General features: G+C 37.8%; 1 long non-coding RNA gene across 1 annotated transcript; it reads right to left on the bottom strand.

Moving 5' to 3' along the window:
* Window positions 1-34,423: 34,423 nt before the first annotated feature.
* Window positions 34,424-61,170, bottom strand: LOC103681253. The gene is made up of 3 exons (XR_573246.2): window positions 61,103-61,170; window positions 38,391-38,494; window positions 34,424-34,908 (listed from the first exon to the last, which is right to left on the bottom strand). It is a non-coding gene; the product is annotated as an uncharacterized LOC103681253 (long non-coding RNA).
* Window positions 61,171-72,089: the final 10,919 nt, after the last annotated feature.

Below are 72,089 nucleotides of genomic sequence, written 5' to 3'. Positions count from 1 at the left end.
ATCGAGTCCCACATCAGGCTCCTCTGCTGGGAGCCTGCTTCTTCCTCTCCCACTCCCTGCTGTGTTCCCTCTCTCGCTGGCTGTCTCTCTGTCACATAAATAAATAAAATCTTTAAAAAAAAAAAAAAGAAATTAAGGGGCACCTGAGTGGCTCATTTGCTTAAGTGCCTGCCTTCCACTCAGGTCATGATCCCAGGTCCCGGGATCAAGTCCTGCATCAGGCTCCCTGCTTAGAGGGGAGCCTCCTTCTCCCATTCCCCATACTTGTGCACTCTCTTTCTCTCTCAAATAAATAAATAAAATCTTAAAAAAAAAAAAAGAAACTAAAAGTGTCTATATCAGGAACTACTAACTGATGTCATCTAAAATTGGAAGACAATTTTTTAAAAAATGTGGAGTAATGAATTTTTCAAAAACACTTTGACCAAAGATTTTTGACTCAAAGATGTCATGTCAAACCAAGTAAAAATGACTTTGGAAAATTTCAAAATAACTATTATGGTGAAGAGTAGGAAACAGAGAATAATTATAAATAATTGTTATAAATTGAAGTAAGTTTGGTTTCAAACATAAGAAGTTTATATTAAATGATCTGTGATTCTCTTAGAGTAATCATATATGCAATGATCAGGCTTGTTTCATTTCATTTAGTAGCAATGCTTTCTTAAAGGTACCTATTAAAAATCACTAGTAATGCAAAACAGCTTCATAGGTCACCATTCTATCATAGATGGCAAGCTTTAACAAATGTTGCTTATTGATATTGTTTAATGAGGCGTTGTCCTTGGCATTGTTAATTTTGGATCTTCTGTGATGAGTAAGATCTATTAAGTTTCTGAGTAATTACCCGAAATTCACCCATAAGTCAGAATGTTTATGTGTCACCCAAATGCATATATGTAGGAGATAAAGGAAAGGGGAAAGGAAGGATAATGACCTTAGGGTTATGGACAACATTTAAGTTCATTTAAATCAATGGCTCCTGTTTATTTTCCTTCAGGACTGTGGGCTTTATCAGATTTCATCACATCACACACCTGCATCTTCTTGGTTTGTTTACTTTCCACCCCATGACTGCATTCAATAAACAGTACTCAAAGTGAGTAACAACAGAAATTGGACGGTGGAGAGAACCAGTGATATTCTTAAAACCTAATTTGAGTAAATACAAAATTTCATTATCTTAATTTTGGCAAGTTGAAATTTTAGTTAACTTTACAATGGAAAATAAATGCATTTGAAGGGGGTCTTCTTGATGATTCTTCTTGCATGTAATCACTATTGGTTTAATTAAAAAAAAAAATAAGGAATCCTGAACTTTATTCATTTCAGTAGGAAGCTGGAACCATGTCATTTCTCAACGGTTTTTTAAAGAGGCACCTTTCCACTTATTCCTTGAAGTTTCATTTTTTAGGACACCTTTGAATAATTATTTAGACAAATGTAGCACCTTTTCATGCCCATGCAGTCATGCAGCTGAAGAGGCTTCTGTGGATTTTAAGTCTTTACGCTCGTGTCAGAATGCTCTTTTCAGGAAGAAATGAGCAAAAGGCAATTAACTATTTGGTGACATCGATCAACACAGAACATCTGAGCCCTTCCAGTTATAGAAAGTGTGCATTTTGGAATGTACTAGTTTCTGTTTTTCAAAGACAGTGTTAAAACCAGATTGAGGATACATCCCCATTAACAAGTTATGTGCTCTTCTAAGACTGAAAGCCTGAAGAGATGAATGAATCCACAGTCTCGTTACCTTGCATTATGCTTGTTACATAGTTATAAGCAGTGGGTATTTGCTAAATTGATCTGAAATTTGATTATACAAAATCATCCTATATAGCAGATTATAGGATGAGGAGACCTTGGGATTAGAAAACCAATAGGCATTACATTAACTAGTCCTCTCATTTTATCAGTGGGAAGCCAAGGCAGTGAGAAGAATCAAAACTACTAACTCAGCATTTAAAAGCTCGCTCACCACCTCAAGTTTACAGAATCATGGAATCTCAGGGTGGGGATAAGTCTGAAGTTAGAGACAGCCTATGATACACGAAATCTCCTTTACGATATGCTCTTCAGATAATCCTCCAGACTCTTTTGGGCACATTTCACTTTTGAAGCAGCACATTTGATTTCCTAATGACTAAACTTTTTCTTTATATGGAGTCAGATCTATGTTCCAACCAATTTTCACCCATGGTCCTTGTTCTGCTATCTGATATGAAATTTAAAAAGTAAAATCTCTCTTTTATATGTGTGTCTTTTAAATGTTAATAACCTTCATTATTTCAGTTCAACAGAAGAGGCACTGATGGAATTCCTAATATGTGTGGGACACTGCTAAGTGCTGGAATCTTAGAAATGGAAAGCAAAGCATCCACATTTCCTTCAAACATTCCTTCAAAAAAGTACAAACCAAAAGTCATATCTGTTTTAAATGTCTGTTGAATACAATGAAGCTATTACCAATGAAAAGACCTACCAAATGCAGTTGTGATTTGTGTTGGTATAGAGCTTACTCACTATCAAGCCAAGTCAACCTTTGCTAAATAGCTCACTGCTAACAAAGACTGCCGATCTCCCTGAATGGAAATTAGGAAAATTCTTTTGTGATATGTTATCTCACTCACCCTGCATCTTTTAAAATTCCCAGAGTGAGGATTGACTTGATTGGGGATAAAAAGGATATATATTCATTATGAAAAACTAATTCAAGCAGTGTAATAAAGTATATCCAAAATTACATGATCAGAAATAGCCATCGTTAACATTAAGTGGCCATAATTCCAGATGTAGCTTGTATTATATTACATCGCTGCGAGAATATCATATACGTCTAGAAGACTGAAAGAGTGGTATGTGGGAATAGATTGACCAAAATAATTGCATAACATGAGACTATATAATATACACATTTTTGACAGTTTTTACTTAGCAGAAGACATGTAAAGGAAAATAAACTTGAAAAAATTACTAATAAATTAAATGTTTCTTTACTAGGAGAAATAGTCTTAAACATTGCTACTAAGATTAAAAAATAGTCTGGTAATACATGAAGAAATTGGAGCTATTATGTGTACACTTCAATTTTAGACAACATTGATTCATGACCGAAACATCATGAGGTGATTTTTGTGGTGTTCTCATTCTTATTTTTATTTGTAAGGTATATAACATTTCCATTCTGTCCTATCAACATAATCCCAACAGCTACTTAGTCTTATTTTTAATGGACTCAATATTGACTATTAATAATTCTTTGAGCTTCTTTATGTCTGAGTTTTTCATTTTAATTCACTTTTTGATTTTTTGATTAGCTGGATGTTATTGTCAAGTAGGTTTTCCATGAATAACTCTAGAGTGTTATATCCTCAGAGCTCTTGAATACTTCAAACTGCCTGCTTCCTTTATGTTTAAATGACATCTTGCCTGAGTATAACATCTAGGATCACACTGGAGATATTGTGACACAGCTTTTGGAATGTGAATATCATACATGTTCCTTTATTGTGGCTTCTGTTCTTAACTGTGGTTTTTTTGTTGTTGAAAAGGATTTTCTAAGTTCCTTTGCTTGCCTTTTAAGCATGTTGAGAATGAGATGAAAAAAAAAAATAAGGGAAAGACTACAAGCTAAGATTTTAGGCCTAAGACATTTTGGGAGGAAGTAAGGAGACAGAGACCAAATGAGTTAGTAGAACGCCAGATCTCTCTCTCCATACCCATTCTTTCCTCAGAACCACAATTTATGCACAGGTTGGAGCTTGGACTTTAATAACAACCAGATGGGTATAGGAGTGCTCAAGAAGGCTAAAGCAGGTGATTTGGTTCCCTGGACATATAGTGAAGGTAAACCCCACATGGCTACTTCCGACATGACACAGGAGCCAAGGTGAGGAAGTGTTGAAGGCAGACAGGTAGATGGAGGTGAAAGGTACATTTGTGGCTCTCATGGCCCTAGGGAAAGTAACGGGAAAGGCTTATGATCGCAATATATAGAATGAAATAAGTAGGAACTTTGACATCAGTGGGAAATAACTGGAACCATGGACTCTAGGAAGTGAACCAAAACATTGCCCCTAAAATGCCAGATGAGAACAATAGCACCCAATAGGCATTGGTTTGCAGAACCATATCAGCCTACCTTGCAGGTGTCCAGAGGACACGGAAAAGAATCTGAGGACCTGGACTCTGCTACAACCTTAAATTATGCAGAACACACACAGACACACAGACACACACGCATACACACAAATACACAATTACCCAGATTATCTTGAAGAGAACTGGGGACAGGAGATAGAGATGAGAAATCCAAGAGGCTGGGCATTTTTCATGAAGAGGATGAGGAATCTCTTGTGCCAGCCAAGATAAAGTAAGCCCACTATAGCCTATCTTTCCTACCGATTCCAGTTAACAACTCTGGACAGAATAACTCTATGAGTGCAACTATATGAGCACTCTGAAAAGTAAACAATAGTAAATGGACTGGGGAGGGAAGTCAAAACTTGGGCCAGTGTGATAATGAGTTCATTAGGGTTTATTTTTTTCTTTTCCTCCTTTATCTTTTGACTTTGACCTAAGGGCAACTGATATCCTAGATCAGAGCAGTAGGTGTGGACAGTAAGACCTCCAAGAGAGACCTCCCTATTTGCAACCAGATGCAGAGAAATGGCGACTCTGTGAGATAGACAAACAGTGTGTGTACGAGGAGGATCTCCTCTGTTTCTCTGCCTCTTTCTCTCTTTTTAACCTGGTTCTTTCCTGAGGTCAGCACAGTCATGAAATTGTACCACCAGGTGATTGAGGCAGTAAAGGCATTTATAATCTCTAAAAGAAAGTGCATTTCTCTGGCCAGACCTGGGATGGAGGGCTTGTGTAGTCTGAAGAGTGTGGGGGATCTCATCGCTATTATTTTTCTCTCTCTTTTATCTCACTGCTTAGCACCGAGGGTATTTCCAGTGCTGAGGGCTAAATATCTGAAAGAAACCTCAGATTTCTAGCCAGAAAACTAAAAGTTGGACTTCTGAAAGCCAGGGAGAGTGGGGGAAGTTTCAGAAAGGGGAGACCTGGAGAAAGGCATCCCCTCCCTGTTGTCAACCAACCCAAGTTCCAGATTCACTCCTGAGCTGCACAAAGAAGAATAACAAAGGCTTTAGGGTCTGAACTATGATTAAAAACTGCCACCCAAGCTCAGACTAATCGCTAAGTCACACATATGCAGGATAGACCAAAAAGCATAGCAAAGGCTTTGAAAACCCAACTGGAGCCACTGCCTAGAGAAGGCAGGATAGAATGTGTGAGCTGAACACAAGAGGGCTTATTGCCTCCTAAAACAAGAAACAAATCAGCATTCCCCAGAGGCTTTTAACAGATCTCAAAGTCTCACAATATTATGCCCAAATTCCCAGTATAGAATCCAAAATTACATGCCAAAACCAATGAAACAAACAAAAAACCCAGGAATATCTCACAAATTCCCAAGAGTAAAGACAGTTTTCAGTGTCAAGAAGACCCAAAACATTGGAATTATCAAAGACTTTAAGAGTGAGATTAAGGTGAATACTCTTGAAATGAGTGGGGAAAAAAAAAAAGAAGTCCTCAACAAAGGAATAGAAACTGTTTGAAAAAGAATCAGAGAAAAATTTTAGAATTAAAAAATTGCTGAAATGGGAAAATTCTTTAGATGGGCTCAGTAACAAAATGGAAATAACAGAAGAAGGAGGCAGCAAACTTAAAAATAGGTCAATAGAAATAATCTAATCTGGAAAAAAAAGGGAAACTACCAAAAATATGAACAGATCCTGAGGACCCATGGGACAATAACAAGAAGTCTAACATTTGTGTCATTAGAGTCTCAGAAGGAGAGAAAGAAGGTAGAGCTGAAAAAATATTTGAAGAAATATTAGCAGAAAGTTTACAAATTTTGTAAAAGGGATCAATTTACAGATTGCAGTTGCTCAGAAAACCCCAAATAGAACAAATTCAAAGAAAAGCATATCCAGTCACATTATAACCAAACTACTAAAAACCAATGATGAGGACAAATCTTGAAGCAGTCAGAAAATGATACATTACAGAGAAAGGAATAATTATTTGAATGACTGTGGATTTCTCATCAGAGGCTCTGGAAGCCAGAAGACAGTGAAACAATATCTCTAAATGGCTGAAAGAACTGTCAACTCAGAATTATTCTATGTTCACGATAGATAGATGATAGATAGATCGATCGATCGATCGATCGATCTCCTTCAGGAATGAAGATAAGATAGACATTCTCAGATCAAAAAAAAAACTGAGAGAGAATGTATCACCAGTTGAGATGCCCTAAAATAAAGGCTAAAAAAAAAATTCCTCAGGATAAAGAAGGAAATACGGCACATCAGAATAAAGACAGAACAGCAGAAATGGAAATATCTGTGTAAATATGACAGACAGTTTTTCTCCCTGAAAGGTCTTTAAAATATGCATGACTGTTGAAAGCAAAAATTACAGCAGTGCCTGGTGGGTTTGTCACTGCATGTAGATTTAAGCCATGTGGCAACTACGATACAAGAGACTGACTATTTACCTGGGGATCTATTTGAAGTTCTGTATCAGGAAAACTTTACCGACTTTTCTGCTGCTACCCATTGGAGTGCTTGCAGAAAAGGACAGATCAGTTACAGAGAAAATAAACAAACTGAGGTTTCCTTGCACAACTCAGTCACACATGCATTTTTCTTTCTTTGTAGAGAGAGAGTCAGACAAAATATTTGCATGATTACTTATTGTTTCCAGTTATCTTCATATCTCAAGTGGGCAGCTCAGTTCAGAACTTCTAAAAAATCTAATATAGGTTAAAAATTCTTCTGGACATACTTTCCTTTAGCTGATCCCTGTTTGTTTCTCACTCTAAGCAATTCCATTTGTGAACTGGGAAATTATGGTATTACCTATTTTTTTTGTAAATTGGATAACCTTCGTGAGACAACTTAAGGTCTCCACTCTCCCCTGACTTTGTTAAACGCCCTTACCAGATTCAATAGCACCCTGCACCCTAGCCCCAGTTGAGGTGTACCTTATTCCTTGGGTATGACACTCCTGCTTTGGATCTTTAGGTTTAGAGCATGGACTCCTAAAAATTACGGAACATGGAATTTTCTTCAAAGGGTAGATGATAGTAGCTAGGGGCTCCTACTCTTGAGAATTTTCCCTGATTTTCTAAAATTTCATCCTTTTAATACACAGATCTTTCTCGATTTATGATGGGCTTATGTCCCAAGAAACCCACCATAAGTTGAAAAAATGGTAAGTCAAAATGCATTTAATACATCTAACCTACCAAACATCATAGCTTAGCCTCGTCTGCCTTAAACGCTCTCTGAACACTTACATTAGCCTGCAGTTGGGCAAAATATCTAATGCTAAGCCTATTTTATAATAAAATGTTGACTCTTTCATGTAATTTATCGAACACTGTGCTGAAAATGAAAAACAGAACGGTTGTATGAGTACCCAATAGCTGCAAGTGTATGTGTCATTTCCCTTCACGAATGCGTGGCTGATTAGCTGTGGCTGCTGCTCCCTAGCGTCACAAGAGAGTATCTTAGCTCAGGAAAAGATCACAATTCAAAATTCAAAGTACAGTTTCTATTGAGTATGTATCACTTTTGTACCATTGTAAGGTAAAAAGAAAATCGTAAGTTGAACCATTGTCAGCTTCCTGTACTTCCTTTTACATAGGGGCATGTAAGAGAGAATTCTTTGGGTTTTCTTGTCTCATCTTCTTTCCCTCCTGTGTTTTGGGAAGCACAGGGATGATATTGGAAACCACACCAAACTATTCTGTTCTTTTCTGAATTTTATGTCATGGAATTTTATTAGTTTCCCTATCAGTTTCCTGTTGGTAATTGTTTTTTGCTGAGTTTTTCTCCTTTTGTTTGGGGGTAAAGGAAGAGCATTTTGTAAGGTATCAGGGGAGGAATTATTAGTGATCTGGTTTTATTCTGCTATCTTTACTCAGAATCCTGAGCATGAGATAAAGGTTTTGGCTATAACACAATGTCTGCATTTCTGAATAACTCCACATCCTGCAAAATTGTACTAAAAATAAGAGGGCTAATAGAAAAACTAAAATTAGGTATCCATCACTCAAAACCTATGCAACTTTGTCATTAAAGTATCAACAAAAAATAATAATTTAATAAAAATACTGGCAGAGTTAAAAGCTTGTTAATTTTTTTTAAAAAATGGTGAATGTAACTTGATGGAAGGAGAAATAAAGAAGGGTTGAGGCTGCAGAGTTATGGAGGCCAGGACAAGATGCTCACATGTCAGGAGGACATCACAAGAAGGACTTTGAAGACAGAGTATGTAGCCAAAGCGAAGCTGAGAGGGAGGCCATGGGATGCATCCCACATACTACTGAATGCCTCTGCAGCTTGCATTCAGTGGTTTTCGATTGTTTGCATTTAACTGCTATTTGATAGTGTAAACTATTGTCATGCTGGAGAAAAGTCCATATAAAAATTTCATATGAAAACTTCAGTATATCCACATAATTCCCCTATTTCCCCATCAGCATGAGCTAGCTTGGATTACTGAAAGACACATACATGACAGCAAAACAGACTGTATCTGTTGATATGTGATGTTTCCTGAGACCATTTCAGCAGAATCTCTATCGACAGACTAACTCATAAAAATGGTGCTATATCACATATTTAAACAATACTCTCATCAGTGTTTTAAAATACTAAAACAATTAAGAACAATTAAGAACAGAAAAAGATTGGAAATAAATCTATATATGCAACAGGGAAGAATTTGATAAACTACAGTGTACCAACTCATTGGAATATGCTGTGGACATTAATAAAGATTAAGAATACATGTATTATCTTGGAAAGATATTTAAGTAATATTATATAAAAATGTATGTAATATACATAACTGTGTGTGCACATACACACCAAAATGTTAGCTTTGGTTATTTCAATATGGTAGGATTCCAGTAGATTTTTATTTTGCTTTTCCCCTTTTATCTGTATTTTCTTTTTTTTCTATAATAAACTTATATTACTCTTGCAATAAGATGAGGGTAAGTTATTATGAAAACTCACATCTGAAAATATTTTAGCTTTCACAGTATTTTATAGCAGGAAACAGCAACCAATATAATTTCAAAACCATAGGGAGCTATTTTAAAGAGTCTCTTCTGCTTCAACATACTAGGCTGGCGCAGATTGGTGACGCATGGATGTAGCATGAAATGGGGTGTTGGGGTCTGGAGAGGTTATACCAACACTCACTTATAGGTCTGCTGGATTTGGTCTGTTGCAACATCCTATGCTTATCAACAAACTTCATTTTCAGGGACCATCCATCTCTTATGGAAATACCATTTCCTTGGGGGCACATATGGATGCAACACCATCTAGAGTCGTTACTGGGGGAAAGAGTGGCTATAACAGGAAAGTAGGTTAATGCTACATCATGAATCAAGCCACCCTCCCCCCCAAAAAAAGGTGATTTTTTGCACTTGCAAATATGACCACATCGTGGTCTGGGCCATCAAGAACAGGGAAGGTTCTGTTGGGTGTCTCTTGTTTCTGAGACTGAGCAAACAAGGCTAGATCTTAGTGGCTCTGCCATGATTATGATTCTTTGTGTTAATACTATCTGTCTAACCCTGAGCCAATAACTTAACTCCTTTGGGCCTCAGGTTTCCTAGCTGTAAAATGGTTGTGATGATCTCAGAGGTTCTCCTCTGGCACTGAAATTGTATGGTGTTATAATTTAAGGGAATTCAATTAATAATAACTGAACACTCACTATGAGTAGGTGTTATGCTAGATGCTTCAGAAGGCATAAAGTTGAGTAAGATGTGGTCTTTCCCCTCAGGACACTGATAATCTGAGGAGATACAGACATGCTGATTATTAAGGCAAAATGAAAGAGCCACCAGAGTAGAATGTATACAATGCCCTGAAAGTCAGAAGCAGCATAGATTCCATAAGAGTTCTGAAACTGTTCCCTAGAGTTCTTCAGCCACTTTCAATGGTTCAGTCAACCAGCTCTCTCAAATGTGAACAAATTCTTTTCAACCCCCCCCCCAATTAAACTGTAACGAGCAAATAAATATAGGAATCTATTTTGTTGCAAACACTAACGGAGTTTACTCTAATTCAATAGAATAAAACCTTAATAATTCAGACCAAAGAAGGTAAGAATTGAAATATAATGCAGTCCATTATAAAACGTGGACATTACATGATTTTAATGAACTTGAGTTTTACTTTCAAGGGTATAAAGAAACATTGCCTGGAAATCTTTACAAAGTAGCTTTTGTGGAATGTACAGTTTTGTGGAATGTAAAATATAAAACTATTCTAACCTTCTAGTACAGATAGGAGAACTCCTACAAATTGGTTACTTGAGGCCCCAAAGAGAGGATTCATTTTAAATGTCACAGAGAATGTTTACAAATGGTTATTTGATGAACTTGAAATTTCTTGAAAGTGCCTTGTTCTCCAATGTTCTTCACGTTGCCTAGAATCTTGTCAGTCTATTAGTTTGAACTTTATCTTGATGAGAGATGTTTGGTAGCAGAAGTAAGCTTTCGTTCATTCATTGCCTTTTCCATTCGGTGTGGCTTCAGCCAGGAAATTTCTAGCCTACATCATTAATATGAAGTGTAAAGTAGAAGAAAGGCAACAAATATTAACTATCCTGGTAGTGTGTTTCCAGGAGAAGGGCCTGCCCTTCTGTATTAGCGGATTCAGTAACTGTCTATCAGGTATTATTGACAAGTACTGTAAGGGTATTTTAATGTCCCTGCTAAGGCTACATTACACTGTTGTAAATTCATTCTTCTGGAATATAATTTTGTGTCACCAGATGTCACGTGTGAGAGATAAGGTACGAGGACTTCACCTATTAGGTTCTACTATGTGAATTGTTCCTTTAGTAGGTCATAAAAATTGGCAGTTTAATATGAGTGAATTTATGTTCTGTAGGATTAATTAGATATTAACCATTCTCTCAGAGAGCAGGTAATAGGACTCTTCAAGGAAAAAAGACACAGGGAAGTTACACTGACAGAGAAAGGATTTAGAAACAAAAAGTTTTAGGATGGGGTGTTGCTAGGATAGCAGATGTTGTATGAGGTATCAACAAGGACGCAAAGTAAACAAACTTGGTCCACTCTACAATTTCTTCAATTTTGACTGTGTTCAGAGGTGCAAAGGAAGGACGAGACATGATCTCTACTCTAATTGGAAAGAAAAGAGCATCCAAAATATCTATTCTATATACAAGCCCATATAAAATCAAGAGCTAGATTGTTTTCAGACCACTTATTACAATAATTCCAAAACAAGAAAAATCACTCTGGGCGGTCAGACTAGAGTCTAAAGAGGTAATATCTTCAACTGAGCTTTGAATGGTGTTAGTAAATAGGAGGAAGTATACTATAGACAGGGCAGATTGTATCAAAAAAGAAAATCGGCAGCTTGCAATGTGGATATGAAAAGGGGTCCCTTGTCCTCCAAAGGCCTCTACTCTTCTCCCTCCCCTTGTTTGGGGGAGTGTAACATTGCATCATTTGTTATTTAACCCCATGTGAATTACTTTATTAAGTCTTTCCTTTGGGAGGCAGAGTTTAAAGGGGCAGCTAGAAAAAGAGAGAACTGCACAAAACCATGCTTATCTAATCCCCCACTTCAAGTTCTCCATCATTGAGCAAGAGAACTCATGGGAACCAGAAGGTAGCAGAAAGTCCCATCTCTCAAGCTTGTGAAGCTGATTTCAGTTCAAATTGATTGCTAGAAAATAAATAAGTAGAATGAGGGCAGGATCAAGCCCTCAGCATCAGCATGTTGAGGTTAGTGTGCAAAGGTGTTAAAGCATAAAGAGAACACCTAAATAGCTCAAGAGGGAAGAGAAGAACGCATTGGGCATCGGTACAGGCAATGTAACTGGGCATCCAGGAAAAAAGAAATGTTATAAGCAGGATTCAGAGATGCTTCTACATAAAGACAACTCTGTCTATATTTCTGAGAATATATCAGACAACTTGTTACGAGCATTTGAACTATCTTTGAGACATGTTTTCACTAATAATTGGGTGTGGAAGTTATAATATTTTGGCAATAAAAATGTATTTTAAGATGACATCAGAAGTCCAATAAACTCCATAAACATTATTTATTGCAGTTCCTAAGCTTTGCACCACCAAACACACCTTTTATTGTTCTTTTCCCCATTCCAGGATTCATGCTTTATTAGAGAGTTATTGTTATCCAATAAAAATCTCATTCCATCTGTGTTCCCATAACTTTTCCATTTTAGTTGTATTCTAGATTTTAACAATCTGTATTTAGGGAAGAGTCACAATATTATAAAATCGTATATACATAACAAGAAAGTTGTGAAGTTAAGAAACGATAATGCATACTAATCTGTTGTAGATCTGACTGTCCCTCTGTACTCACATCCAAGACTCATGGCATCCTCTCATTTCCTCAAGAACTAATCAGAGCCTTGATCAGGGTGGATTATTCTTTTTTCCGCTTCCTCTTTATTTCCAGCCATATTTTGAGTATTTTCTGTTTTCAGTCTTTCTGTCCAGTGCCTCTTTAACTCTAAACAAGTTGTGTGTACTTCTTTGTTCTAATTAATCAAGTTTCAGTAGAAATGAGTAAATCTTCCCTATGCCAGAGGAGGAATTTGGTTTATAGTAATCCTTCTCCCTTCCCCATGCTTCCACCAATCTTGTTATTTGTATTTTGATATTAGTTCTGTTTATAATTTTAAGCAGTGGGCCTAAACTTGCAATTATTGTCACATCCATCTTCAACAGAATGACCTGAAATGAAACCCCATTATATATGCTCCCACACTTCTTTCAATCACCTCTCTCAAGTCCATCTTCCATCCTGTCAACCCTACCATTACTTTTTCCAAATTTCCTTAACTTTTTATCATAAAAATTTTCAAATATGTACAAAGTAAAAACCATGGTATAAGGAACTCCCACATACATGTCACCCAGCTTCAACAATGATCGATGATCTGCTATTCTTGTATCATGTGTATGTTCAACTATTCTTCACTCTTTTACTCACTAGTAGTTTCCCCATGACTTGAAACTGTCAAATTTTGTAACATTTGTCTTCTCCAACCAGCTTTTTTCCCCCCCGACAAGTAATGTAATTCTAGAAAAAGTGAAAAAGTTGCTGTTAACTTGGATGGACTATTTGCAATTGAATGTACAATTTCGGTTAGCTTCTTTGAAATTATGGATATTTCCTGACTGCCCTATGATGACCATCCTCATCTCCTGAGTCTATACTTGTGGTCCATAATTCCCCTGAGGGAGCCCCTCACCCAAAACTGGGTGATCCTTATAGCTCAAAAGTGATGGGACATAGATTACAGCAAGATGAGGTTAGGAGAGGAAAGGTAATGTTAATAAATTTGGCTGCCAGGCTAAAAGTTTCAAATGCAATAGAAAAGATGCTCTGAGGAAAAAAATATTTGGGAGGCAATGAGATCTAGTATTTTTTTGTCTGGATTTCTGCACTAGTATTTTTGCATATTTGCTTGTTTTATCCACAGTCATAAGTTCTTTTTATTTTGTTTATTTATTTTTATTATTATGACATGTTAGTCACCATACAGTACATCATTAGCTTTTGATGTAGCATTCCATGCTTCGTTGTTTGCATATAACACCCAGTGCTCCATGCAATATGTGCTATCCTTAATATCCTTTACCGGGCTAGCCCATCTCCCCACCCCTCTCCCCTCTAAAACCCTCAGCGTGTTTTGCAGAGTCCATAGTTTCTCATGGTTCGTTTCCCTCTCTGTTTCCCCCCCCTTCATTTTTCCCTTCCTTCTCCTAATGATCTCCCTTCTGTTTCTTATGTTCCACAAATAAGTGAAACCATATGATATTGTCTTTCTCTGCTTGACTTATTTCACTTAGGATAATCTCCTCCAGTTCCATCCATGTTGATGCAAATGTTGGGTAATCATCCTTTCTGATGGCTGAGTAATATTCCATTGTATATATGGGCCACATCTTTAACCATTCATCTGTTAAAGGGCATCTCGGCTACTTCCACAGTTTGACAATTGTGATATTGCTGCTATGAACATTGGGGTGCATATGGCCCTTCTTTATACTACATCTGTACTTTTGGGGTAAATACCTATTAGTGCAATTACTGGGTCATAGGGTAGCTCTATTTTAAAGTTTTTGAGGAAACTCCATACTGTTTTCCAAAGTGGCTGTACCAACTTGCATTCCTACCAATGGTGGAAGAGGGTTCCCCTTTCTCCACATCCTCTCCCACATTTGTTGTTTCTTGCCTTGTCGATTTTTGCCATTCTAAACGGTGTAAGGTGGTATCTCAATGTGGTTTTGATTTGAATTTCCCTGATGGCTAATGATGTTGAACATTTTTTCATGTGTCTGTTAGCCATTTGTATGTCTTCATTGGAAAAGTGTTTCTTCATATCTTCTGCCCATTTTTTGATTTGATTATGTGTTTTTTGGGTGTCGAGTTTGAGAAGTTCTTTATAGATCTTGTGTACCAGCCCTTTATCTGAAGTGTCATTTGCAAATATCTTCTCCCATGCTGTGGGTTGCCTCTTTGCTTTGTTGACTGTTTCTTTGCTGTGCAGAAACTTTTTATCTTGATGAAGTCCCAAAAGTTCATTTTTGCTTTTGTTTCCCTTGCCTTTGGAGACGTGTCATGAAAGAGGTTGTTGTGGCCAATATCGAAGAGGTTACTGCCTATGTTCTCCTCTATGATTCTGATGGATTCCTGTCTCACATCGAAGTCTTCTTGATCCCAAAACCAGGCAAAGACTCCATCAAAAAGGAGAATTACAGGCCAGTATCCCTGATGAATAAATTCTTTTTAAATTGAGCATCTATTTTGCAGAACAAATGTATCTTCTGCTCCTGTTTGCCTCATATTTAACTTGAAGCAAGCTCTCCTAATTTCTTGTCATGTCACCACAGAGCCAGAATTAGTTTATAATTACAAACCTTACAAATATCAAGTGTCGCTGTGATATGTAAATAAGGTGCAGGGCGGGGGGCAGAAATCTGTCGTGAGCTAAATGAGAGCTAGACCACCCAAGGAAGGGGCTCTACCCACTTGGCTGTGGGAGGAGGCAAGAGGACACCTACTGTGGACAGCTCTGACCTGGGTTGTCTCTCTTCTCCACCTGTGCCCCTCTCCTATCCCTTGAGAGTCCTCTTACCTGCCTAGACTTTCATGCTGACCTTTGGCTTTTGAAAACTTCATAAGCCAAATATACTTGTGACGGTCTTTGATGGGTTAGCTTGGCCAAGCTCCATCCTCCAGGTATTCAAACATTCCTATGGGTGTGGCTCTGAGGTGTTTTGTAGATGTGACTCAAGCCCATAATCAGTTATGTTAAGTAGGGAAGATTTATCTACAATAATCTTGGTGGACAGGATCCAGCAGGTGAAAGACCTTCAGAGCAGAGCTGAAGAAGAACAAATACCACCTTTGGACAGTGCAGAGAGTTCCAGCCTGCCCTTCCTGACAGCCTGTCCTATGGATTTCAAACTTACTGAGACAGCCTTCTCAGTCATCTAAGCCAAGGCCCTATGAGGAATGTCTTATGTATTATCTCCTACTGCTTCTCTGGATGCTGACTGACACAGTGTTCCAAAATTTCCCCCAAATTGTATTTGTTCCAGGAGCAGAGCTAGGACTTGTGTGTGAAAAATATGGGGCAGTCTCATAATCAAGAGGCAGGATGGCCACTTGTCAGAGAAGCTGTAGGAGCAAGGGATTTCATAATGCTTTATTAGAGAGTTCTACTGAGTGGGATTTTGGTATGGGTCATAACAAACTCTGCTACCAACTACATTGGAAAGCAGGAGCAGAGGCAGAGGAGGGATGGCCTCTCATTCACAGACCATGTGCCTGGGAGATGCATTCTTGCAGAGTCAGCTGAAAGGGTGAGGGAACCCAGGTCCCTTGAGCTGTCCCCGGCTTGAATTGTCTCTGCTAATGAAAACAGATCCAGGGGACCTCCTTTTACTTAGGAGGCGTTCCTATTTATTAGACTATCTGAACATGTAAGCCATGCACATGTGAACTCAGAGAGCTTTAAGAATCCCAATATTCCCAGATCTAATCCTTGAATTTAAGAGATAAAGTAGAATTAAGGAGGGGATAACAGGAAGCCAATGTCAACTGGTTGGTGTTAACACTGGCCAATTAGGTCCATGAAGTAAAAGGCGTAAGTATAGACTTTAGAGCCACCCAGACCAGCAGATTTAGCAAGATTTCTAAACTCTTCCATGCTCAACTTTCTCATTTGTAAAACGAAGATACTACCTGCCTTGGACTTTAAAGCAAACAAACAAAGCGTGTTGAGTTCTAGGCATATGGAAATGATGTTCCATAAACTGTGTCCCCCTCTACATGCAAAAGCTCACAGGGAAGATAGAACCCTTGCAGTAGCCCCGAAATGCATATTTCTAACATCCTATTCCTTCACTCCTGTCTATCTTTGCTAAAGTTTTTCATGACTGTTTTTTTATTGTGTTCTTCCCGTTTGTTTGAAAATGAAAATGATTTTACTTTCTTCTCTGGTGGAAAGTCCCTAGAATGTGGGTGCTCAGTAAGCATCAATTATACCAAAAAAAAAAAAAAAAGATGATTGATTTGATGGTGCAATAAATTTTTGAAAAACAGAAACATCAGACTTTCCTAGTATCCTGAGTCAATGACAGTCAGAAATAGATTCTAAAACTGCTGATCCATTGTCCTATGGTCTGCTAGCTCAAGGGATCTTTCTTTTAAGGCCTCTATATGTAATTAAGTGTTCAGTTCTTCAATCATGTATTTTTCCTCTGCTTGTAACTTTTTTGCTGATGGTCAAGGGCATTAACTCCTTCCTTCCTTAGGCAGTGGAGACTTGGGGGGGAAAAAAACTCAAAGAGAAACTCTATAACCCTGGGAATGTACTACAAAAATGTAACTGAGGAGACTTTTATTGGCTAATGATAGAAAGAGTTACCCAGCAGGTTTGAAACTGAAGATGGGCCTCTAATCTCTGTGATACATCAAATACAAAAGTTACGTTTCCAAATTCCTGGAAATATCACATTTCCTCGTGATCTTTTGCTGCTTTCTCTTCCCCAGAGACAGTTTTTCCCTACTTCTTAAAATGAGTTTACTTGTCCCCAAACACCCTCATAAAGTTATTGTTTCACAATAGAAAAATTTCTGTGAGCAGGAAGGTGAGAACAACGATATGTCACATCCCTACCCAAGTCACATGGAATTCCTCAATATGTGATATGAAATTCAAGAAATCGATATGCCCTGGATTCTCATTTTATATGTTCTCCTCCAGTGGAAAGGGGCTCAATCTCCAGTTAAGAGCACTTTCAATAGTGTGTTGTCATCGTGCCAGAAAGGACCATGAAAATTCAGCCAAAGTGAATCAATCCATTGTTGAGAGGTAGTTGAACAAGGGAGTGGGTCAGCAGACAAAGTTTTGAGAAATTATGTTGATTCTAGCAGTCAGTTAGAATGTTGGCTACTGTGTCTAAAACAGAAAGAAAAACAGAAAATGTGTTCAAAGTGGATTGCTATAGGAAACTTTTTTCTTTGTTGGTGTTTCCGGCATTAAGTCTTCACATCTGTTTAGCAGTGTTGGAACTGGAAGCAGCACACACCCCATTCTCCCCAGTAAAACCAAAATACTAGCTATAGACATGATTGTGGTCCCAGTTGCTAAGACTCTGACCTGCCAGAAGAGAATTTCTGTTTCAGGCTGCACCTTGGTGACTTTTCCTTACCTTCTTTTTCTTCTCTACCTAATCCATCCTCCTTGAAAAAAAGGACCAGTGATCAACTCTCTTATATGATACACTGCCATCCTGGCATAGACTTATCATGCACATAAAACAGATGGAATCAAACTGTCACTACTAAGCTGGGCTTTCCTCTTCTGTTCCCTCACTCTCCCTTCTCCTGGAGCCTTCAAAGAGATTGCGGCTAGGAGACATACCCATTTACCAAGACAACTGGAAACTGGTGGTTAACTAGAGCAGCCACAGGTAGCAAACCATCTGCCCTTGGAAGAGCAGCACCAACAAGTACAGCATTAAATGCAATCCCAAAGACACTTCTAGACCTGGCCAAACATAAATGTCCCCACAGTCCCCCATAGCCCAGCTTTCTAACAATGGGCTTCTGCCTTTGGCTTTACAGGTGCTGTCTCTATAAATCCATGTAAGCATTAAAATAAATATATGTAGAGATAGATAGATAGATACACATATAGATAAATATATAGCTATAGAGATAAAATAGGTAATTTACACTTTCATCATTGTATCTTTTTATAATGACCAGATTTTCTATAATGTATATTCTGCTACAATCAGAAAAGAAAAACCTACTATAAATGTTATTTGTACTTAGCATTGCAGTGTGCTCATACCTTCACTTTAGCACTCAAGAACACACCTCGTTCATTTTCTTATTGACAGCCTGGTGTGTGCTCGGTACCAAGCACCACCCTTAAGAATTTGTGTGCTTGTTTGTTTTTAAGAGATCAAGGCTTCAGTAAAAGGGACAATGGTTAGAAACATATCAATGGCGAGAAGAAGGGCAAAAATAAATCCAGAAATAACTCAAATGTTGCTAAACTGGAAAATGGATAATTATAAATTATATTAAGTGAAAAAATCATAAAAAGATAGTCACGAAATTACTTAAACTGTAAAAATCTACTTTTGCACATTAGACAAGAAGGGAAATATGTTTGAGAGGAAGGAAATAGTGTTTATTCTCGTCGGATGTTTATGTTTATCAGACTGTAGTAATCACTTTTCGAAAATATCATAGGCAGAGTCCAGGCTGTGGGCTCTGTTTAGAGGGGGCAGCCTAAGTGGGGACCCTAAATTCTGGAGGTGCTGAGACCTACATTGCTAAGAGAGCCACAAGGAGAGGAAGAGAGGGCATACAGATCTTTTGGTGTGAAGTTCACTTTGAGTCTGACCTTCAATAGCATGCAAACAGTAACATTTGGTTCCATTGCCACAGTGTTTCTATTTCTATTCACAGTACAAAATGGTTTTCTCAGTAAGATACAAACAAGGATACCAAAGGTCCAACATACTTGCTCTATTGAAAAGCCTTGAAAATCAAAAGTGGATATGTGTTAGGAAATAAAAACTAAAACTTACTAGGAATGCCTTCAACAAAAGTAACAAAAAAACCCAACTAAGAGCAACTTAAGCAATAAAGACATTGAAGTAGCCCCTGTAGAAAGTCTGGAGGGGAGTAGGCACTTCCCAGTTTGATGGACAGCTCAGTAACCTCATTAGCATTCTACTTTCTTTCTGTCCATTCTGTCCTACTGTCTTTAACATGTTGGCTTTTAATTTTTGGTCATAAGATGGCTGCTGCTGCTCCAGTCAGCATGACCTTGTTCCAGCCTCCCAAGCAGGAAGAAAGGGTAGAGAGCAAAAAGCTGTCCTCACCAAGGTCTGACTTTTTAGTCTTAACAATTTCCCTTACATCTCATTAATGAAACTGGGTATCATGCCCACACCTAAACTGGCTAAGGGACATAAATGGCCATAACTCATTTTACCAGTATGAACTAACCAGTCATGACTTCTATTCCCCGGGACTGAGGAGGAGTGTACTTTCGCCAAGATCAAGGGACTCCTCTTGCTACCTGAATAAAATCTGAGTTTGTTTTTAGCTAGGGAGAATGATTGTGAAAGCAATCAAAATCACCAAGGTCTACCCCAATATTCCCTCTCCTATCAGACTGAAAAAAGTAGACTAGTATATAGTTGATGTGTCTAAATTTATTTAATCCATGTTTCCAAAATCAAGGGTACTAGACTCTTTTTTTTAAAAAGAATTCCTGAAGGAGAGCTTATGTAATTTCTTTCAGGAACACCTTACTGGGACTAATTTTGTTTCTTGGGATAGTCATTTATTTTCCCTTTGCATTTTTCCAAAATTCATTTAAAAATATGAATTGACATATGTGGTTTGGCTTGTTTAGCAAAGGTCAACATTTTTTGAAACCTGTAACTGTAAATTTTTTACAAAAGAGATCTATTTGAAATGTGGTTGAATAAATGTGCCATTTGTTGTACTATGAAATGTCGACAAATGACCTAGCTGAAATATTGCTCTGTTTTTCTTAAAGGATTCTTTGTTCTCTATCTGGATATAAGTGTTTTTATTTTCAGAAATTTTCACTCAGAAATAAATCTGAGATAATGCTTCTACCCAGCCCTCTTCAGAGACCATTGTAAGTGATCCATATAAGCTGCTTTTAAAATTTCCCTCATCTCCATACAGAGTATTTAATTAAGTGGCATAGGAATTGGAGATATTTCTTCCTAGCTATGATTCATAGTTAGTTTTTCCATAAAGCATAGTATAAAAATGTACTTTGAAAAATCTCCCTAGTATATATCCAGAAATGCCATAGGTTTTTTTCTGACAGCCATTTAACTTGGAGTAAGGGGAGTACTATCTATAAAATTACACATATGACAATGAGTTTCATGGCTTTTTTGCCTTAAAATTGCAATGCATAACACTTAGACTGTCTCAGAAGCACAAAACTGGCATTGACAAATATAGTAAAAAAAAAAATAATGTGAAACTTTTAGAATTTTTATGTTTAGAATGCCTATCTGGACACCTTTAAGATATTTTTCAGATTTCTTTATGTTCCAATCATGGAGCAGTACAGAATTTAGGAGCTTGGGCTTGGGGTCAAATACGTAAATTCAAATTTTGCTTCTGTTATTGTCCAACATTGGACAATTTGATGGGTTTCTTTGAAATTTAATTCCCTCATTAGTTAAATGAGAATAACAAATTGTTGAAGAATAATTGTTTCAAAAGGTAAGATCATGATTCTCATACAAATATAAAATGAATGCTTGTCAAAGATCTTTCTTAACTAATTAATGAGAAAAACAGTTAGCTGTTTTAACCAACATAAAGCAGAATTCAAATCCACATCCTTGTATATGCCATTACAAATGCTCAAATGAATTTGCTAATAGATGCAGAACTGGTCAATGAGCATTAATTGAGTAACGATTAATGATTAATTTCATCTATTTCACTTCCACCAGACAAAAATTTTTTGCATTTCTATTAACAAGAATCATTTGTGTTGTATCTAATTTCTACAACTTCCAGAGTTGTAAAGTAATTGAGACAATGGGAGATGACCTGGACAGATGTGCTAGATGGAATGTACTAGAACTCTGTAGGTCTCTATCTACAGCATCCATTGCTTCAAGGGAAAATAGATGCAATTGAAAACCTGAAGGCAATTTCAGACAATCAGGTGCCTGAATCCAAAACTAAATACCTTCTGGTTTGCAAGAGTTTGGCTCATGAGAATAAAACTTTTTCCTGCATTCCACACACTTCCTTAAATTCAAGAGTCTTTACTCCAAACCAGATAGAAGAGCATACTGAATATGATGCCTTTTTCTCACTCTTTCCACACCTGAGAGGAGGATGCTGAAGCTCAAGGGAGAAGAAACCCAGATTGCAACTGAGTGTGTTTCTTGGCACCCACCTCTGGGAGTCACCTTAGGAAGGATGAGAAAATCTCTAAAATGGAATTCCAGATTAGGATGCTGAGAGCAGAAGACAGTTTGGCCCTGCTTCCCTTCTGAAATTCTGGGAGGAAACAGCCTCACAGTATTTGCTATTCCTATCTGGGTTTGTTGTGATAAAGAAAACATGGCAGCATGGAATATTTAGGGTGAGAGAAATCCTAATATACCAACTTGCATCCTCTACACCCCAGACCTGGCTTAGGGGAGATCTCACGCATGTATGTCCCTATGCACACAACTGGGGTGCAGTCAGTGGAGTGTGAGAAGAGGTGGATGCCACGTACTAGACCTCCTTTTTAAGACAGGGCTCAGACAGCAGGAGATGCTGGCACTGTCCATGGGTAGATGGGGATAGACGCTATAGGACAGAAGCTGGAAATACAGACCTCTCCACAGAGAACAGAGAGGAACAGAGGCAACACTCAGACATCCAGACAACTTCCTGAGGTTGGGTGAAGGGCAAATCCTTGAGAGAGGAGAGAGGAGAAAGGTCAATACCAAGTTTGTTCTTTCCGATGCCTGAGTCTAAACCTTGAATTGATTATTTGCCCTAAAGTCTGTACTCCAAACCACAATGACTGAATTGACCTGAACTGAACAGCTTCAGTTATTTCTACTGTAGATTAGACATGAAGCACAATGGTGACACATGTGAGAAGATACAGTGTTGGTGTTTTACAAAAATACCGGAAGATAAACCCATCTTCTACAACACCTTATAAGCATTTTGCAAGGACCTCTACTGAAAGCTCTCTCACCTTGTTTCATATTTTACGACTAGCTATTTATACAGGTGTTTCCCCCTTACTAAATCCTGGCAAGGTCTATGTTTTGTGCATCTTTTTATAACACCAACCCTGTACATAGTAGGTACTCAATAAATGTGGGTACTTATTGAACTGAGTTGGGTTATTTTTCTAAATTAAAGCTTCAGTGCTTTTTTTTCCCCCTGAGCATAAATGTGTTCCCCATTCTGCAACAATTTCAGAGCTAAATAGATATCAATGATCTTTAATTTTGTCATGTATTTCCTAATTGCAAAATCATTAAAGGATGTGTGCGTGCACATACATATATAGAGATGATATATATATGCACGGATGTATGTATGGCTTGGTTGTCTCTAAACTGACCAGGTCCCTTTGCCTCACAGGCCCTGGCCTTGGTCTTGTCTTCTGCTAGGGTATTTGGGCAGTAGTGACCTGTCACTTGGGCAGCCCTGCTTCTCCTGAAGTAGAGGTGCGCCTGGCTTTCTTTTCATGCAGCTGACCACGTTCAGGTTGCTGCCAGCCACCACCTACTAAACTTCCATTGAGCTGTCAGAGTAGTTTTATCATGCATGGCTAGATCATTTTTCCCCCTGCCATGTTAAAATTAACCCAGAACTCATCATCGCATAAAGTTGCTGAATTGTTCTTTCCAGTAGACATTACCTCTTACTTAACAGTCTTGTTTTACCTGTCTGAAATTGCAGTGTCTGGCGTAAAGAGGTACAAGCTGCCTGGATACAGGACAACACAGGCACACAAATCTCGGCATTGCAGAGTGGCTGCTTGGCCCATGATTCCATTTGACCCAAGGACCCATAAGTACCTCTCAGAAAGAGGACCTGCTGACCAAGCACACCAAAGAGATCGGTGCCCTGGGGGTGGACCCCTGAGGTTGCTGTGACATTGCAGAGAATGGCATTGAGCACTGCGTCCTCTCCTCTGGTACCTTCCCATTCTTGGTGACTTTTGCCTTACTCCCGATTCTCATGCTGATTCAGTGCCCTGGCTCCTTTCGCTGACACTGGTCATTCTCCTTTTAAACCGTTCTCCATGATACTTGACTGCATTCTCATAAGCAATATCCTGCTCCAAAGGACTTGTCTCCTCCTTACTGACGGTGGTCTCAGGCTACAGTGGTGAGTACCATTCTGGTTTCCCTTTAACTAACTCTCTCCCTGGGTACTAATGAAATGTCTGAACGTGCTAACTCTGTTGTCTTAGCTTGCTAATTGCCTGCTTTAAAACACAAGTCAAGAGAAGATTTCATGACCCATTGTGTCACCTCAGCCCTATGACCAGTTCTAATGGCACCTTTAAGCATTCATGCAAGAATGTGCTTAAGGGTGCCTTACCAAATAGCCAGAGATATTATAAAGTTTTGGTGGACTGTTCTCAACACCTGTTAATGGATTTTTTTTTTTTACCCTGGTTAGCTAAAATGTGAACTTTTAAGACTATTGAAAAATTTTGAGGCTTTGTAATTAAAATATGGGGTCTTCATAAAAGCTTCCTGACTTAAACTATAATAACTTGAGTTTCCAATACATAATAAAGATGATATTTAAACAGAATTCTAAACATATTTACTGAAGTTTAGGACCACATTACCCAACTTTACACAACACGTTCTTATTTCAGATTCTATTACAAAAGATGACTACCATACACGTGTGGGTTAGTTTGCCTCCTTGGCTTCTAGAATTTAAGTACAGACCAGCTGTGAGAACAAAATTCACTGCTTACAAACAGGAAGATACACATGGTTTATATCATACCTACCACCTAAATTATTAAAGTTAAAATATTTAAAACAGCACCTGGACTTTATAAAATCTCTATGTTATAGATGGATTCCAAACTGTTTAGCAATACAATCATAATGGCTTATATCATTTTCTAAGAAATTTTCTTTTAAAATTAAATTACTGTTTGATGCTTCCCAAAGTTGATTTGTGGGTAGGGTTCTAGTCTGAGAAAAATCTGCTTTTATTTTTGAGTGATAGCAACATGAATGAAACATATTTTTACCCCCTTTGCTGTTTTTCTTTAAAATTGCTCAAAACCATCTAAACCCTGAACATCAGGCAGTTCTTGTAGGTAGAGCTTGATGAGAAAAGCAAATTGGAAAAAGGTCTCCAAGATTCAGTGAAGTGGTTTGAAAAGGCCAGACTACATACATGAAATAGAAGATTGCATTAGCTGAAACAATAAAGATTTTGGCCCAGTTTATTACAGCAAATCAAAAAGTTTGCCGACAGTTACTCCCTAGATACAAATGTAAAAACAGTCAATCTAGATAACCAGTTAATTTGGACTTTAAAACATTACACAGAACATTTGATTGAAATGGTTGTTGGGTAAATTCTTTACCATGTCTTTTGGGCTTTGTCTGTGCCCAATAGGTCAGGAATCTTGTGTAGCGAAAAATTGCAGGGTGAGCAGTGACTTGTGGAGGTAATGCATGTTACCCTGAGTTCTAATTCTTCAGTTCTGGGAGTATGGGCCCTGCAGAGAGGTTTTTGGAAAGTAGTGAAGAGAAAACAAGGAAATGTGCCATGAGATTCACTTGATGCCAGTTATTTTCTTTTGCATAATTTGCTTCAATTTTGTCAAATTCACATAACATAGACTTTTAAATAAGTGAGATGATAGGAAATAGTTCTGGCCAATTAATTTTTTAAAAAGGTATTTTTGTTTTTGTTATTGCCTTTGTTCATAACCTTTTATATAACAGAGTTTTATTTCTTATTTAGAATCATTTAGGGTCTCATGGTCATAATTCTGGACTCAAGTTCTCTTTCAAAACACCATATGTATGTTTGAGATGTAGGTGATGGGGTTGAACGTGGACTTCAGGGTAAAGGCTGGGAGACGTTTTGGTTTAGCTTTGGTTTTCCATCTTGTTCCCTTCTTTCCTTTCAAAATGAATTCGAGCGTATGATTATATGAGCTTCTCCAAAATATTGTGTATTTGTAGATAGTATATCTATCTTTATGCATCAATTGTATAGGTAGCATGATCAGTTTTACTAACATTTTGTTTAACTCGACAAATCACATTCAACCTGTTGAAGGAAGTGGTTAAGACTCCAAGCTGAAAGTACACAAAATCTGGAAAATACCAAAGTTAGAATTTCATTGCCAATGTTTACAGATACAGTAGGCACACAGAGAATATGTACCTATCACAGATGATTTTGGGGTTTTTTTCACCTAAAATATTGATTTGATCAGAGATCAAACTGTTCTTTGCCTAAAATATTGATTTGATCAGAGATCAAACTGTTATTCCATTTGCAAAGCTACTGATTGAAGACAACCAGCCTATCTTGATAGAGTAGTCAACTTGAGGTTGATTTTCCCCCTGTGTTCCTCTGCTCCTTTCAGTATCATTTATCTTATAAACATTGAGAGCTTGCTGAATGCCAGAGAAGTGCTGGGCACTGGAAATACAAGGTTAAATAAGACATCATTCCTGCCTTCCGGAACTTATAGTGGTGCTGCAGGAAGAAAGTGTAAACTGGTAAATAAATGCAGGCAATGGACAATTCACACTGAATATGGTAGCTCAGATTCACTTGGTGAGAGCGCACACACACACACACACACACACACACACACACACATCAACCCGATCTACCGCTAACTCTAAGCTTTTTGCACACATTAATTGCGCTCTTCGGAATGCAAATGTGGTCACATCATTACTACCACTCACCCCTGATTAAAATCCTTGTATAGTTTCCTACTTCTTTGAGGATAAAAGCGAAGCTCCTTAGTACAACTGCCTATAAGAGTGGGCATCCCCCGGCTCTGGTATCCTCCTTCACTCTCTGGGTTCTGGCCACGCAAGCTTATGATTTTCCTGAACAGCTTTATTGAGATGTAATTTATATACCATAAAAATCACACTTCACCTGTTTTAAGTGTAGAATTAAAAAAAAATTTCTAGTATGTCACCACAATCTGAGTTTAAAACATTTCCGTCACCTAAAAGGAAACCTCATATCCATTCATAATCATTCCTCAGTCTAACCCCCACCCCCGGCCCTGGGCAATGCTTAAGCTACTGTCTCTCTTTATACATTTGCCTTTTCTGGACATTTCATGTAATCATACAATACGCATTCTTTTGTGACTGGCTTCTTTCACTGAGCATTATGTTTTTGAGGTTTATCCGTGTTATAAGCATATATCAGGACTTGGTCTCTTTTTATTTTAGAAGAGTATTCTGTTGTATGGATTGATCACACTTTGTTTAGCCATTCCTCAGTTGATGGACATTTGGTTGTTTCTCTTTTGGGGGGTATGATGAATAATGCTACTATGAACATTCACGTACAAGTCTTTGTGTGGACATATATGTCACCGTTTCTAGGTAGATACCTAGGCATGTCATATGCTGGATCATAATGGTAAGTCTATGTTTAACTTTTTATGAAAAACTATTTTACAAAGTAGTTGTACAATTTCCACAATTTCCTATACTCCTACCAGCAATATATAAATGTTCCAAGTTTTCCACATCCTTGTCGATGCTTGTTCTTGCCTGCCTATTATAACCATCCTTATGGGTAAAAGTGGTATCTCATTGTGGTTTTGACTTGCATTTCATAACTAATGAAGTTGGACATATTTCCATATGTTTATTGGACATTTGTATCTCTTCTTTGGAGAAATATTTATTCAAATCACTTACCCGTTTTAATTGGATTGTCTTTTCATTCTTGAGTTTTAAGACGTCTTTATATATTCTGGATTCAAGTCATATAATAGATATATGATTTGTAAATATTTCCTCCTATACGGTGGGTTGTCTTTTCACTTTCTTAATGATGTCTTTTGAAGTACGAAAGGATTTAATTTTTATTAAGTCCAGCTTATCTATTTTTTATTTTACTTGTGCGCTTTTGATGTTGTGTCTGAGAAATTAGTGCCCAGCTCAACTCTGTTTTATTTTTACTCTCTGCTCCTGGCTTGTAAACCTCCCCCACCCCACGCCAGCCTTTGCACATGCTATTCCCTCAGCATAGAACACTCTTTTGTTCAGAGAAGCCTTCCCTGACCTCTCCCTTGTATAGCCCTGACAGGTACAGCTTTTCCTTTGTTTGCATAATTATTTTATGAATACTTGTCCCTCCCACTACACTTTGAGCTTCTCAAAAATTCGACTGACCTATTTTTGCTTATTATTGTATCCCCACACCTAAGAACTCCTCTTGGCACATAGAAAGTACTCAATATTTGTTGAATAAATGAATAATAAAGGAATGAAGTCTTAGACTTCACTAAGAAGGTATCATTTAAACTGGATACTGAAGGATGAGGTAGAGGCTTAACAGGAAAAAAGGCAGGACAGAGAATCACAGGCTGAAAGGATAAGCGCATACAGACGAGCTAGGAAATGGTAAAGAACAGTGAAGGAGCCTGGCATGAGGAGAGAAGTTCAGGAAGACCAAGCATGGGGTGCGTGCGCATGCGCGTGCGTGTGTGGCAGTCTGTGCTACTGAGCAGCGCACGGTGGAAGATCACAGATGGGGTGAGGTGTTCGGCTGTTTGTAGGACAGTGACTGGCAGCAGTCGGAGAACCAGGGCGGCTGGGGCAGGAAGAGCCTATAGACCGAGAGATCTATGCAGAGATCATGTGCTATTCTAATACTGTCTTCTGTCTCTCATCCTGGCTTTTTGGGGTACACTAATGGAATGTGTCGTACCTCCTAAGAGTGATGCTTTGTAAAGGTAGGGTCAAAGAGAAGAATCCGAAAAGAGTCATCCCTAGTGATGGAATGTCAAACACCATAGCCCCTGTTTAGGGGAGACAGTTTGCATAGCAAGCCCTCCATATCATTTGGATTACAACCACCCCAGATAGGAACAAGAATACCTGTGTTATTCTAGATTCACTATTCAGAGTTCAACTCAGCAAACCATGCAATTCACAAATGGCAAACTCAGGCACATTTTAACATGGGAACAAGATTCCTCCAGCCGATCTAATAAGGAACCACAATAATACTAAGAAAGTTGCGCTGCGGTGGCTAAACTGCACAAACTAAATTAATCTTCCAAAAGAAACTGTCTAGGGGCGCCTGGTTGCCTCAGTTGGTGAAGCAGCTGACTTTTGATTGAGGCGAGGTCATGATCTCAAGGTCATGGGATTGAGCCTTTGGCCAGGCTCCAAGCTCCGAGTGGAGTCTGCTTGGGATTCTCTCTCTCTCCTTCTGCCCCTCCCCACTGCTCATGCTCTCTCTCTAAAATAAATAAATAAAATATTTTGAAAAAAGAGATTGTCAAATGGCAGCATGTAGAATAATTTGGGATATCCACATATTTCCATTCTCCTTTTTTTTCTTTTTGATCACATTTAAGAAAAAGTTGTGAAGTTTATAGTTTCATTAAAAAGAGAAAGATTGTGCTTGCAAAATTTTTAATCCTTTCTGTTTATACTCTGGCAAAAATCTTTTTAGTTTTACCTTCTTAAATTGGATCTTCTTGGCTTGTTGCAATGATTTATTTATGTTTTTGTTGTTTCTATTGGCATTGCAAGGATTGGATTTTTAAGGTGCTTAACATAAACTCACACACTGATAAGTTTGGAACCCAGCAAAATTTGAAAACCACATGTTCACAACGAAACAGGGAGAACTCTGAAATTCAAAAATCCAAGCTAAACTTAGGATGAAACCAGAAATGCTGCAGAAATCTCTCTGTATTCAACAGCTTGCGTCTGTGTGCATTGGTTTGCCTTCTTTCACTTATGTGATGGAAAATACCAGAAGCTACAAAATGAGGGCATTTGGAGCAATGAAACCTCCTGGAATTAAAGGATGCCATCTAGCCTCTAAATACCCTTTCTGGTTATTGCTCCTGTCGCCTATCTTATTCCATACTCTATGAAGAAATTTTCCCCTAAAAAAATAAATGCCAAACTCTACTCTCTCTGTTTGTCAGCTAATTTGGGTGGTGTGGAATAGAAACTTTGCTAATAATATCTCTGTAACGACGTTTATTTCTGTGTTTTCTTTTGATTTGTATTGATAATGAGCAGAGTTATTTGTTCAATTTTTGTTTAAGATAAATATTTCTGCAGATCTTTGCAGGTTTGCATTAAAAAAAAATAATTCTCATTTTTCCGGGCCCAACAGTTCATAAATTGTAAGCTGTTATTTTTAGCCTTAATATATGGTAAAAATGTGTCTGTGTTGATATCTTGGTCATGATTTAAAACTACTGTCTTTTATTTTTAACATTGTTGAAAAATGAGGCCCTTTATTTTCTATCCTTCCAGTTTATTTCATATGCGTGCAACGTTGAGAGGCAAGACATGCATTTTCCATTCTGGCCACTTGAGGGAATCAGACTTTAGAAATGGCAGATAATTGAGCCCGTTATTTCCAAAGGAAGGAGAATAAATATTTATTTGTTGACAAAATGGTTCTGATGTTACTTAGACATCAAGAAGATCACAGAACCCAAGTTCTGAGATAAATTACTCTTTATATACTTTACATCCAGGTGGAAAAGAGGAATTGCTGATGAATGGGAGTCCAGGGAGGTACTAAGTGAGGGCCCCACATACAATTTATGATCAGCACTCTTGGACTTCAGAATGATTAATACCATCAATTCTCACTGGAATAAGAGCTGTTTTAGCCCAGGAGAGGACTGTATATTACTGTTTATAGAAGCAGATAACATCAAAGTAACCCATGGCTTGTGTTAAGCAAATACAAAATTCTGGGTCAACGCAAATTAATCCTAAAGGAGTAAAGGAAAGTTCTTAATGACTGTGAGATCTATACATTATCACTTTTCATTCAAGTGGTGGAAAATGGTTAGAACTATTGATGAGATTTGCAACTGGCCTCCTTTACCACGTTGTGCTAACAGCTGCATAATAACATATTCTCTGATAAAGACCCTTGTTATCTATACATCTGTAGTTTGTTAATGAAGTGTAGAAGTCTATGCAATTTTAAAATTACATTCAGGAGCTTCTGAACCATTTTAATATTATGTTTCACAACAAAAATGCAGCAAATCACATTATACTTTATATATTCTTACACTTTAAGTGGCTGTGTGGATGGATGAATTAAAGACTGTTCTCTTATCTACATTATACAAAACAGATGTTATTTCAAGGGCATATCACAAAGAGATTTTTTTTCCCCCCAAATGATGTTACTCAGTGAGTAATAATATATTCCTTTGGTGTTAGGAAGATGGGAAATTTGTAAACAAAAGAAAAATATATGTGGACATTAATATTGAAATGCTGTATGTACACATTAAAAAAAACATTTTGGGGATTTTGAGTACAATTCAAAGGAACTGTGGATAAATTAAGTTCCTCAGCCAACATTTTAATATTTCTCTTCCTATATAGTTGGCTTTTGCTTTAACACCTCTTTATCCCAAAATCTTTAATTATTTCATTGCCCCATTTGGGTTATGTCACATATCCATCTTATTATTTCCAAATGAATTATGGAATGCCAATCCTTTTCAGATAAGCATAGTAATAAATTAAAATTTTTTAAAATCAGCCTCATGTCCTCTGCCTGCCAGAAAGTATATAAAGTAGCATTTCCCTTTTTTTTCCTATTGTTTCAAGTCATACCAATTTCAAAAAGGTAGGAATCTCGTTGACTTGAATTTCACATCCTTTTTCTTCTTGTTTGGATGTTGCTTAAAGTTGCAATAGAAATTGGCCGACTAACTAATTTGTTAATTATTTAATCCAGTCTCTGGTAGAGTAAATTGATTTTCCTCGGAAAGCACTCATAGGAAAAATAAACTAGTCAATGAAATTACTCTCTAGTAAAGTTTTTAAATTATTTTAATATTTAAAGATTATTTCACTTAAATCAGTGGCTTGAACTCAGATTCCTAAGATTAGTATTTGACCATAGGTTTTATTATAAAATTGAGGGCAAGAAGGTTATCTTAGTCTAAATGATACCTAGAGAAATTATATTATCCCAATGAGTGTTCATATGGCATTTTTATTATTCGGTGTTTACTGATTTGGGTGTATTTCCGACAAGTCATGTAAAATTAGGACTGACTTTGTTCTGCCTACTCATGAAATAGTCCCGGCTTAAGCACCCTGAATTTGAGCCTTCGAGCAGTAGTCTTTAAAGCGCTCACTGCGCACACTTAAAATGGCTGTATGCCATCACAGAATCATGAATATATGCCATTTCTGATGTGATTTTCTTGGAAACTTAAGCCATAATGTTTGAGACGTTATCGCATTAACTTGTTTACATTCTTTCTCTTGTAGACCACATTTTTAGCCTCACGATCCAAACACTTCTAGAAGCTTCCAATGATTGGCAAGCAACTAATCAGCTTGGACAACCAAATCAAACCCGTCCAGTGATGTCTTTTTGACAAAGTGTTATTATTACGTTAGTAGGCTCTTTGGATACCATTTTTATTTGTCAAAGCAAGTCACTTTTTTGGACTTCTGAAATGGCATGAGCTAATCAAGGAAGATAGAACCCCATTTAACAGACGAGAACCCTGAGTCCCAAAGGTCCAAAGTTAAGCCTAAATTGCAGACTCCAAGGTCAAACAGCAAGTCATCGTGTTTCAGAAACAGTGTGCAGGCATTTTGACACCTCGTCAGGCATTCTTTTTCTAAGCCAGTTGCCCAAATGATTTGCACAGTTTTAGCGAAGCTGTTTTCAAAAGCCCTACTTGAGTAACAGATTATTTCAACATATCTATAAATATCATTCATATTAGGTAATAGATAACCATTGGGATTCTGATCTGAGTATGACCGTTGTTGATAAAAACCCATGATAAAGTTGCTGCCCCAGAAATAGTAACCAGGGTATTCAACTATGAGGATGACATTTTTTGTTTTGTTTTACTGCTATTTTATATTCAGGGAAGAAAGGGATTCCTCCAATATCTACCAATTTTTTTAAATAAAACTTTGTAAACTGTGTATTTATATACATATTTACCTACTGTGTAAGTTTTCTAAACCAGTATCTTTAAGTAAGTAATAGCAGTTTACCTTTCAGTGGTGACATGGCAAAGAATTAGTTCAACTTTTCTCAAGCGCTTCTTCCATTATTCTGCCCCCCCCCCACACACAATACCTTATATTTTTCTACTACTTATAAGGGGCAATACAAACAGTGCTCCTTGACTGGAATCTCATAGGACGCCGACATGCTGTTTATGAAGATGGAGTGTATTCCACCCCTGTTGGAATTTGCAACTATCCCTTTTCTTGGGTTCTTATCAGTCATTTTAACAGTACTAGTCACTTGGGCTACCCTATCCATTGAGAGTTTATAGTGACTGTAAATCTATTAAGCCACAATTTGCACATAATAAAATGAAACAGCAAGTAGTTAAATGAAAGGCTCAATTCTGAGCTGCCGAACATTTTCCAGGAAAAGTCATTGAAACTGCTTCTGCTACTGCTGCTCTCTGCCTTTGAGAAATTCAATCATGCTGATTGAGGAAACCTGGAGAGAGTTGGCTGTTCCTTCCTCCTGTTCATAATTGCCCTGTAGACCATTTAATCATCTGTAGATGAAACAAAGCTGGTGCTGTAGAGGGCCGGAAACAAAGGCATGCGCTTATCAATTGCTTCCTACCCACCCTGCAGAGCCAGCACCCATCTCTGCGCCGAGCTGCCGTCGGGCGGGGGAGCTGCAGGCAGACTGGATCTTCTGGTTATCGGTACGGTGGCCTTCCTGCACGCCTTTATTTTATTACAGGGAAGGGCACACCGGCCAAGTTTTTAAGAGCTGAGCTCAGAGCCGAGAACGAAGTCTTTCTGCTTGCTGGAGAATGCAGATGGGCCTAGATAGACTAGCAAGACCAGCACTTGACAAGAAGAAATTAAAGAAATCCTGGCGTTGACTAAGCAAAACAAAATAATTGACCACAAACGGCCATCTGCAAATCAACGTCAGTATATGCATGGCGCGTATCTATACTACAGATGTTATCTGTACCATAAACAACCAGGTGCTCCGCGAGCGTATTTTGGCACGTCACCCTGAAAGCTTAATTTCTGTGTTAGCAGCTGGTTTCATTGTCCCGTGTTGGTGGGTGACCCTGGCCCCTAGTGCACAAAAGGTGTGGTCAGAAACCACATGCTCAGTTTTATTAAGTAAGAAAAGAAGACAGGCTGGCAAGTGGAGACACTGAGAACCGGAAAACCTGATACATCGTACTAATTGACTTGGAATATTAGCTCTGTGTAGAGCCACGAAATGCCTTTCCTCCTGAATATAGACAATGCGGCCAACAGCTGAAGGCCCGTCGGTAACTCTGTGAAGCTGTCATAAACGGCGATGCCTAATTTTAAGAATGAAGTGGGGTGAACGTTGTGTTTACCAAAGAAATCCATAAAGAATAGTTACATGGTTTGGAGCTGTCCGTCTGATTATTGCAAGACAATCGTTTGCGTTTTTCGTTTTTAAGCTTTTCTTATCAGTAGGAAATTTGTAGGGAATTTTAATTCTAACAAACCCTCACGTCTGGCTAATGTGTGCCAATTAAGTTCTATTCATTGCATCAACAGTTTTCTGTTACCTGTTCCTTCAGGTAGAACAGAGTCTGATAGCCCTGCTCTTTCCCAGGCTTCTGTGCAAGGACCTTTGCTGCCTGCAAACAGTAGGGACACCTGTTTTCTGAGCAGCGCAGGCCAGCATCTGAAATCTTAGGAATGGGGCTGCTATTGAAAAAGGGGTGCTTGATAAGGCAGCCACTGTGATAGGCAGCGGAAATTTGATAATGAAAGGAGATGCTTAATAGATTAATCTGGTGCGATTTGCCAAAACACAGGGTTTTCTGGAAGATTATCCACACTCGCAATAGGAAGCCCTTTGTTTTGTGAAAGTCCCCACTTATCATTGTATTCTTTATCTCAATAAGAAACATAATGGTTTACTTGTTTACATGCATGGTGGATATATTTGGAGCTGGGCTGCGGGGCTGGGAACTGCCTTTCAGTTGAAATGTCTCCAACATGCAGGTTATTAGCTGAGGGAGAACAAGCAGTTGGACACATATAAAATTTAAATCTGCCTTGCTTAGATTGGCAGAAAGGACTGTTATTTCATCCACTGGGAAAAGGTTTTATTTCCTGCTCAAATACTTTCGGAGGAAAATCACAAGCTCATTTGTAGCCATCATATAAGAATGTGTATATATTTTTAGAGCTTAAGTGGTCTGTCTACAGAAATGGACTTCTTGCTGTCAACCGGTTATTTACCACTAATTTTAATTATTTCATTAGCTTGTCTTGCTCCTTCTGTTTTGTTCAACCTACCATAAACTGTGACGTCTGCCTTTACGTTATTTCCATTGACCGTGTGGCTCAAACCGAGCCCTTGATGCATCTTGAACGATACCGCTTTGGTTTCTGGAATTGATTTTTAAATATCTCACATATCCGGCAGGACAGGACTTCCAAAGCACAGTGCTCTTACTCTGAAAATAAACAAAAAAATATCCCCACAGTTGAACACAACTTGAGTAAAGCTCTTGCAGCTTTTTTTTTTTAAGTAATCCTATATATTGACACAGCTCTTTTTTTTTTCTCATACAAAATACAGCTTGCCAGAGGAAATAAATATCTGTACATTTTAGCACGGATACAGAGTTTTATATGCCGTGCTCCCAGTGTCTCCCTGCTGGGGTTCAGATGCTTGTGTCTCTGGCCTTTAGTAAGAACAGCTAACATGTATTGGCTCGTTATTATATGCCGGGCCATTGTACAGGGAACCTTTTAGGTGTTTTTTTTTTTTTTTTAAACTTAATCCTCACAACAATGTGACCCTCACAACAACTACTCTCCCCTTTACAGGTGAAAAATGCACGTGAGAAGGTCAGTCGTTGCTTAGGGTTGCCATTTAGAAGTGACAAAATGAGGGCTTGATCCTAGGTGCTTGCCATCTGGAGAGTGTTTCTGGCTACTCCATTTCATTGCCTCTTGGGTCACTTGACTTTCCTTGTTACTCAATATTAAAGGAAACTGAGAGTGAGGTAGGACATGGTTATTTTTATAGAAGCCTGTGAAGAAGAAATGATACCCAACAGGAAAGTTTGGGAGGCATGTAGAACACGCTATCCGCTGCTTTCTCCGCCGCCGTGGGAGACTTTAGGCCATTGAATGACCGTTGCCAGGAAGAGTCATCGCATCACATGTGCAAGAAGGAGGGACAGGAGGACATAGAAATGTACAAGGGGAAAGTGGGGGTGAGAATCAGAGCAACCTATCAAAAGACAATGGATCTCCAAAGAATTGTCTGTCGAGACCAAAGGATGGCTACCAACAGTTTGCTGGCTCACACAGCTGAAAATGAATCCAGTGCTGGGAAAAACTACCCCAGGTAACACATGGCACCCTGTGAAAAATGGCATTGTGCCTCCCTCAAACACGTTTAGAAGCTGAAAGCACTGGAAAGCTAGTCTTTGCATTTATAGTTTTTGTTTCATATTTTACAGTTGGTGGAGGCACATATGGCTTTGCTGTCTTTCCTCTAGTTAACCTAAATTGGGGCTATTCTTGTTGAAAAATAGCTTTTCGCTGGGGGATAAAACTATATCACATATTTTGAAATTGCAGTCAAGTGGTCAAACTTGAGCCTGTGATTTCATTTTCCAAATGCTTTCTAAGATGTTCCCTGATTATTTGCGTCAGAATAGTGTCATTATATATTCTCATTTATTCAGCATTTGATTTCATTTTATATATATGAAAAAGTTCTTCTGTCTGGGGTCATGTCGATGAATCCAAGAACAGTTAACTGTCCGTCATTCCGGTATCTCATGCGGTACATATTTTCAGTTTATTTATGTAAGGAATACGCCTCCTCTCAGTTGTGTTTCTGAATCAAAATGTATGGCTGCATGACCAGACCTGAAAACCGTGGTATTTCCTTTTCATAGATGTTAAAACACCATGAATAAGCAGGATTCCTCACCATCAAGCACCTTCATGGTTAATTAAATCTCTGCACAGAGACACAGAAGACTCGTGTCTCTGTGGTGCAGTAATGGAGTCCCAGGGATAAACACAGGAACAAAATTGCTTGTTGGGCTTGGAATGTTTTCACTAGAAGCTGACTCCCTCAAATAACTTATTTTTTGTTGACTCTAATTATTTACGTTGACTGGAATGATTTTATTTTCAGGAATAGCAATAGTCATTTATCCTCCAAAATATCTTAGCAATGAGGAGTCCCACATGAAAAAAAATTAACGTGGAGAGCCACATTAAATTCGGGCTGCACATTTATAGAAAGCTTTGAATCACATTAAAGTCTCCATTTTATAAACTTTTCTACTCAATTTTAGTATTAAGGGTAAGCCACATGAGGTAGGATTGTTCCTGTACCTTGAGGATTCAAATCATTCTGCCTAGTGTAAGGTCTTATCTCTTTTCTTTATTATTATTGTTATGTTATTATTTGTTTTATTCTTTATTATTTTAATTCTTAAATTTTGTCCTTTTTTGGGCAAATATGCTTTTTCCCCCTGCTGTATAATATACTGTCAGTTTTCCACACAAGGATCACATCCTACCACACAAACATTCTCCACAGCTTTCCCTGGGGAAATACACATCTATGTACTAAATATTTCTCACATCTCTCCCCTTGAATATATCTCTTCCACCATCAGTCTTGTTCATTCCACCTCATTTTTCACTGGGGCCACTGTAACCCCCTACCTAGTTTACTGCATCTACTCTGGCCTCCTCCAATCCATTTTCCACCTTGGAATCAGAGGAGGTGTTCCAAAAGTGCAAATCTGATCACCATTTTGATTAAAACCCTTGAAGGCTTCCCATTGCTCCCAGGATCAAGCCAAATCCCTATGACGTGGTAGAACTCCTCCCAGCCCCTTCTCCTGCTACCCTCTTGCTCCTTCCCTGCACTCTAGGGACACGGACCTTCTTCCAGCACCTTGAGATCACTGTCTTTGTCCTCCTGCGTAGATTCTATACATGCTCTTCTCTCAACCTGGGACATTCTTCCTTCTTCTTGTCACCTTCCTCAGGGAAGCTTCCCTTCGCCTCCCTGATTCAGTCGCACTTTTGTAGGATCTCTCCGAACCCTGGGAACCTGTCTTCTGTAATATCTATTGCAATAGTACCTTCATACTAACTTATGTGTCTCTCTCTTCCCTACCGGAGGTAAAACCCAAGACACTTTCACAAGGATATGTCCTTCCTGTTGTCCTCATATAGCAGGCACCCAGTGAAGATATATTGAATGATGAATTAACAGATTGAAAAATGAAATAAAGATTTTGCTAGAATAATTAAGTCTCAAATTAAGCTAAACAACCTAAGCTGACAACTCTTTTCAGTACCAAGAATGAGACCAGTCTCGTCTCACGAGTAGTGCTTTCTGAGGCATAGGCGTAGATGGTGAAGCAAAATACGGTAAATCTCCCCCTTGCACATCAGCCTACAGCTCGGATTCCCCGCCAATAATAAGTGGCTGAGGCAAGTTTGTCTGCCCTTCTCAGGTGTGTATCTCCCTTCTCCCAGCGCACAGGTGCCTGGAGCATATACACTACACCAGCATTGTGTTAACGGGTGAGCAGGCATAGGAAATGCTTTATGAAATCGTGTTCTGCCATCTTATTTATTCAACAAATTGGTTCTGTGCACACTGTGTGCCTTGTGATGAAGTTGACGGCCAGGAATTATGAGCTTTGGGAGAAAAAAATAATTTTATTGACTGTTTCAGTGACGGCAAGGAAAAAAGTCCTTGTCCCACCCACATATCCAAACTGCGGCACCACTGAGAAGGCTATCAGCTGGGATGCTAAGATCTTGATTTCACCAGGGACATAAGCTTCTTTACCCAGTGCTGCCAAGAGATACGACAAAGCCAAGCCCAATCTAGAAGTCTTATCCCAGCCATTCCAACTGATGGCCTGCTGTAGTGACAACTCACCAAGACTTGGGGTAGACGTCTATTCAACAATCCCAAGACGTTCCAGGCCCTGTGCTCTGGTCCGAGTTCCTGCCCTCAAGATCCTTGTTATCAACCAAGGAGATCTGAAACACAGAAAGATGAAAGATATTTTTTGTACCAAGGGCCAGAGAACTGAATTAGTTCTTCACAGAGGAAATTACACTTGAGCCAAACCTTGGAGGGAAAGTAGAGTTTACCAGGTAAAGTCAGGCAGAGGAAAGAGCTTGACCCAGAGCAGGAAGGTGTGAGACTGTAAGGCAAATCCAGAGAGCTGAAGCTAATGCATTGTGGCTAGAGTTTAGTGAGGCGGAAGGGCCAATGAAGGAGTTAGAAGGATGCCACTAACTATCCATAGTGGATCATGGATGGGAAGAGTAGTTGTTGTCCTCCCTACATGGTGTCCATGAGTTGTTGTCTTTTCTCTTCAAGTAATCTGCCCTCCTGTGACCTTTCTTGCAACTTGCAGGGTTGCAACATCTGCCCTTCTGTCACACCATGGTTGAGCATTATGTGACAATGGAAATGGACAATCTTGAGCTCATACTATTAGTATATTAGTTTTGTATTGTTGCATGATGAATTACCAAAACTTAGTTGTTGAAACAACAAAAATGTATTATCTCACAATTTCTCTGGGTCAGAGTTCCAGACATGGAATAGCTTGATTCTCTGCTCAGGGTCTCACTGGGATGCAATCAGTGTCAGCCAGTGCTGCTGTTCTCATTTGAGCTTCTGGGTTCTCTTCCAAGTTCATGATTATTGGCAGAACTCATCACCTTGAATTGGCCAGACTGACATCCCCATTTCTTTACTCACTCTCAGGCAGGGGACACTCTCTAGAAGCAACTCATAGCCCTTGTCTCCTGGCTCCTCTATCTTCAAGCCAGCAAGCATGCTTCAGATCCTTTTCATGCTTTGGGTCTCTGACTTCTTTTTCACCAACTGGAAAACACCCCCTCCTTTTAAAGGGCTCATGTGATTTGGGTAGGCCCATCCAGAAAAATCTTCCTATTTTATGAACATATAACCTAAATATGGGAGCATAATCCATCCTATTCATAGGGATTGTACAGGGTGTGTATAGCAGGGCAGGCAATCTTGGGAATGTTAGAATCTTCTAATTCTGCCTACCACAATGAGCCACTACAGTGGCCGTGATTCAGTTTTGTGTAAACAGAGAATGCAATGACAATAAAAGGCCCCTTGAAACTACTGCCCACCCCCTAAACTTTACCCCACTGGCCTACCATCCCTAACACTGGAGTTCTTCCACAGATGTTATTACTCTTCTAGGTTAACCAACAAACCAAGGGACACTGTGTGTAGAGGCTGCATATTGACCAAGAGAGAAAGGAAGACAACAGCTGGAGCATCCTTCTCCAGTTCTTTCATACGGGCATATTCCCGTGCATTGACCTAATGGAGTCACGGGTTACCAGCTGGGATACTCTAGTTGAAGGTTGTTGCTTTTTGCTGTCAGGAAGCCATTACCCTTCTTCTGACAAGAACATTCTTAGTTTCCTTTGGGGAACCACCCTCTCCCCTACTCTAAATCTGTGAGAATAGGGTGGAAATAATCCCCTGCCTAGTAATGAGGGGCATGTTAGACTGAGACCTGCCTACGAGGATACAACTCTCTGGCCACAGTGATTTCCTCAGGGATGTGCATCTAACCCAGGCTGAGCCAACTAGTACCAACAAGTCCCGAATTTTCACTAGAACTCTCTGGAAAATAAGCTCTCTTTTATTGGTGATAGACTGCCTCAAGTGGGATTTCTTAACTTCCAACACTATTGGCATTTTGGGCCGAATAATATTTTGTTGAGGGAGGGGGCTGTGCATTGAGGGCATCTTGCAGCATCCCTAGCTTCTACCTACTAGATGCCAGTAGTGCTCCCCACCCCCATCCCCAGTTACAACAATCAAAAATGTCTCCACAAATTGTCAGATGTACCCTGGAGGGCAAAGTCACCAACTACAAAGAACTTCTGGCTTAGAGCTACTTGGATCCATCTTGCCACCAGGAGAGACACTGCTTGAGAGTCAAACCAATATGGAGAACAGAGTTGGGATGTGTTGAGGAACAAATTCTGATGACATCAGTTGAACGCTTTTGCATCTTTTCTTATGAGATATACCCTAGACTTTTTAGTTGTATGCAACAATAAACTCCTTTCTCTGCTTAAGCCTATTTGATTTAGGTTTCTTTTACTAAATCAGGCACTTTGGATGAATATAGCCTGGGCAAAAAGATGCCAAAACAACAATTTCAATCAATTCTAATGTGAGCCTAGGTCAAATGCATAGGAAAATAATCTTCTTAAAGAAAAAGTTTTTGGAACTAAATGATAAACTTCATCAAATTCATAATGTCTTTTCCTTACCTAGAGTGTTCCATTTCAAATTTGTCTTCATAGTCAAATAAGTAGTAATTGCCTGACAGATAGCTGTCATAAGCCTCTGAAAGGAGAAGTTCCCCCAAAGAGGTACTACAAAGTGTTTCAGTAGGACTTTTTCAGGTGCACCTTGGAGAAGCAAAACCCCAATTAGCTGAAAGAAATGTATCTAATCATTCTCTCTCTCTCTCTCTCTCTCTCTCACACACACACACACACACACACACACACACACATGCCAGGGAGGCTGAGAGATGGAGTTGGCCCAAGAATAACTGAGACCATTCTCCTTACTTTCCCCCAATCTCTACTACTCTCTGAACATCAATTTATATCTCCCTTGATATGAAATAGCTTCTTAAAATGACACAAAACATAGGCCCCTCTGGCTCCCCAGTATTCTCTCCCCAGCCATAGAAGAGGTACCTCTCTACATTTCTGTATACCTCAAGTTCAATCATTTTAGCCCAGTGAACACACTCGGATCTTGTGTCTTTTCTTGGATCAATCATCTGTGGCTAGTGGATAGACTACCTTAATGGGTCCTGTGACTACTCTCCCTAACCAATGCTTTGGGGTCATATAAGGACAAGGATGTGGCCAAACCCTGCAGTAACTGTGTGGACCAGGGCAGGGGGCATTCCTGGAAAAAGTGGGAAGGAGCATTGAGCTGTCATTTTGGAAGGGGAGCACTCAAAGGAAACTTCTTTGAAACTTTTTCCTTGAAGTCCAAGCAATTAATATTAGGTTTTGCTATACTTATATTGTTTCTTCAAGGTTACTTTAGTTCAGTCCATTAGCAACTTGGATAGGGCATAATGATCCTAAGATGCATAGCCCTGTGAAACAAAATGAAAAAGAAAAGAAAAAGGCTTCCCCAAGCACAGAGCAGAGCCGCATTAATGGTGGCCTTGTTCAATAAAGCTTATAGATATAACTGATAGGACCCAGCCCAGACATTGAAAGTAGTATCTGTAGCAGGTCCAGATATCAGAGCCTCACAGCCTTTTCGGACAGATCCATTGTTTGTAGACTTTCAGCGGGATCTGGATCTTGGTGCCCTGTTGATGCCAGAGTGTGTCTACTTGGTTCCCAAAGGACATGCCGGATTGTTGGATGCAGTACAAATTTTCCATGTATTAATGCAGTTGAGAAACGTTTACATGTTCTTTTTTTTTTATTTTAATTTTTGTAAACCCAATTACACAATGGCTGGGGCAAGAGTGCAGGAGGAGAGGGAAGGCTGGAGGAGAGGCAGGGGAGCTGCTGGCCTAACAGAACACTCTGGTTTTCCACAGAAAAGGACAAATCGTCCTGGTAAACCCACACACTGATTCACATCTTCTTGACCCAACAAAGATAACCAGAGGGAAAATTTTTAGTTGAAGAGTTCTGAGCCCTGATCCTGAAAACTCATTAGGAACTTGAAGAAACAAAGGGGGGAAAAAAACAAACCCTCAGCTATTCCACTTATTCTTACTACTTGCACATAGGTCAACAAGGGTGGTTAGAAAACTTGTAAACTACAAAGCAACAATTACTAAATATTTTCTCTGCAAGAACAAATGAGCTTGACGAGGATTCTAGTCCAAACCAGAGCCAAAAGAAATTTTAACAATCCAGGCCAACACTCGGAGCCAAATGGAGGAAGATGTGTTATTCTTCCCTTCCTACTTGTGGAGAGAAATGGTATGTAGATAAGGACAGCATACAACATTTCTCCACCTCAGCTTCCAGGTCTGGTTTTACTTCTCTGCAAAATGTTTCTGAGGTGAGTTAAAGTTGGGGAAAAGGCACAAATAGAATTGTTTTTTAGCCTGGTTTTTAAAGTCTTAGACCTATCCATCCAAACACTGCTTTGCAAACATTTTTCCCCCAGCAGTTCCACATGTAACCTCATTCCGAACCCCAAAATATAAACCAGAAAATATGGAGCTGCTATAGCTGAAATGGAAGGGGGAGGCCCAGAGTTCTGCATGCTTGGCTTCACCTCTTCCTTCTGGATTCCACAGAAAACCACTGACCTAAATCACTCTTGAGAACCTGGACAAAAGTCACACCACAGTCACTCCTGGACACTTGAAAGATCTGGGGAAGATTCTCCAGATGTTGCCGCAGGTTAAGCCTGTCCTTGTGCCTCTGGGGGTCATGCACACCTTCATGAAGATGTGAGTCAAGGCCGGAAGCCAAAAATGGAGGACTTGAAAATAGGGACTGGACCACCTGCCAAAGTGAGCTGGCCAATTTCCCATGTCATGAAATGAGGCTACATTTGCAAAGAAGTAATTGGCAGTCCTTCCCACTCCTACAAAAGCACAAAAAGACCATGCTCCCACACTGATCACCAGCCTTGCCCTTAGTCACTATCTGGGAAAATCCAGTCTTTGTCCCAAAGACTGAAGATAAAGTGTAGAGGGATTGAGAGCCCCCTTGTCAAGGTGGCCCTGGTTACTCAGCTTTCAGATGAGGACTTCCCCGGGATCCAGGCAGCAGTGAAGTCAGACTGAAATGTTGGGACCAAAAACAAATGGGATTTGTAGGATTTGTGCATCATCTTGCTACCTGATGGCTTGTTACCAATGGGCTGTAGGAACAGAAATTTGATGGATATAAAATCTTGCAAGAATTATTTACTGCTTTTTTCAGAATACAGATTCACTAGTCTAAAAATGCAAAATTTTAAATCCCAATCCAATTGCATTTAAGTTTTATTCAATTTAAATTTAAATTAGTATATAATCTGCAAACCACTTTCATTTCCCCCCTACAGTATCCTTGGAAGGTGGACAGCTGTTAGCTGCTATGAGTTGCTCATATTTATCATACCAAAGACAGAATTCCTTGTTTCTTCCACCCGGGTACTTCCCTCCTTTACTCACCCAACAGTCTCCAGTTACTTATGTTAAATCTTAAGAATCATCCTGTCCTTTCTTTCATACCTGCATTCAGTGAATTGGCAAATCTTGTCAGTACTACCTCCAGTATATATTCTTTTTTTTTTTTATAATGATTTTTTATTATGTTAGTCACCATACAGTACATCCCCGGTTTCCGATGTAAGGCTCGATGATTCATTAGTTGTCCAGTATATATTCTTAATCTGACCATTTCTTGTCATCCCAAAACCCTAGTCTGAGGCACTAGTGTCTTCTGTTTTGTTTCCCTTTGTTTTGTTTTGCTGCCTACCCTGCATTCTTCAGTTAGCCATCAGAGTGATTGTCTCAAAGCCTGAATCAGATAGTATCATCACCCTGCATAAAACCCCACAGTGGCCCATCATACAAAAAACAAAAACAAAAACAAAAAACAAACAACAACAACAAAAACAAACTGTTCACTATTCTCTAAAATTCCTAATAATGTAGCCGATCATCACCTACAAGTCTTACCTTCTATCCCCAAACTTTACCTGCCTCTAGCCAGTTTAGCCTTCTTTGTGTTTCTCAAACTCACATTTATTTCCATTCTGGGTTTTGGCAGTGCTATTTCTTCTACCTAGGAAATTCTTCCTCTGGTTTTTGCATGTCCATCTCCCTCTTATCATTTATATCTCAGGAGAAGTATCACTCCCTTAAAAAGTCATTTTTGACCATGTGACCATGGCCTTTGCTATACTATCCACACATACTCTGTGTCATTAGTGTATTTTACTTCCTTTATGATATTCATCACTACTTAAAATTATCCATGTTTTTTTACATATTTATTTATTTATTTTAAATAATATTTTTCTATTATATTATTTAGTCACCATACAGTACATCCCTAGTTTTTGATGTAAAGTTCCATGATTCATTACTTGCGTATAACACCCAGTGCACCATGCAATACGTGCCCTCCTTACTACCCATCACCGGCCTATCCCAATCCCCCACCCCCTCCCCTCTGAAGCCCTCAGTTAGTTTCCCAGAGTCCATAGTCTCTCATGGTCCATGTTTTTACTGACATACTTATTTCATTTTCCCCACACATTGTAGTAAAATTTATGAAGTCCAGTATTTGGTCTTTCTGTTCTACTTCCAGTGTCTAGAACTGTGTCTACCACATAGTAGACACTCAGTAAATATTAGTCAAATGAATGAATTTGTTCTCTCTTAACAGTGGGATGAGGTACTATGCTAAGCCCTTTGTATATATTCTTTCAGCAATAGTTAATCAGGGAGGCAGTAGAACACAGTGGTAGACTGTGGACTCTAGCACCAGAGTCTTGGAATCAAACCTCAAATCACACTTTCACTAGCTGTAGAAGCTTGAATAGTTGAATCTCACTTTTCCTATCTGAAAAAATGAAAATAAAAGTAATACATACCTCATAGATACCCACAACCCATTTAGAACATTATCTTGCCCATAATAAATATTTAACAAATGCTGGGTATTATTATCACATTATCTTACTTTATCCTTACAACAACCCAACAATAGTTATCTGCATATTACATTTGAGGAAAAACCTGCCTCCAGATAGAATAATTTCAACCCTAGTCCATGGAGCTAGTACCAGGTAGCCCTGGAGATGAGATCTCTGCCAAGACTGTACTTTTGATACTTTACCGTGCTGCTTCACACAATGGGCTGTTTCGAAGAGTCTCAAGGTTTCCAGGTAATCAGGATCCTGTTAGAGTTCTCTTGTTCTCTAACCCATAAATAGGTTTAGAATCTTCTTTGGTAGACCACGCATTCGAGAGGAATTTACCCTTATTTTCATGGTTTGGGTGAGGGCAGATTTCGTAAAAATTCAGTTGACCCGCTGGGCACAGTCAAAGATAGTCACCTCACCTCAGCCAGGCCAATAAAACATGCCCCAGGATTTTTGGACTTGCAACAAGTGAAAGTCTCAGATCAATTTCTGCAGTCTTTGAAGGCACAAAATGCAAAATATAAGAGTTATCAGCAGTTACATTTCCCAGTATATTTAAAAAAAAAAAAGCCACTTGGAGGGAGAATGCAGCAAAAAATGAAAAATAAAAAAGAGTCTTGACAGCCTTTGGTTTCCTGATTCCTGTTGTTCCTGAAGCCTAGTTCCTTCTCTATCATTCATAGAGTGTGAATGTTCAACTCTTTCTTGGATACCATGAGCCAGTTCCTATCAAGTTCAAGTTGAGTTTATAACTTATGACCATTATAGTCTCAAGTAAGAGACAGCAGAGCATAAGTGCATGTGTGGATATGTGTGTGTTTGTGAATGCCTAACACACTGAATACTAACGATATACTAAGTGTGTCTTCTGTCCTATGAGATAGAATGATGCCTAAGATCTAGACCCAGTTCAGTAGGATCCTTCACTCTGGTGGGAAAGGATGGATATAAAAGGAAGAACATGAATATCATCAAAGCTATGCAGTAGATATTATAACAAAAATATGCTTCCGTTACAGGAGCACAGAACAAAAGCATCTAAAGGGGAGGTGTCAAGAGGACTTCCCTATCGCCACACTTTCACTATATTCCTTATGCTTCTCAAACTATGCTTTCTGTTCTTGGAGAGCTCCCTTTCCTTCTCCCCATGTTCCTTAAGGTTCTAAGTATACCCATTGTCCCTGGATTGCATAATCCACTCACAGTTTCAGTGACCACCTATGTAGGGGAACATTCAAACTATTTACAAACTATACTCGTCCTCCATGGTAGGGGTACAACTCATGCACACTATCTTTGTTTCTCTCCATCCCCTAAAACTTAATATATTCCAATCTGAATTTGTCACCTTCTTCCAGAACCAATTTCTTCTACACTCTTTTGCCCAGATTGAGGCACCACCAGCCACTCAGTTATTCTAGACAGAAAGCAGAGACATTCTTGACTGGTCCACCTTCCCTGACCTTACCTGATCCTTACTGGTACAGCCTATGGCGAGCCTTCATTATCTCTCCCAGGACTACTGTAAAGATCTCACTAACCATCCTCCACACACAGCATAGAGACCCCTGAATAGAAATTTGATCACATCACATTTCTTAAACCTCTCCATGATTTCCCACTGCCCAAGAAATTAGATGCTAAGTTTCTTTGAATGGGGGTCCTCTGGCCACAGCCCATTTTTTCAAGCTCATCTCCTGTCATTTCCTACCTCAACCACAGTCTCCCGCCGAGGCTGAAATTCAAGTAGTTTTCTAAATATGTCTGCTATATCTTGACTGTACTTTGGCATATGTCTAATCCCTATGTGGAATTTTCTTCTACCCTCCAACTTTTTCTCTCCTCTTATACACATAGTTGACTAAGGTAGACTCAACCTTCAGCACTTAACTCAGACATCTCTTCCTGCAGGAAATCTCTGATATTTAAGGCTATGGTTAGTGGCTCTACTTTGTGGTCCCAGAATGCCCTTGTTAGTTCCAAATCTTTGTCCTGGCACTTACCATAGTGTATTATAATTATTTCTCTCACTCAACTGCAAATTTCTAAGGACAATCACAGCATCTTATTCATCTTTGTACCCCTAGTCCTCAGAGAAGTTACTGGAACACATTGCAAGTTTTTGATAAATGTTTCATGGATTAATGAATGGGTCGATGAGAGGAATAGGGAATGGGTGGATACGTTAATATCCCTCTAAGTCTCTACTTCCTTTCTGTGATTAGCTCTGCCCAGATGCAAGGGATCCCCAGATTGTCACTTGCAGTCCCCTAAAATTGAGTCGGGTGCGAGAGTAGGGCTTAGGGTGAATATAGACAAGTTCTCCAGACTGTTCACACATCACATCAACACTCACCTGAGTCTCAGGCTTTTTCTCCAGGTGTACACACACACACCAGCCCCCCCAGAAATACATTTACTGCAATCTCCTAATGTATTTTATTTGTAATCCAACATCCCCTGCAACATTCAAATTCTTCTGCTCATACCACCATTCGTTATACAATCACATATCGAGCAACACCAATGTGCTGGACAGTATGGTGTAGCCTTGCAGATACAAGCATGTATATTTCAGCGTTCATGCTTTGGAGATTACACTGTAGAGAGGATAACCAGGTCTAATCCTGAAGACGGAAAATGCCTCTTATAGTTCCCCACAGTCAGAGGGTAGGAGTGGCTGCTTATTGCCTTTGGGCAAAAGAGAAATTTCCTCCTGTCTTCCTGAGGCTTACATGCATTACCTTACATGCCACCACCGTTTGCTAGATTTCCCTCCATCCCTTCATTCCCCCAAACAAGTCTTTGTGTGAAGCCACACCCACAGCCTTCTCCGCACCATCCTCCTCTATAGCTAAGGCATCACACTTGCTTCATCTGGTCAGCCAGGCTTCTCCAGCCAGGCTGGAGCGTGATGGTGGTTCTAGAATTGACCAGAGGCTACACTGGGGTAAATAGTGAGGGGTCAGTGCCAATGATCAGAGAGACTTGGGGAAACTGAAGATAGGAAAATTGAGCTATATTGTTCCAACAGAGAGCAACTTCCTTCTCTGTCATCTTTTCCTTGGAGTGACCGCCAAGCAGAGGAAGAAAAGCTTAATGACGCCATATAGCTATTAGAGATTGGAGTCTATCTGTAAAAAGAGATTTGGAGCTATTACACACACATGGCACAAGGTAGTAAAAGCCATAATTCTTTACAAAGATTCTTATATCTTGTATCCATAAAGTGGATAAGTAGAAGGATGAATAGATACATGAATATACTGATGGATGGAAGGATGGATGGATAATGAATTTATATCTTCCTCCTTTCAAAAATATTGTGTCATCTTTTTAACGTATTGTATATGACGAACGTGTTATATGCTTATATATCACAAATGTCTCCATACTGTGACAAATGTTGAAAAGGAGCAATTAACTTTTTGATCAAATCATTTGTTTCTAATATTACTGATCTTTTTACAATAATCTCTTCCTTCGGATATATTTTAATAATATAGTAATTTCAGGTGTAGTTTCAGAAACTTGAATATTAAAAGAGAAGTACCCTTATTTTGGCATAATAGGGAATCAGCATTTTAAAACTTCCTTCTATTCATACAAAATGAAGGCCGAAGTGCCTGCCTGGCACAGTGCTGAGCACATGGCAGGTGTCCAATAGGTTTAACATCGTTTCCTTTCGGTCCCTTTAAATTACTGAGTCATTATGCTCATGGGTATGTCAATGAGACTTAAATAGTAATTAGAAACTAAATACAGAAGTGTCCTTACTATTCCCCACAATGGTTTAAGCATCCAGATGTACATTTCTCCTCATTGTGATGGATTTTTTCAAGTCAGATTTTCTTGGCGCCAGATTATGTTTCTACTGTTTTCTAGCTGTGAGACCCTGGTCAAGTTACTTAACATCTCTGGGGCTCAGTTTCTTTGTCTGTAAAGTGGGGATAATAAGAGAATTGTTCTGTGGCACTTGGGTGGATCAGTCAGTTAAGTGTTTGCCTTCCACTCAGGTCATGATCTCAGGGTCCTGAGGTCAAGCCCCGCGTGGGGCTCCCTGCTCAGTGGGAACCCTGCTTCTCCCTCTGCCTCTGCCTCTCTCCCTGCTTGTGTGCTTTCTCTCTGTGTGTCAAATAAATTTTAAAAATCTTTTTTTTTTAAAGAGAATGGTTCTGATAATTAAATACGACAATAAGACATTTAAGGGCTTAGAGCAGTGCATTGCACATAGTACATATTCTCTGAATGCAATGGTATGGTTTTTCAGGTTACAAGCTATAGCAGAATGGGCTTCTTCATCAGAAAAGCACCTGGGATTTTGAAATGTACCAACCACAGCTCATAGACTAGAAACCATATACAGATACCACGGCAACAGAAATAAAGCAATGTTTGAGCTATATAAACTTCTTTTACAGACTTCATGGGATTAACTGACTTTATGACTCTAAAATAAGCAATTAGCATTTTAGGAATATCTGAAAATATGCCTAATGCAGGTATAAAATAACATTTCCCACATTCTGCATGATGGTTTATGGTTGTAGAATTGAATTTCAGCCAAATAATATCAACCAAAAAGTAATTTAGGAGCAACCCAGAATATGTAATATAGACATACTACATACAACTAGAAAGTAAATTATGTTTTTCCGAGAATGAGAGAGAACTCCACAGTCTGGATTTTTTAAATTACAAAGAGCTGTTATAGACTATTTGAAATAATAAGTACAATAGACCACAGTTAATCCCTTCTTGGAATTACCACAAAAATATACTAGAATATTTTATGATACAAAGAAAACAAAGACGAAGCAAAGACAGTAAAAACATGAAAGTGATTGTAGGATAAAACAATGAAATGTATCACTTCTACACTTGTAACAGGCATATCTTGGATTTTCCATTCGCAATTCTAATAAGCATGAGACCTCCCTGGTTTTCTGAACGTGAGGGTATCATAGCACAGGCCGATGTCTCTTGAAAAGAGTAGATCAGGCAGTCTGTTACTTGCGGCCCCGTGGTTAGCCTGTCCCAAGGAATAATTTCACCCCAGAGTCTGGTCTTTTAGGGCATAGTTGGAGACCCAGAGTGTGCTACTCAGAGCTCATCATTATGGAAGATAAATAGGACAAGGAATCATTTTATTTTTACTTGAATTCCTAGTTTTTCATACTAGCAGGCCCTAATAGCACAAGCATAAAGGAGACCAGGGGAAAATTCGTCAAAATAGCACTGAGAAGGGAGACAAAAAACAACCTGGAGACAACAACAAGAAAGGCTCCTTTCTTTTGGCATTTCTGTATATTTTACCTTTTATTCTGTTTATCAGTTTCCATCTAAAAAATAATGTCTGAGCCAAATTTCATCCTATGTAACTCTATGAGGATTCTCTTTGCTTTCTTGGAGCCTAATTCTCCCATGGCGTTGCAATGAGATGTAAATCTGACCCTAAGGGAATATTATTTCAGTGAGAGGAGAAACTGCCTTTTATGGCAGCGTGGTATCATTTAAGTGGGTTTTTAAAATGTAATCTTTGAGAGAGATATAAAATTTATAAGTGGTAATGATATCATTTTAATCATTTGAAGATAACAGAGCAACACAAAATGAGGCTGTTTTCTTCTTAAGTGGGCTTAATCAAATGCAGAGCTTGAGAGGCTCCAATTCAGAGATACTTCTTCCAATAAGCATTTTTCCTGCTGAGTCACTGTGGTTTTCATAGACTTGGTTTCTGAAGGTTGGAATTTACATGGTTTAACATTTTTCCTGTCCTTCTGACCCTAACTCCGACCCATTTTCTGGTTCAGTTGCTCTCCTGAGTCACGAGCCCGAGGACATCCCAGCATGACCAACCTGCAGGATTATTTGGCTCCCTCTCTTCCCACTTGACCATGTGAAACTCTTCCTCAGAACAGCAATGGGTTCTAAGGCAGTCCATACTACAGAAATCCAAGTCCATTCTCAATGACCAAACTATCCATCTCAGTGCCCATATACATTTTGTACTAATGATTTATTTCCTTACGATTATAATGATCTAGCGTCAATCGATTCTGCTACTAAAATGCTGGTATGCAAAATAGTAGTGGCTTGCAAAATAGTACAGTTTTAGTTTGTTTTTTAAAAGAACTGGTCAGTTTTTGTCAGTAATGCTTGTCATTAGCAGAAATATACTTTTTGGGTTTTTTTTTAAGGGGGAGAGAGTGATGCACAAAGGGGAAGGGCAGAGGGAGAGAGAGAATCTTAAGGAGGTTCGACGCAGAACATGGAGCCTGATGCAGAACTGGATCTCAGGACCCTGAGACCATGACCTGAGCTGAAATCAAGAGTTCAGCCCTTAACCCACTGAGCCACCCAGGCGCCCCCATCCCTCCTTCCCCCTTCCTTTTTTTCCCCCAAAGAACCAAAGATGGACTTTTTGGAATGTATGGTTTTTCTGATTAAATAAAAATTGAAAGAGGAAAAAAAAGAAGCCAAGGACCGGTTGGGGTATACATGTTGTGGCTGCATAGGGTAAGAAGTATCTCTTCCAATAGAACTTGGTGATGAAATGACTTCTATCTGTGCTGTCCAACTCAATAGTCACTGGTCATATTTGGCTACTGAGCACTTGAAATATGACGAATGCAATGAAGGAAATAAATTTTTAACTTTATCTGATCAATTAAAATTAAAATTTAAGGAGCCACACCTGACACTGTTTTGGATAGCACAGTTCCAGAATCTTGAGTTGGGTAGTTTTGAGTTCATTTTCACTATACCCATTAATTAGATGTTTACATTTCTTCATGTCATTTTCAAATTTGATTGCAAATCATAAAGCACAAAAATTCTGAATTATCTTCTTTTTACACATCCTGTCGAAGAATATTCCTTATCAGTCTATTTCAAACCCGACTCTATTGATGAAAGTTCATTCACCTTTGATTTATTTAGGAAACAAACTTATTAAATGAAGATAGGGAAAAGACTAGCTTGATCTTTGTTCTGGGAAAACCAGCTCCTAAGGATGGTTTTGGTCTCTTTAGCATAAAATTACTACAACATCAACTCTGATTTGTATTGGCTTGCTAACTAATTCTTGATTTTTTATTGTTCTTTTTTGCTCTAACAGTGCCCTTGGGGTCTATGCTGTAGGACCAGGTCGGAATAAATTATTCCAGCATTTCTAGAAACTAATTTCTCTTGGCAGAACCCCAAAACATATTAATGTTATACCATATTCTACACAACATTAGGTTACAGTAAAACACCCATGCATTTTGTGAGTCTTTCTAAATGGTTTGTAATTTATTATATACAATGCAGCTTCATTTTGCAAAATTATAATACAGGTGCTTATGACCTACTTTGTGAAATTCTATATAGATGAATTTGGAGGTAATTAGATATGTGTATTACTGTAGTACCTGCTTTTAGTCATTCAAATGTTTCAATCTGCAAGAATTTTATAGAGCTCAATCATGTAAATATCTATAATATGAGATTTTAAGTGTTAATATTTCCTACAAATGTCATTTTATGGGTTACTAGTGTGTTATTTAAAATATTGTGCACCATTTAAGATTTATATTAGCCATAATAATAGCATACTTTCAAATCATTAGCTGAAATTCTTAGGTAATTTTAAAAATAAATTAAGAAGGATTCCTTAAGACTACACACATACCTGTGGTAATATTAAAATTTATGTGTGGGTAAAAACAAATACTGATCCAAAAAGAAGTAATCCTTGAAAATATCTTTAATTGCACTTGAAAAATAGGTCAGTATTAACAATATATAATTATTCTTACCCTACTAAAAATTTGAGTTTGATAAAATAATATGTAAAATAATAAGGAATAAAGTAATAAATATCTATTTGTTAAAAGAAAATTATGTATTTAAAAGAAGAGGACAAATAGTCTCTATTCTTAAGCCTTTTCAATCATAGCTGAAATACAGTAAGAATTGTAACTAGGGAAACAGGTGATATTAAATAATGGCAATCTGAATAATCCATAAATCAAAGGATAGCAAAAAAAGATAGCCATGGGTATAAATCCTTTTGATACATTACTCGGATTCAGATGTAAGAATGCTAGCCTTGACATTAACTGTTGTCTCGATGCTTAGATGTTTCTGAAGAGATAAAACATTACACCAGGAACGGTTTTCAGACACCAGACACGGAATCGAGAAGGTCTTCTGACTAGCACTCGCTTTCAGGACTTGACTTTGTGATTCCCTCTCTCCCCCTATTGAGCTAACAAAACTTTTGCTTGAAAAGAACCATTGATGGCTAGGGAAAAATAGAGGAATTCACAAATTCTCTAACAAGATATTAGAACCACCGAGATATTTTTATGGAACTGATATATAGCCATATTTAATAGCAATATGAGGAATTCATGAGCCACTAGAAATGGCATACAATTTTAAAGGAACACAACTCAAATAAGAGATAGTTACTCTTTAGGAAAATAAGTTAGACGTGTAGGTTAAGACGGTAAGAAGGTGATGATTCTCAAAAAACTTAGCTGAGAAATTTTGTTTAAATGCTGTTTTTGCTGTTATTTAATTTAAAATGTGTTAAATTAGGGTGAACTATGAAAGGCAGTGTAGAAATAAAGCCAGTTTCAAAAGAAGAAACATGATATGCAAATGGAGTATAACGGATGAGAGAAGTTTAAGAAATCATGAGCAAATCCAGGGATATTGAGAAACAGTTTAACTTCCTCGAGTTTTCCATTCATTAAGTATCCTCACACCAAAAGTAGAGGCTAAGTGATGGACTTTCAATTACATGTTTTCCCCACTCTCTAAAAGTACAGCATTCCTGTGAAACCTTTCATGAGCTGAAATGGCATATAGGGAAGAAGTAATTACCATTAATTTATATGGAAACATTTTTGAGAATTCCCAGACTTAAAAAAAAAAAAAACAAAAACCAAACACCTCTCTTAGGCTTTTCGGATACTTTCAGACACACCTCGCTAATGGATGCACAAAATAAACTGAGATAGAGCACAGACGCTCAGACACAGTTCAAAGCTATGGCGGCTCGCTGCCCAGGGGCTGAGTGTAGTTCCAGGGGAAGGAGCTTGGCGGCGCCACTCTCCCTGGGCTCGGTGTGGGCTGCCTTATAACCACTTGCTGCAAAACAAACGTTGAAGAAACACTATTTTTGCTTTTTGCCTTTTTTTAGTAAAAGGCAAAATCCTCTTCAGATTTCTTTTGCTTAGCAAAAGCGGGTACTAGTGTAGGTCTTTATAAAAGGAAAGTGGCATAACGTGAACGTTGAAGAAGCGGGGGATACCTGTACCCTATGCAGCATTCTGGTGACTGACCTAGAGTCTAACTGAAATGTCTTCAGAGTTTACCAATGACAAGATGAGCAAAACATCCCTTTAGAGACTTATCAGTGATTTCTAACAAAATTCAGAAAAGAAATACAAAGCAATTAACACTTGGAACTATTCTGGTGTGGATGTTGTGTTTGCTGCTGTAAGCATCACGTTGTAAGCTTGCAACGGCCTTTTTGTAAAAAGCATTAAAATTCTGATCTATGATTATTGAATTATAGAATCTTGGGGTTAGAAGTCATTTTAGATGTTGCTAATTCAACCCAATCCTTTCTGTAATGTCCTTGCTGAAGGCTCATCCAGCTTCTTAATAAACACTAACAACATCAGAGAACTTAGCAGATGGTTCTCATTTTCAGAGTTTTACTTGTTAAAAAGCTCTTCCTTGTGCAGTTCCTAAGTGCATCTATCTTTAACTGCTGTCCTCTAGTACCAATTACACTTTCCCCTAGACGCTCAAAGTAAGTTTAGAGCTCCTCCCTAGGAAACACTGGCTACTTGTTAAGTCTTCTTTTTAGTTGTTTCCACCATTGCACACTTACCATGATTTATGGCATTCATTATCTTTTCTGGGTTTCTTCAGTTTACCAATGCTCCTGGTAGACCCAGGCCCCAAGAAACCAGCACAATATCCCAGGTGTTTCTGACCTAAGCAGGGTATAGCAGGACTTAACCTTCCTTGAGCAAAGCACTGTGCTTCCTTTTAAGACTGGGTCAAGCTATATCACACTGCCAACTCCTATTGATCATGTGGTCCACAGTGTGATATTAGCTGCAGGTGTTTTATAGATAAGGAGGTTCCCTTCTATTCCTAGTTTGCTAAGAATATTTATCATACATGAATAAGAATTTTATTAAATATTTTTTCTGCATCTTTTGAAATAGCCATATCATTTTTCTCCCTCATTTCTTTAAAGGAATATGACAAACCTGCCCCAATATAGTTTACAAATGTTGAATCAACATTGTATTCCTGGAACCAATCCAGTTGAGTCATAATCTTTTTTTTTATAATTTTTATTTTGTTATATTAGTCACCATACAGTACATCCCCAGTTTTTGATGCAATGTTCCATGATTCATTATTTGCATATAACACCCAGTGCACCATGCAATATTTGCCCTCCTTAATACCCATCACAGTTGGGTCATAATCTATTGTCTAATTTATGTATTGTCAGATTCTGCTTACACATATTTTGTGTAGAATATTTTTTTAATCTATTATCTTAAATAAAATCAGCCTTAATTATTCCTCTAATACTTTCATCAGGCTTAAATGTTAAGGTTATGCTGGCCTCTTAAAAAGGAGATCGGAAGTGCTTCCTCTTTTTCAATTCTCTAAAAGAGTTTGTGCCTTAGTGCTTCCTTAAATTGTAGAGTTTGCCCTGATCCATCCAGTCCCAGAGGGTTGTTTGGTTTGGTTTGATTTGGTTATTGTTGCAGGTTCAAAATTACAGATTTAACGTCTTTAATAGCTATAGATCTTTTAGCCTTTTTTTCATTATAGTTATTTCATTAATATCTGGTCTTATTTTATCACTTCCTTCTTCTTTTTGGGTTGAGTTGAAGTTCTTTTTCTAACTACATGAGATAAATGTTAGGCTATTTATTCTCGACCTTTGTTTTTTGTCATATATATATGGCAACCATATACACATGTATATACTTATATATATGGCATATGGTTGAGTTTCATTTAATGCAGTATAATCTTCATCTTTTCATTGCATCATTTGGTATACTTCATTTTTAATTACTAATGCAATTTTTAATGTAGCATCATTTTAATGTGATATAAGTCCACCCTGATTACTATGGCTATTTGTTTTTGCTTAGTCTTTATTACTTTTTCACTCCATTCTTGCCTTAGTTTAGATTATTTTTTCCAATGTAATTTCTTTATTGATTTGGAGATTGCATGGGTTTTTTGGATATTTTATTAGTTCTTATCCTAGAAATTATAGTATGTACCCCTGACTCATCAAAATCTGATGTTAGATTTCTGCTTCCATCCAAAATTGGGTAAGAAAGACTTGATTTATCCTCTGACCTGAAACAACTGAAAAACCAGATGAAATATATATATTACAAAAATTTCTGAAGATATTGGACGTAAGTAACCTAAGGCATGTGATCCCTGACAGGCAAGAAGTCAATGAGGTGAACCTTGCAATTACCTCTGCTTAGTGCCTGGAGAAAGCAATACAGGCTGTGGTGCAAAGAGAGGGATCTGAAGGAAAGCTAGGTGTATTTCTAAGGGTAGAGGTGGATCAAAGAGTGGAGGGGAGCAAAAGTTGCTAGGGCCCATAAGACAGAGTACCAAAGAGGAGAGAATTGCACGGAGGAGGAGCTCTGGAGATAGGCAAAAAGTTTGTCTCCAGTATGCTCTTGAGTGCCTATGAGGAAACTACCCAAGGCTGAGGAAAGAACTGCCCAAAATGTGAGAGGGGAGTGCCCCCAGATCACTGACGACAGGAATAGTCTCTGCTCCTGTATTAATTCTATTTTCTTATTTTCTGTATTCTTGATGTACTGGAATCTGGGGTTTCCCTGACTGCAAGAGACTATCCCTCCCAGGGCCAGCTAATCAATTCCTATAAATAGCAAATGAATCCCCTGCAAGCATACCTTTTATATGCAAACCAACCAATAGAGCCCAAACCCTCAACTATCTCTTCTACTGAACACTTGAGAAGACAATATTTCTCTGTCCTAATTACCCCAGGTCCAGGTATCAGACAACTAAGGAATGCTCCTCTAGCCCAGAGCCCACCGTAATTATTCAAACTATTCAATCCTAAACCTGTTCAGCAGTTTACTTTGCTTCACTTATTCCCTCCCATGAAAGCCACAGTAAAGACTTTTGCCCATGATTCCTCACACTCCTTTGGCTTCCTGACTCACCCTGGTGCTTTCCCATGTGGCCCTGCATGATGTACCATGCCAGAGTGGAAAATCTCAAATTTGTGAATCATTTAATTACTAAAAAGAGTCGCGCCTCAATACTGGGGACAAATTACCATAGGCTAGATGCTGCTCTTGTCCCACATAACAAAGGCTAAAACAAGACCACAAAAATCTGATTTCAAATAACTTAACCACATCCCAGAATAATACTCAAGAAAATTTATAAAACTGCAAAAATATCTAGTACCCCAAAAGGTAAAATACCCAGTGATTGGCATACAATAAAAAGTCACTGGGCATGAAAAGAAATGGAAAAATATAACCCATAATGAGGAGAAAAAACAATCAATTGAACCTCACTCTGATATGACACAAATGATAGAATTAATAGAAAAGTACATTAAAATAGTTATTACTTAGAGGAAAAACTGAACATGTTAAAACAGGAAAAATCTAAAAAACACAAATGAAGCTTCTTTAAATAAAAATCACAATGATTGAGAAAAAAAATACACTATATTAGATTAATGCCAGTTTAGACATTGCAGAAGAAAACATAAGTAAAACTGGAGACATAACAATAAAAACCATCCAACATGTAATTGAAAAAAAAAAAAAACTGAAAAAAAGTACAGAGGATCAGTGGTCATTAAACTTTAGGACAACTTTCTGCAGCCTAATGTACATGATATTGGCACCTCTTCAGGGAAGAAAGAGGAAAGGGGAAAGAAGAAATACTGGGAAAATCATGGCCAAAAAAATTTAAAATTTGATAAAAACTGTTAATCCACAAATTCTTGAAGTTCAACACCACCAAACACAAGAAACATCATAATCAAATTGTGATCTGAGTGATAAAGAGAAAATCTTACAAGCAAGCAGAAAAAAAAGAAGAGAGAGGAGCAAAGTTAAATATGACAACAGACCTGCACTAAAAAAATATATTAAGGAAAGCGCTTAAGGCAGAAAGAAAATGATACCAGATGAAAACCTGTATCTACACAAAAGAATGAAAAGAATCAGAAATGGTAACTACATGGGTAAACATAAATACTTTTTGCTTGTTAAACATCCTTAAAAGATAATAAACTGTTTAAAGCAAAATAATAACAATGTATTATGGGTTTGAAGCATATACAAAAGTAAAATAAATGCAGCAAATAGTAGAATAGGAGAAATGGAAGTATACTGTTGTAAGGTTATACATATATAGTATATATACACATGTATATATATATAGTATCTATACAGTTGTAAGATTATACATATATAGTATATATATATATACACACACACTACAAACCTTACAACAGTATATGTTATACATATATATAACATATAAAGCAACCACTGGAATAACAGAGCAAAGAATTATAGTTACAGGTCAACAATAGAGTTGAATTCATTAAAAAAAAAATCATTCAATCCAAAAAGAATAGGGGGAAAAAAAAACAAAGAAGAAAGAACAGATGGGAGCAGAACCAGGTTGATAGGCATCTGACCTGTTCAGTTATTTGAGGCCTTGCACTTAGAAGGGAACTGAATTTGGATTAATGCTCTATTGTTACCATTTTGAAAAAATAATTTATAAACAAAGACCCCACAATTTCATGTTCCACTGGACCACACAAATTATATAGTCAGTTCTGCATGGGACAAATAGAAAACAAATAATAAAATGTAGATTAAACCAACCACATAAATAATCACATTAAATGTAAATGGTCTAAACACTTCAATTTAAAGTTGCAGATTGTCAAATTAGATAAAAAAACAATATTCAAGTGTGTACTTCCTACAAGAAACAAATTCTCTCTATGTAAGATTTCTTAGATATGATAACAAAGCATTATCCATAAAAGAATAAATTGATAAGTCGAACTTCATTAAAATAAAGAACTGTGCCCACACCTGGGTGGCTGAGTCAGTTAAGCATCTGCCTTTGCTCAGGTTATATCTCCAGATCCTGAAATCAAGCCCCGCATTGGGCTCCCTTCTCAGCAAAGAGTCTGCTTCTCCCTCTGATGCTCCCCCTCCTTACTCCCCCCCCTTATTCCCCCACTCCCGCTTATGCCTGCTCTCTCTCTCTCACTCTCTCTATCTCTCTCAAATAAATAAATAAAATCTCTTAAAATCAAAATAAGTAAATAAAATGAAGAACTATGCTATTGGTTTTCTTAAATGAGTTTTTTATTTTATTTTGTTTTTTTAAAGTTTTTATTTATTATTTAAGATACAGAGAGCCTAACTGGGGGTGGAGAGGGGGAAAGGGAGAAGGAAAAGCAGACTCCCTGCTAAGCAGGGAGCCCAATGCAGGGCTCAATCCCAGGACCTGGAAGTCATGACCTGAGCCAAAGGCAGAGGCTTAACTGACTGAGCCACCCTGGCATCCCAAGAACTCTGCTATTTGAAAGACACTGTTAAGATATTGAAAATAAGCTACAGACTGAAAGAAAATATTTACAAATCACATATCTAAAAAACAAACAAACAAAATCAAAGTTGTTTCCTGAAAATATAGAGAACTCTCAAACTCAATAAGAAAATGGTTAAATTTTAAAAATAGAAGATTTGAACAGACCCCTCAACAAAGAAGATATACAGATAGTAAATAAATACATGAAAAGATGGTCAACTTAGTCACTACAGAAATGCAAATTAAGGTCACAATGAGGTATCATTACACACCTATTAGAAGGTTTAAAATTAAAGACTGATCTTACTATGTGTTAGTGAATATATGGAGGAGTTAAAACTCCAATGTGAAACTGCAGAATATAAAATGGTACAACTTTAGAAATTAGTTTGTCAGGTTTTTTTTGTTTTGTTTTGTTTTTTTGTTTTGTTTTGTTTTGTTTTTAGTTAAACATATATGTACCATATTACCCACCCATTCTACTTCTAGGTGGAATTTCATTTACTCAAGATAAATGAAAACATATATGTACTTTAAGCTAAGTATATACTTTATAGTATGTACTGTGCTAAATACTAAGAGTAGTAAACAAATGTTCATAGCAACTTTATATGAAATAGCCAAGAATTATCAATAGGTGAATTCATAAACAAATTGTCCTATATCCATGCAATAGACTACAAGTCATCAATCAAAAAACTACTGTTTCATGCAACATGGATAAATCTTAAAATAATTATGCTAAGTGAAAAGAGTCAGAGGAAAGGGGGATATACTGCATGATTTCATTTATATAAATATCCAGTGAATGCTAACCTATAGTGATAGCAAGCAGATCAGTAGTGGCCTGGGAATGCGAGGGTGGAAGAGATTACAAAAAGCACAAAGAAACTGTCGGGGTGCATGTGTGTGTTCATTATCTTGATTGTGACGACTGTTTCATGGGTGTATATACATGTCAAATCTTACACAATTTGTCAGTTCACTGTATGTCAGTTATACTTCAATAAAACCATTTTTCAGAAAGAGTCCTAAAGATATTGCATGTATAAGAAGGAAACAATAAAGAAAACTTATACAGTAAAAAATGTATCATGTTAATTGATACTCTTACCCTTACTCTGGACAAAGCAAGAATTTAATTTATTGTCCTCCCTGTTTAGGTAACTATTATGTATCTTAATTCTCTGTATAATTTTATTCTCACAGTACATTGTTATTTTTGTTTTATACAGTCAGTATTCATTTACATTTACCTGCATTTTATCATTTTTGTTCCTCTCCATCTCTTATCTTCTGACTGGAATCCTTTTTCTTCTGTCTGGAAAAAAAAAAAAGTATTTATTTTAATGCAGATCTTCTGGTGGCAATTGTTCTCATTTTCTGTTTGAAAATATTTTGTATCACCTTCATTCCTGAAATAATTTTTTACTGGATAAAGAATGTACTGGATAAAGAATAGGTTGGCAGGGGGACTTTTCATATATTACTGGTATTACTCCCCAATCTTCTAGCTTTGTTGCTATTGAGAAGTAGCTATCAGTCTAATGCTACTCCTGGGGAGTAATCTGCCCTGTACCAGAGCCACACCTGCTACTTTTAAGATTTTCTCTTTGTCTTTGGTTTTTGGCAGTTTCTCTATGATGTATCAAGGCATGGATTTCTTCTTATTTTTTATGACTTCAGATTTGCTAAACTTTTAAATTCTGTGGACTGGTAATTTTCATCACCTTTAAAAAATTTTAAATCCATAATCACTTTAAATATTGTACCTTCTACACTCTTCTTCTCCACTTCTAGGTCCCCAACTGAATATGTGTGAGAGCAACTCACTGAATTCTCCCTCACTATCTTTCATGTATTTCTTATCTTTTTGTTAATCCATGCTTTATTACGTACAGTTTATTCTTAGTTATCAAGTTTACTGTTTCTCTCTTTTGCTAAGTTTATTTTGCTCTTAAATTCAGCTATTGTGTTATCAATTTTAGTGATTATAATTTTCAGTTTCAAAAATTCAATGTGTTCATTTCACATATGCAATATCATGCCTTAATTTAAAACTTCTTGCTGAGTTTAAGGTGAGCTCTGATCTCTAAACATAGCAACCATGGTTGCTTACAGTCTGTGTCTGGTATCTCCACCAGGTGGAGTATCTGTAGGTCTCTATCTGTTGTCTCTGCTGGTTCTTGTTCCTGTTGTCTTAACTCTTTGTATGTCTCATTGTATTTGATTTTTTGGTGGACATTATATTTAAAAAATAATTTTGGAACATGATCTGAGACCTAAGCTAACATTTCTTTCCTCTATAGACAGCAGTCATCTTTTGCCAATATTTAATTTTTTTAATGTTCAAAATTACTGAAAATTTTGAAAAGTTTTATAGCGAACATTTCTATATTCACTACTAAATCTCTACCTTTCACATTTAATACACTTCCCTTATCACATATCTATCCATCTATCCATGTAAGAGGTTTTTGGTTTGGGTTTTTTCTTCCATCAAATACATGAGAAAAATAACAATCTGGGATCATTTCAATTTAATTCAGGGCTCAAGATTTTTCTGGACTAAGGAGATTAATTAAGTACAGCAGTCAGTGTGGAAACTGTTTTACTTTTCCTTCTTTTCTCTTTTTTAGTGTGCTTCCCTTCAGGGCACTAACTCAAAGCACATGGTGGTTTACCAACACTCTCCCTTAGAAGGCTCTAGACTAAAATTTTGGCTCCCCAATTTGTTGAAACTACTAGATATACTGATTACTCTCTCAGCCACATTTTCATAGTTTACAAATACCCTCAGAACAAAAACAACCCCATATTACAGACTCCCTTCTCTGGATTCACACCTCCTTCTCCTTCTTATTCTTGCAGTTACTCAATACTTTTTTTAGCTCTTTAATGATTTGAGAAGATTTTACAAATATTTCATCCAGATTTTTAAGTTTTCCTGGGGTAAGGAAATAAAGGACCTAGGAAGGAAATAAAGGACCTGATACCATTATCAGAAGCACAAATCTCTCATTTTCTCATGAACCCATTCAAATCACAATTTCATCCCTATCACTTCACTAAACCAGCCCTTCTCAAGGTCACCAGTAACTCCCAAATCTGTAATTCCGATCATTGATTCCCAGTTTTCACCCCAGAATTTCAGTAGCATCTAGTATTAATGGTCAAAACTTATTTTATTTACGTGATTTCTGAGACTTCCCACTCTCTTGAAATTTCTCCCATCTCAACTAGCTACTCCTTCTCTAGGCTCATTTGCTGGAATCTCTTCCTTGAACTGGATCCTATTATCAGTGTGCAGAGCTGAACCTCTGGAAAATTTATCTTCTTTATGTCTACTTTCTGGGTGCTCTCCTCCTGTTTTAAATAACATATACATCCATCCTGACTGTCAAATATTATTCATCAGATCTTAAATCTAAATATTTACTTTTCATATTTTTGTGAATTCTCTAAGTATTATATTTTGACTGGTTTAATTTCAAAGAGTATTGTATACATATTCAACAGAACATTAAGTACTCAAGTGGTCTTGTAGCCTAATGAAGTTTTTATCCCTAATAAAAAATGAGAAGCCGTTCTTAGAGAAAGGAAATGACAGTAATTTAACTACAGTCAAAAAGCCTCCTGGTAGGTAGAAATAGAATAAAAACCTATGGGTTCTGATTTTTTCATACATTTGTTCTATATCAAATTGCTTATGCAACATTTTTACAAGAGTATCTAAGAGCCATCTTGACATTAACATGTCCAAAACTGAATTCTTGATTCCTCTAATCCCAGCCCATTCAAGTTTCTCCTCCTCAGTGTTACATGTATTTAATAAATGGCATTATCATTTGCCCCAGCTTTCAGACCAAAAATTCATGTATCATTATAGCATTTATAACTTTGTGGTTTTTGCCAGCTTTGGAAAATTTTTTACTTCCATATTTTCAAATATGGCATTGGCTCCATTTTCTTTTCCTTCCCTCTGGGACTCTAAAACCAATATGCTAAACCTTTCAACCAGGTTTCACATATCTCTTACACATTTTCCATACTTTTGCTTTTTTATGCTTCATTTCTTTTAACTTATCTTTCAGTTCATTAATCCTCTTCTGGCTGTGTCTAATGTACAGTTAAACTCAACTATTAAGTCTTTAATTTTGATTATTTTATTTTTTACCCTTAGAATTTCTATTTAATACTTCATTATATTTGGCTATCTACTGAACTTCACAATCTAGTCCTCTATTTTTTGAGCATATTAATGACAATGGGTTTTTTTAAGATTTATTTATTTATTTATTTTAGAGAGAGAGTGGGAGGGGCAAAGGGAGAGGGAGAGGAAGAGAATCTCAAGCAGACTCCCAGCTGAGTGCAGAGCTTGACACAGGGCCCAGTCCCACAACCCTGAGATCATAACCTGAGCCAAAATCAAGAGTTGGCTATTTAACTGACTGAGCTACCCAGGCACCCCAGGCCAATGTTTTTGGTTTCGTTTCGTTTTGTTTTGTTTTAAATTCATGTCAGATACCCAGATAACTGTCATTGCCAATGATTATCTGTTTTTATTCTGTGATTTTCTTGGTTTTAACTTATTTAGTCATGTTCTTTGATATGCTTGCTTATTTTTTATTGAATATCAGAAGTTTGAGACTCTGGATGATGTTATTTTCCTCCAGAGAGCAGGAAATACGAGAAAATCTTAAAGAAATTAGGCTTTGAGCTGATTGTGATTTGATTTTCAGTCTTTGGAAGTCTGGTCCACTTATAGTTCACATTTACTTATGGGGTCTATCCCGTCAGTGGTCTCAACAGAACATCTGAGGTGTTTTCCAGGGTCCCTCCATCTTGACAAGCCTTGAACTCCCATTTTTGTCTTACTAACCCCATGACAGTCCTGAGAGTTCTGCTCAGCTTGTCCGCTTCTGTGTTACCACATGTGGATCTGTAAATATCACAAGGTGGAAAGCAGCACTGAATGTTGGGCTCACTCTCTGTACTCTTTTTTTTGGGAGAAGAGTGGTTCCTGGAACCTCATATTTTGGCTGACTTGGTAGTTCTATGATGCCTGTATTCCGGTGTGTCTAATAGTTTATTCAGCTTCTCTAGTTCTTGGTGCATGGTCTGATAAATTCTAATCCACCACAGCCCAAGCATAACCCACAGGGGTGAATCTTGATTTTTTTCTTTCTTTTATATCACATCCATGTTTTATCCATAATGAGGTGCTATGGGTTCTTCTGTCCAAATATATCCCAAATATAACCAATTATCACTACCTACTCTGAGGCAATGTCACGTTCCACTTATATAACTGCAGTAGCTTCCTAAATTGTAAGGGATTTAGCTCTAGGTTAAAAGTCAGAAAAAAAAAGTCAGATTTTATTTTGAAATAGAGAAGAAATATAGAATGGATCTGGATAAAGATACTTTTGTATGGGGTGCCTGGGTGGCTCAGGCGTTAAGCGTCTGCCTTCAGCTCAGGTCATGATCCCAGGGTCCTGGGATCAGGCCCCACATAGAGCGCCACATCAGGCCTGCATAGGGCTCCCTGCTCAGTGGGAAGCCTGCTTCTCCTTCTCCCACTCCCCCTGCTTGTGTTTCCTCTCTCACTGTCTCTCTCTCTGTTCAAAATATAAATGAAATCTTTAAAAAAAAGATAATTTTGTATATTTGGTGTTGATTCAAAACAAGAGAAGTTTCCTATTTGGTCCTTTGTATTTTCTCTGTAACTTAGGAGGTGAGGTAATATACTAGGGAAGGGGCAGAGGTACAAGACCAGAGGTTTAAGAAGAATAAGAAAGTGATTTGATTTGATTTGATTTGATTTGATTTGATTTGATTTAATGATTGAACTAATTTAGTGCAGCATTGTGAGACCCCATTGGGTCATGAATGCAATATAACCAAGCTGCCATGTTATATGACTCAGAGGAGGTAAATGCTTGGGCTCACCAAATTTAATGATTTGTGAGTAAATAGAGTCAAAGTCAAAGGTTAGAGGAACTTCAGGTCATTGGAAAGATTGTTTTTACTGCTGGAATGATGACCTGTAAGCTCTAATTCAGATAGGACTGAAATAAAAACAGCAAAGGCTAATATATTTGTATAAAGTAAAATGGTCAGTGACCAAAGGTTCCAAGTGAGATGAAAGAAGCATGATGGCGTGGAGTACATGAGCAAACAAACTGAAAACAGGAGGGCTGTGGTCATATATGGGCTCAAAAACTAGTGATATTAGAGGTGGAGAAAATGCAGATGACAGTGTCTGAGGTGAGGCTGTCCCCTGAGTGACTGAAGTGGAGTGGAGAGTGAGGCGAGGCAGAGGGAAGAACTGAAAGTCCTTAGTGATGGCAGTTGACCTCTGGGTACTGAAGTAACTCAAGTTGACGGCAGGCTTTGGGTAGAGAGAAGGAGCATAAGCCAAGGTCTTTCATTGGCTGAGAGGTTAGGAGAATGGCTTAGTGAAATGGCGTGGGCTTCAAACAGTAAGTCACTAATAATCTGAAAGGAGCAGTGGGGAGAAAGACCACTCCTGAGTAGTGTGAGGTTTTAGAAAAGAGACAACTCCTTGTCCATGCTTCATGAAAGCAGCTTCTCTGTTCCCCAAGCCTCAGATCTGGGTCAAGGACAAAAACATATAGGACATTTGGGGAATGACTGTAGAGTGGAAGAGGGAGGGCCAAGTGTGTATACCATATAGCTTCCGGGTTGCCTTCCAGCCTTGAGACCCTAGGGTGATAAGGCATCATCAAATATTTGTATTGTCTGAACATGATGCTTCTTAAATAAAGCATAGCAAAAATTCCTGGTTATTTTCTGGAAAATGAAATTCGTTGTGGTATCCAAAGTGTCTAAATATGGGGAAAAAATACTGTCACTAAATAACTGTCTCAACAGTAAAGAAGAAAAGGACATTATTAGGTATTTCTTTTCCTCAAGAATTTGAAGGAACATGTTACACATAAAAATGGCTCCCTTAAGATAAAACAGCAAAGGCGCTCATTTTGCTGAAGTGACATTTCTGTGTCTTTGGAATCATTTGTGTGATTTCTCTTAGTAACATGCTCATGATGGTTTGGTTTTTTAGTAAACAATATGGCCATACTTATAAATGTGTACCTTCCAAAAAGAGGTAGAATGTGGTCTTTTTAAATAGAAATTTGGAATAAGAAAATGCTTTCATTTGTTGATTAGGTCTAAGCTATCCAGAGAGCCCCAGATTAATGAGAAATATCTTAATTCACTTTTTCATTTATTCAACTGATATTTAATAAATATCTCATAAGCACAACATACTGTTTTAAAAGCCAGAGATATAATGCATAAAGAAAAAAACAAGATTTATTCTCTAGGACATTTATTTTCTTTTTGATTGTGCATACCTGTTCTCAAAACTAAGACCTGTTAGGGGCACCTGGGTGGCTTAGTTGATTAGGCATCTGCTCCCTGCTCAGCAGGGAGTCTGCTTCTCCCTCTTCCTCTGCTCCTCCCCCCTGCTTGTTTGCTCTCTCAGATAAATAAATAAAATCTTAACAAAACAAAACAAAAAAACCCTAAGACCTGTTAATGAAAACAAAAATGGCGCATGTAATTTGATCCAAAGATCAGTAATAGTCTAAAATAGTGTGGATTTCTGGCAATTCACTAGATAATTTTAAAAAATTATTAGGTTTTAAAGATCCTTGCACATTTGTTTTCAATATGCTCTGGTATCAATATGGGTATTATTTGATAAAAATCGTGGATTTTTTTTTCATGAAACTACCAATTTATTCTATAATCTACAGAATTAAATCCTTGGTTGATTAAATTTATGCTTATCAATAGGGTGACTTTCCCTCCCTCTATTCCCAGGACAATTCCTGTTGTTCTAGACAACACTTTCAAAAGTATCCTGGTTTGGAAAATAAAAAATATAATCAGGTTACTTATAGATAACTGAGCTATAGGACAGTACTTAGCACTATATTTCGAAAGAAACAAAATATGTAGGAGCCAAATACAAATTCATAAAATTAGTTTATAATATTCAAGTTAAAACTTTCTATCCATAACTAATTGTGGATTCTTTATAAGTATTTTTGAGTGTTATTTTTTGCATTAATGATTTGAAAATAGAGACAGTGTCGATTAATGGGAACTTGAGTTTTAGAACAGGTTTTTAATGAGTGGTGACATATGATATTTATCTGCAGAATCAGTAAAAGCTATTAGCTTTTGGTTCCACCACAGAGAGACAGCAGCATGTTATGCATGATATCCAGGAAAAACACTAAAATGGTTTAACGAGCAAATTTCATTGTACCCTCAGGGGTGATTTTTAGTCAAGATCACTCTAAGTCTGCTATAACAAAGGTCAGGACATAAAGAACACAGAGGTACTGTCCAAAGTGCCTTGATCTTTTCTTGGTGACTTACAGTGTAACTGTCACCCACAACATTCTCAACTGACAGTCTTGCCTTTAAGTCTGGAAATATTTTTATATTTTCTTTCACTTATATTTCCCACTGGCACTTGTAAGTTATTGCATGAAAATTATTCATACACACAATTGGTTTTAAAATAAGGAAAGATTACTTTTTAGAATTAAATCTGTTTGGATAAATTATCATCCTATTCAAGCCAATGAAGCAAAATTACCCCCTGAGTTTCTGGGGTTAAGAATGTGGCCTAACAAAATGATAGCTCATGTCTCACTACATGTCAGTTCATTAATAATTTTTATGTGCAGTACCATAGAGGTGCAATCTCAAGAAATTCAATTCCATCTAAAGATGTTCTAGTGATATTGTAAGAGTTTGCCACTACTGAGTTAAGGGTGGAAATATACCCATTTTATAGATGAAAAAACTGATGTTCAAATATAAAAAGGACAGGGGGAAAAAAAAAAACAAGATATGTAGAATCCAGGCTTTTGCTACATGGAAAAGAGAAATTTGTTATTCGGGCTTTTTTTTTTTTAAGGGATGAGAAAGGGCATGGGGATTCAAATTCTATTGATCTTGTTTTACTCTTTCTCAAATAATTGGTACTCACTGAGCATCTACTCTATGCCGAGAATTCTGAGTGCCTAATCTACATTCTAATTCTAAGTGCCTAATCTACATTACCTAACTTAATTCTCAATACACTGTTGTAAGGTTTTTGTCTTCACAACCACTTTACAAGATGAAATGAAAGCTGAAAAGAGGACTCTCCTCAGTCTTACAGAGTTAGGAATCCGACCCAGTTGTCTGATTGAAGAGCATCTGCCATAAACCTGTCTGCTCCCACATTTCCCAAGATGAGATTGCCACCCATGATACTCAAAATCCTGTGGCTTGGTACTGCCTCCATTTTGCAGATGGAGAAATTGAGGCCCTAGCCCTGTACAAGACCACGGCTTTGCTTGACTTCAAGGCAAAGCTCTTTCTCCAGTACCCTTCTTCCTCCTTAATTCCACCCCCATTAAAGTTATTTTACTTTTAGAAAATGTAAATAATCAATGTTCTTCCTTTCTCTTTTTTTATGATCTAGCACTTTTCCTTCCCACTGAGAAGAACTTCTCTCTCTCAGTGAGACCCTTTTATGGTTGTAAACTGGCATGATGTGTGCTCACGTAATGTGCATGTATGAAAGACAATGTAGTTGGTGGGGAGAGATGACCCTATATCAAACTGATATACTGACATATTACCACGGTGGCTATTTTTTATTTGCCCACTTTTTACTTGATATTATTTTATTATTTTCTGCACACTTTTTAGATTAGTATAGACAGTTGTCCCAGAGATTTATCATTTCTTGATAAAATACTTAGGCTCTGATTTCTAGCTGTGTGACTTCAGACAAGTTACTTCACTACGACTCATAAAATTGGAGTAATAAATGCACATACTCCAGAGAAGTGTTGTGAGGATTAAGTAAGTTAATTCATATAAAGATCTGGAATTAGATCTCAGAATTCATATAAAGAACCTGGCAATCAAATGATAGGATTTTAGTTTTCATAGCAGTAGGATTATGATTTAAACACACCAACCCCCCCCCCCACACACACATGCATCAGAGCCTTCCAATTATTTGTTGCTTGTTCAGCTTCCCCTTTCCTTTGGCAATATCTTCATGGTAAATCTAAGTTTCACGAACACAAATTATATACCCTCCATAGTTGCAATCATTTTGTTTTTGAAATTGGAGAAATGTTGAACTACACTGGAAGTGACCCATGACAAAGAAGACATTTTGAAACTAACAAAATAAAGGAGCTTACTACTAAAAAATGGCAGTAAACATTGGACTGAAAAATGTGGTAAGAAATTATCTTATCTACGTTTATCATCAGTTGTCTTCTGAAGTAGATCATGGCTATGGTTATTGTCACCCTCCCTAATAAAAGAAATTTTGAATCAAATGGCTATACAATGTAATGCCTTCCAAAAAAATTAGGTAGATGAAATATAGCATGTTCCTCATAACACTGGGAAATCATATTTTTTAAAGAAAGCAAACCAAATGGTGATTTTAGACCCAAGAATATTAGCAACAAGTTAACCTTGTCTATAAAACAAATAAGATTGGTGACTATAACATTGAGACAGTTGCTAGAACTAAGCACAAACGTTCCACTATAGGGCCTCAAGTAATAATATGATGGACTGTGACAAGAACAAAGGGAGGATAAGGTTCCCATATACACCATATTTGCATAATTTTTAAGTATATCTGAAGTAAAAATGCTGTAGCATACTCTTTTCCCAAGATTTGCTGGCAAAATTAAATCTGTGTGTGAGCTTGAATACTTAGAGTGTATGTGTTTTGTCCAATATCATGAGTGAAAAAGTTCCTTGAAGTTCCATTATTTCCAACTATGTTTTTTTTTTTTCTGTAAACTTTGCTATTACGGCAAGTACCATGAACTATGTTGATTATCATTTTAAATTGGCAATGCTTGGATTTTCTCTGCTCATGAGGTGGTGCCAGAATATACTCGGTAAAATCTGCCCATTCTGGAAAGATTGTAGATTAAAAGCAAACATATAAAGTGAAGGAAGACAAACATGCTCCTGAATGGTAATTAATACAGTACATCACTGAATAACCCATACAAATCTTTCACGTCCGTGTGTGTATTATGCTTATATTTGTAGTCCTGAGTCAACAATGTGACTGTTATCTTTTTCTATGTACATTGCATGTTCTGATTTAAAATTTCAAAATGCTTTCCCATGTCAATGACAATCTTAATAGAGTCCAATTAGTTCCACAAGGCACTTTCTGATGCACAAGCCTCTGGCTTGATTGCGGTGAATGGTGGGTATTTCCTGTGTTTAAGCCCACATATGGATTGAGTAAGGTAGTGGCAGAGAGACTACTGTTTTCCTTCACTACATCTTCATTTCTTTTTCACAGGCTAAGCCTTTTTTGTTTTTCCTGGCTCTGTTGTCAAAATACTGACCAAAGTTTTGGCTCATGGTTTGGAACACTAGGCCAAAACAATCCTCTGGAAACTAGTGTGGCAAAACGTATTTTAATCTATACATTCACCATTCAACCATGTGCATAACCACACCCAGTGACCCACTCTGTGGTTTAAAAACAACACGGCTTTGCCCCCAGAACAGTTTGATTTATATGACAAGTTTTTTCAAACCTGCTCTATCGACATTAAAAAATGTTCTGAGGCTTGGTTTCATCACATCTCTTGTGGAAAAAAAGAAAAAAAAGTATTAACTACACTAGGATCATTTTTGTTTCTGTTTTTAAAAACAAGGTGAATTCCATGTGCATTCTGCAGAATTCCTTTAAAATGTGCTCAAATAATAGGTTATTTTTGAAAAATATGTCATATTTTACGAAAAAATATGCCTGAATCAGAAAGCAGTTAGCACAATTATTGAAAGTATTTCCTAGCAGGTTACAAATAAGAAAAGATTAAGAATTTTCCTTGAATGAGTCATCATAGGTTTCCTTTTAGACTAATTCACAATGATTAATGCCTATGAGTGTCAGAATTCATATTTTTTCTTGCCTTTCCAGAAGTGCTGGATTAGTTCTTTGTTAACTCTGTTTCACAATACAAAAGCATCAAGAGTTGATCTCCCATCCAAGGTTGAATACTGCTTGAGAGATAAGATTGTTCAAAGGTATGCTGAAGAACTTTACTAACAGTGGGTCCTACTTTTGATGACTCATCCATTTCATTTCCTCTTCTGTAGATCTACTGAATCTCCTTTTTAAAATTCCGAACTAATGAATATTTT

The sequence above is a fragment of the Ursus maritimus genome, unplaced genomic scaffold, assembly GCF_017311325.1.
Source record: "Ursus maritimus isolate PB19 unplaced genomic scaffold, ASM1731132v1 scaffold_9, whole genome shotgun sequence".
In the NCBI taxonomy this organism is placed as follows: domain Eukaryota; kingdom Metazoa; phylum Chordata; class Mammalia; order Carnivora; family Ursidae; genus Ursus; species Ursus maritimus.
This window is presented reverse-complemented; position numbering and strand designations above follow the sequence as displayed.